Genomic DNA, 72089 nt, shown 5'->3' with positions numbered 1-72089 from the left:
TTGCTTGTGATTAAAGAGGCAGAAAAAATATAATAATGATAATTCAACGTACTTTTTTAGTAACTATTAGGCTGTTTTTTATGATTAAAAAATACCGAAATATATTTTTGCTTGTGATTAAAGAGGCAGAAAAAATATAATAATGATAATTCAACGTACTTTTTTAGTAACTATTAGGCTGTTTTTTATGATTAAAAAATACCGAAATATATTTTTGCTTGTGATTAAAGAGGCAGAAAAAATATAATAATGATAATTCAACGTACTTTTTTAGTAACTATTAGGCTGTTTTTTATGATTAAAAAATACCGAAATATATTTTTGCTTGTGATTAAAGAGGCAGAAAAAATATAATAATGATAATTCAACGTACTTTTTTAGTAACTATTAGGCTTTTTTTTATGATTAAAAAATACCGAAATATATTTTCGCTTGTGATTAAAGAGGCAGAAAAAATATACATATGAAAGGGACTCCGGTGTCTCAAAAAGTTAATACGCGAAATCTGATCATTAGAACAAAAGTTGTACATCGCTATATATTTCACTGTTCTTGTCATTTATGTAGTTTTAACTACATATAGGATTTCTTAAAAAAGAAATTAAAAAAATACTGTATTTTCGAAATACAACCAAAAATTGAATTAAATTTATTGAATCTATTATATAAGTTGTTCCTTTAAAAGTTGGGTTTTCATTTAGGTAACCAAAAACTTTATATAGACAACGAAAACAAAATCAACGTCATTAAACGACTGAGCATATATTCCCCCATGAGTAATATTTAGAAAAGTTTTAATCAAATTGAATGAAAATTGTTGTTACCGACCTCGAGAGTTGAAAAAACTTTTAAGTTCGGGAAGACTTATCTCAAAAATACGTCATAGTTTTCGGAAAATGTTCTTGCGTATGAATTATCTCAAAGAAAATAAATAAATGATAAAAGACTGCTCGAAAAGTTCACAGCGGTATTCTTCCTTAAGAGGACGCCATACGATGAGAAAAACTTTTCGAAGAAAAGTTTCTCTCGTGGCATGGCGTCCTCTTAAACAGAAATTCTCGTTGTCCTTTTTTTCTTTCAGCGATTTGCAAGTAAAATTAATGAGAAATCACGTGTACAATATCATTTGCAAATTCTTTTATCTCTATCATCTGTCATCAACGTATATAGACAAAAGATAAATTTTTTATGTACTAAAATTGATAATGAAAGCTAGTATACTTATTTTTTATTCTAGAAATTGTTTGTTAAGGTTTGAGCAAAAGTTTGAGCATCGTATAATACTAATCACTCTTCTCGTCAAAGAGAAAATAATAATGAAATAAAGAAATATTAAGGAAAAATTTATATGGCTAAGACCAAGAAATAAACGAAAAAGAAAATAGTAATGGAACTTTCTTTTGATAGTTCAGACAAAGAATAAGAGAGCAATTCGCAAATTCAGCTTCATCTCCATTGGTAAATTAAAATTTTAAGTTTAGAGAAGTTGAGGTCAGGTAAACCTTGAGAAAACAATAGATTTTCAAATATTCAAAAAATGTTTTCAAAATACAAAAATGCAAATAAACTATTACAGAACTCTTGCATAGCATAATTCTAAGTAATCCCAGTCCCACAGTGGACTGATTGTTAAGACACGTTAAACTGATCGTTAAGAAGATTCCCAGCAGATCACCGAAGTCAAGCATCACTGGCTGCGGTCAGTGTGCGGGTGGGTGCCCACTTGAATTAGTCTGCGTAGGGACCGAGGGTGTGCGGTATGGGTCCTCGTTAAACTGTGCTACCGTAAAGTGCTCGACTTCGCGTGCAGGTCGTCGGGCTACCGAAGCGGGGGAGCCATCTCCTCTGAAGAGGATCAAAATTGTGATGTCATGTCTTCGGATCATCCTCAGGGATGTTTCCCACACCGTCGCCAATAGCCCATTGTGCAGCTCTAGTGTGACGTAAATGAACAACAACAGCAGCCTAAATAATCCTATCATAATTTGTTCGCATTTTGATAATTTGAAAATTTTTTTCAGCATTTAAAACTTCATAGCTCACTCTAGGTGTACCTGAACTTACCTTTTCAAGGTTCCTCTCCTGTTAAAGTGCACTCTTCTTTTGCCGATATAAACTAAATTCATGTCGCAATTTCAATTCAAATTTCTTATTTTTTATCAGCAAAAAACTATTAGAAATTTTTTACACCTAATTATTACTTGTAACGTTTATATCTTTAGTGATTCTATATTCGTATAAAGGTATATGCTTAATCTTCAATATGGTCAAACCATCCTCAAATAGGTAGTCAATAGGTAATCGTATTTCACTTTATAAAAATCACAAATAAAAAGCGTAGTTTATAACTTAAATAGAAATAATAATATAAAAATATGAAGAAAAAAATTATAAACTATCAAAAAAATGTATATTCGAAGATTTAAGAAGAAAAACAATTAGAAAAATATTTTTTCTGAAAAGCTGGTTAAGCTTCAAATGTTTCCCCTCCTTCTAAAAAGTTTATAAAATTTTAGTTCCGACCATTTCATTATAGAAATAATGATGGAGAAATATATTAATACATTAAATATACAAATATATATACAATAATACAACATACATTAAAAAAATAAATAATTTATTCGCGATAACTTAACACATAAGTCACATTTATTATGGCAATTTTAATAAATTATTGTGTAGTAATACTGTCATATGGCCTCCACTCAGATGGCTTGATGACATTGAAAAAGATTTAAAAACATTGAAAATAACTAATTGGAACAAACAAGTATCTGACAGGACTTCGATGAAAAAAACTCGTTGGGCCAATCTTGGCGTGCAGTTTGCAGTGCCAAGAAGAAGAATACTATCATCCCATTTCTAAAATCTCATTGGATGCCACTCTCCGAATCCTTCGTCAAAGATATCTTCGTCAAATCCTCTTGAATCCACTTCATGAAACAGACGCGAAGATCTGTCTTCTTCAGAGGCAGATGCACCATATGCAATTTTTCGAATTCTGTCGTACAGCAGCGCTACAGCCGTCGGATTGTTTAGTTCCATGGATGAGATGGAAATCAAGATGGGTGCCTGGTTAGATTCGTTGTTGTTCGAATGACTGTTTGATGATAGGTTTGGTAGTGGCCCAGCTTCTATGCTTGTAATGATTGTTAGGATAATACACGATGCTATGATAGATACAGGTGACGTTGTCATTTTTTCTAAAAAATAAACAAATGAAAGTTAAAAAAAAGCAAACATGGATTTAAAAGAAAATTATCTGTGATATTTAGGGAAAAACGAGAAATTTCTTTTTTCGAAAATGAGTTATACTTAGTCAAATTTTGCATTCTTAGAAAAGCATGAATTTCATTTGCAAATTGGGAGGAGTGCGGATTCTAATTCGTCTAAAGAAGCTACAAGGTATGGTAGTAGAAACCCACCAGAATCTGCTGATTAATTAATCAGCACATTCTGGAGGGCTTCTGCCACTTTGAAGTGAAAAGATTTTATTTCAATATTACCATTTGTATATTCATCCTTTTCATTGATAATTTTTTCTTCTTCTGATTATCGTCATCGTGCTCGACTTCGCGCGCAGGTCGTCGGGCTACCGAAGCGGGGGTGCCATCCCTTCCGCAGAGGATCAAAATTGAGATGGCATGTCTTCGGATCATCCTCCGGGATGTTTCCCAGACCGTCGCCAATAGCCCATTGTGCAGCTCTAGTGCGACGTAAAGTAACAACAACAACAACAATTATCGTCATCATAATTTGAGTCACGATGGTTCAGGGGATAGAGTGTTCGCTTCCCAATGAGGTAAACCGGGTTTGAATCCCAGCGATGGTTGGTTGATTCGAATTCCGCACTTGGCTCGCACCGACTACAGTGCTGACGTAAAACATCCTCAGTGATAGACGGTTGTTGTTGTTGTAGTTCAATTACGTCACGCTAGAGCTGCACAATGGGCTATTGGGGACGGTCTGGGAAACCTCGCTGAGGATGATTCGTAGACATGACTTCACAATTTTTGATCCCCCGCAGAGGGGATGACACCCCTACTTTGGTAGTCCTACGACCTGCGTGGGAAGTTGAGTACTTTACGGTTAAACAGTTTAGCGAGGACCAATACAGCACATCCTCGAACCCTTCGCAAGCTAATCGAAGAGGTCACCCACCCTAACACTGACCGCAGCCAATAATCTGCCGGGAAACGTGTTTTAACAATCAGTCCACTTCGGGACAATAATAAACGAATTATGGGTTAGAGTCCCCATGCCGTCAGGCTAACCGTGGGTAATTTTCACGATTTTCTCTACGTGTAAAGCAAATGAGGGTAAGTTCTATCAAAAAGTCCTCCACGAAAGCAAATATCTTCCAATTCTTGATCCAAGAGTTCCCTTGTCTTCTGGATAAGGTTCAAAATTACAAATGCTCAACGACGATTAGATCATCCTTTACACCCGTGCCTTCTCTTAAGCAAAGCTATTTATTTTTAAGCACTCCATCTCCACTTAAGACATCTCTAAACTAGTTTTGTATAAAAATTATAAAACTGAATTGGAAAACAAGACACCACACGAAACTTTAAAGAAATTTTTTTTAGTGATTTTACGCTTTTACAGCATAGGGATTTATTCTAAATACCATTTAGCAAATTCAAAGTTGTGTATAATTTTTAAATACCTTGTGTTTGTTAGTTTCACTACAGATATTAATTGAGATAAGTTTTACAAGAATAATCTCTTGCTTTCTGCCTTGAGATCTCTGACAAATTTAGATTTATGAAGATAGTGCTGCAAAATGATGCCTTGAATTTTGCTGTTAAAGCTACAGACTGTTAGGGCTAAATTTTAATATAACGGCTTCAAAATAAATAATAAAAAAATCAAGCTATATACAAAAAAATAAGATTAATTTGATTTTCCAGTTAACTTGAAAATATCAGTTACTTCATTTATTATTATTATTATTATATTATTTATACATGGTGTTCTGCAATCACGATCTTGAAAATATATACATATTTGAATCCTTGTTAACAATGAAGTCAAAAAAGTATACGCATTAGAGGGAAGGGAATAATAAAGTGATGAAAAAACTAGGATAATATCAAAATCTGATGAATCACTACCCTAAATGATGAACCTGATGAATCAGCCCTAAAGAAGAGAGATAAAAAACATCGAAACCAGTTATTTTACCTGTTATAATTTGAGGGAGTTTCAAATAATTGTCTCGAATACCGTCTCAATTTCCTCTGGCAATAAAACAAGGTTTGTTGTATTAAATCCTGACTCTCGAAGCGTAGATTTATAGAGCGATTTTGTTTTCTTTGTAGCTCAAATCAATTTACGAATGTGTAATTTTTTTGCTTCAATTTTTAACAAAGATTTTTTTTTATTTCAAGGATTTAAAAAAAGTATATACAAGGATTGACATTGCGTAACACTATACATATAGTATATATAAACCAAATACACCATTACCTTTTTTCTCTCAAAGAAATTTCTTTATAAAGACAATTCAGATATTGGCAGGATGCAAAAGATTTATACTTTTAGAATGTAACGACGTATCGATGATTGATAAATACAATAATAAACTTTTTATGACGTACATTGGTTGAACATAATAATTTAAAAAACTTCTAATACTGACAAATTTTTTCATGTATCTCAAGAAATACTTTAGGAATCATTTTATAACTTCAGAAATGTTTAGATTTCTCATACATATCAATGAAGTTTAAAGCTTTTAAAGGTTTGAGAGATCATTACTGTCTACAAAAAATATTTTTTTAAAAAAATTTCAGTAATTTATATGCTTTAAAAAATTTTGCTGTTACAACAGTCTGTTAGCTGCTGTAAAAAAATGGGCTCAAATTAGCACATAAATTTATCACCTAATTCTTCAGATCAAAACTTCAGCTGATCAATGAGCATAAAAAATTAGCCAAAAACAATATGTTTTAAAAGTTAAGTGATAGGATAGATTTCATTCACAGCTTGACTAATTTATATACAAAGTGGTATTATAATTATTATATTTTACTATTCGTTACCAGATAGAAAGCGATCAGGATCTATTATTTGAAAAGGCTTTTAGAAATTAAATACATAAATATTTAAAACTTTCACGTGTTTTTTTCAATGTTTATGAGAAAAACAATCAAAGAAAAAGGAATTGTTTTGATAATTGTACAATGTTTGAGAGTCGTGATGGTTCAGCTGTTAAGACATTGAGCTGTCATATTGAAGAACTGAGATTCGAGCCAGTTATTTCAAAATTTATCATAAAGCACTTACTCTGTTTTGTCAATTGCACGGCTATATTATTATTAATAAACATACCATGCTTTCGATAATTTTGATTCTTGACCCACAAAATGGAGAGAAAGGAAAACTGGAAATTTGAAAAATTGTAAAAGGAAATTTTTTTAAAAACAAGAGGGGTGGATACCCGAGTTGAGACTTTCTATACGCATGGAATTTTCTTATAATACAACATTCCGAATATAAAATTAACACTCTTAAATAACACAGTTGTCCACATATTTCCTCGAATTAAAAATAAGAGTGAAGAAAACTTAATAACTATATGGGTCATTCTCACGAAAACTGTCATTTTTCAGTTCATAAAATCCCGAAAAAGTAAAGTGAATAAAAAGCTCTGAAACTTTTTATATTAATAGAAATATGTAATGGCATTATAAAGAAAGTATATATCCTATAAATTATACTTAATATTTAAATTAATTAATTTTTTAAATAATTAATTTATAATTAATTAATTTATAATAATTAATAATTAATTAATTAATTTAATAAATAAATTAATTAATTTAATAAATTAATTTATTAATTTTTTAATTTATTTTTCAAATTAATTAATAAGTAAATTAATTATTTTCACTATTTAAAAAGTGAGGGAATGACACTAATAGTGAGGGAATGATATTTTATTTTAATACATGTTTTTATCTAAGTTACATCTACCTAAAGTTTGAAAATGATAACATACTAAGTATATCTAATATTTATTATAATTTAGTCTTATATATTTAATAGTTTTTACAGGTTTGGGAAATAAAATTGGCTGGCACGATTGAACAAAAAAAAATTTAATAATATACTCATCTTGAATCATTCCCTCACTTCAGCGTCATTCCCTCACTTTATACACTAGTGAGGGAATGACGAATTCAATAAAATTTAAAAATAACAGTTAGGCCTAATTAATTTCTGAAGTCAATCACATACAATTATATTCATACAAGAAAGCAACATATAATTATCCACTTTCTCGATGAAGTTGTATTTTATTTTACTCTAAAAAATGACATGAGGGAATGACAAATGTAAAAAATTTTACCTGGTTTGATTCATTCAAATTTATTCCACAGCAAAGCTTCTTTAAGTTGAAGATGGAAACATACTGCAATTTTGTTCTATGATGCCAGTTGTTAACTTCTGAAGTTTTTATTAAAATATTTTTATTCTAAGAAGATTGCAGGTGATAAGAACATTGTTGTGAGGGAATGACGCGAAACACTGGGGACAAAGTTTAAAATAGTGCTGTGTTAATATTTTTATCAGAAATTAAATTTAAAATTGATTTTCTGAATTCTATATTTCAGTATTCTGAAATAAAAAACATGAATTTGTAAAAAAAAAATTTTTATTTCAGAAACAATTTTTTTCTTTTTTTAAATCAGCAGTGGGGACAAGTGAGGGAATGAAATATTGGTATATTTTAATTACCTAAAATAAATAAAAAATAAAAATTGATAATTTTATTTTTATTCTTTTGTTAACTTGCATTCTGAAGGACACTTTCCCTGAATATTTTTTCTTCGTAAGCTGTAAAACAAACATAAAATATACTGGGGACATGAAAATGACTGTTTTTGTGAGAATGACCCATATATAACTTCACCTTTAAATAAAATGATCCATTCTTCCCCTACTCAGCTTAGAATGTAACGATTTCGAACTATCTTACAATTAGTTGAATCCTTTGTTAAATTGATTAGACCATTGATTTTTTTACTTTTAAAGTTTAACTTGATAATAACTGAATGAAACATTTTACATTTTTAACTATTTTTAGAAATTTGCATTAAAAAATCAAACGCATCGGTACTGTATACTACAACATTCTTCTATAAGTGAAAAAGTTATGCAGTTTTTGGAATTAAAAATTGCGATTTTTACAAAGGGGAGGATTTCTACATTTACCAAAAACTATTTTTTAGCAAGAAACTTGATTTAAAAATGAGTGTCGAAACAATACAAAATAAAAGAGCATTAATAGAATCAAATTATGTCTATTCGGTTTCATAAACTATAAATTGCTTCATTTATATGCGAATGATATAACTATTCATAAATATAATTTATTTTATTGAACACCAATAAAAATTTAATAAATATGTTACTATAAGCAAAATAAATAAATAATTTAACAACAAAAACAAACTTACCTTTTTTCAAGTGTTTGGAAAGTTTTTAAAAACATCTAGGATACTAAACCGATTTTGGATGAAATTTTTAGCAGAGACAACATTCATTACTGTTCTTTTTATATGCCATGTGTTGTATTTTAATACTTAGTTTACAAGTTTAACGACTTAGAAATTGCCTTTTTTTCTTGAAATCGTTTATGTAATTGACATTCTTATTTCTCTCACTTTTTTCTTCTTTTAAATATTAACTGCTAATAAACCTCCAGCAATCAATCTGATTAGCTGTCATTCTGACGTCAAATAAAATTAAGCCAATAAAAACGCTTTAATACAGATCCGCCTTTTACTTCCTACATCTTTTATTGTGCATAAGTTACACAAACTTAAGAAAATAACTGTTTATCTATACAGAAACATTCAGAAAGTAGCAAGTGGGACGCATTTTATGACAGGAAGCTCTAATTTCTCACTTTTTCAAGAACTTAGATAGCACTTTTTTTTTTACAAGATTTTTTTTCTTCCTATAATAAACAACGGTGTCTAAATTTAGAAGTAAATAATAAAACCGCAATAATTTATCAGCAACTAGAAAATGTTAAAAAATTTAAAGAACAAAAAAAAAATCTTCCAGGATTTATTTTTGTAAATAAAGTTCATCTCCAAAAGAATTCTGGTAAGTCTTGGAATTTAGGTTAAATTTTTAATTTTCTTAATATTTTTTGCATTTAACTTTTGATGATATAGTATTATTAGACGTCGCAATATTTTTTTAAAAAAGTAGAACATAATGGGATCGCTTTATTACATTGGGAGAAATAGTGCTTGATAACTTTTAGAACTCCTATGAATTTTTCCACAAAATTTTAAAGCAATAGAATGATGTGATTTGTGATTTTGTGAAAGTAATTTAAAACTACACTTTTATCAGTTTAAACTGATGAAAACAGACTTGGGTGACGTTAAAAAATTCTTTTAACACGTTGACTGCCGCACATGTTCACAGTGAATTCTCCTACAGGCCATGAGTACCGCTGTACGAAGCGTATTCTGCTAAGTACTAACACCTATATTTTAATAATGCCAATCTCTGGTGGTCACAAGAATATCTTGCCGCGTTTGTTTCCATGGCATCAAGTCTGTTTATTTGTGTCCTTTTCTTTTCCTCTCGCCACTTTACCCGATCAGTTTGAATCTTTGTCGAGTAAAGAGGAGTATAACTTAAAATCTTTACCCTAATTCAGTGGAATTTCGAAAAGAAAAATGGAAAACTTATTTCTTAGCGAGTCAAATAGCAGTAAACAAGAAAGCCTTTTTTCACAAATATTTTCTTAATAAATCATTTTTGTATTACTTTTATAACAATTCAATATTTTTGTTACTTTCTGGGAAGTATCTTTTCAAATACACACGGTTCTCAGCAGATCACCGAAGTCAAGCATCACTGGCTGCGGTCAGTGTGCGGATGGGTGACCATTTGGATCAGTCTGCGTAGGGACCGAGGGGTGCGGTATTGGTCCTCGTTAAACTGTTCTATGTAAAGTGCTAGACTTCACGTGCAGGTCGTCGGGCTACCGAAGCGGGGGTGCCATCCCCTCTCCGGAGAATCAAAATTGTGATGGCATGTCTTCGGATCATCCTCAGGGATGTTTCCCAGACCGTCGCCAATAGCCCATTGTGCAGTTCTAGTGTGACGTAAATGAACAAATCAAATCAAATCAAATCCATACGAATGTCCCTCGCAAGTAGTTAAATAAGCGTCGCGCGGCCCGATCAGAAACTTTACTGTCACCCGAATATGAGTGCCCGTCTAGCCAAAATGATTTTTTCAGTATGTATTGCATTAATTTCTTCAAACCATTTTGGTAACGATAATAATATTAAAAAAATTAAAAGTATTAAAAATTTACTCGAATTAAGTGTTTTTAATAATCTTAACTTCGACGGTCACCGGTGACCCCCGTGGTGCTACGAACAAATTCAGTGCCGGTCTGCAGTGACCCCCATGGCATTCAACGTGTTAATAACAACAACAAAAAATTATTATGATCAAAAATCTAAAAACAGGCAACTGTATATTATTTAAATATATCTATCAAAAGCAGATGATGGCAGTATTGTATTGGCATAATTTTGTCAGAAAAATTTGAAGAAAATCTAAAATACCGTACGCTTTATATCTCGAATTATGATTAAGTGGCGCCTTTGTATTTTCACACGAATCGCAAGATACTGCTATATAGAGTGTAAATATCCATCATCAGTTTATATGTGAAAATTTAATAAAGAGAATTAAAAGCATATTTAGAATTTTCCCTCACTGTCTTGATCCCTTCGACACTTGAGTTCGGTCTGGAGTAGAAGGTACAGCATTCAATCTATATTTAGCTCCTATATCTAAAAAAATAAGCACTTTGGTCAATTTTAATTAGGGGGGAAATTATATCAGTGAGTTAATAATTAGTGAGCATCTGAAAATAAATTCGTCTGACAATGTATAAAAATGTCTTTAGCACCATTAGTTGCTGTTGTAGTTCATTTACGTCGCACTAGAGCTGCACAATGGTCTATTGGCGACGGTATGGGAAACAACCCTGTGGATGATCCGAAGATATGCCATCACAATTTTGATCCTCTGCAGAGAGAATGGCACCCCCACTTCGGTAGCCCGACGACCTGCACGCGAAGTCGAGCACTTTACGGTAGAACAGTTTAACGATGACCAATACCGCACACCCTCCCTACGCAGACTGATCCAAGTGGTCACCCACCCGCAGACAGTGATGCTTGACTTCGGTGATCTGCTGGGAACAGTGTCTTAACGATCACTTCACTGCAGGACTAGTAATATTAGTAATATATTGGACAAATTTAGTGAAATCTAATTTATATGATGCCATATCTAAAATCTATTGAAGAATCAGAAAAGTAATCAACTTCTTATTAAATGCTATTTCCTCACCTAAATAAATAACGCGTTTTTAATTGAAATGAAATTTCTTAAAAATTCGGTAATAATAATAATAAAGAAAAGACCTTAAAACCACCTTTATAATTATTTTTTTAAGTCTACATTCACTGGAAATATATTTCATAGATAATTTCCTATTTAAAAGTTCAAATAATTTCAACATGATGATTTATATGATCACGTCTATTTTTTCTCATTTCTTACAATTGAAAAGAAAAATATAAGACTTTTAAAAATCAATACCTATTTGAAGTCAGAAAATATTTGACTGGGATACTTGAACTTTCACTAAGAGAAAAAGATTAACAAAAGAAAAAAAATATTTACTTCAAAACTTACCTTTAACTATTAGTATTAATTAGTATTATTTAACTATTAGTAATAAGTTATCATTAGTATAAATTCTTAGGAAATTGCATTTCCTGAAATATTAAACGCATTGCCTTAAACAAAAAAAATGGTTACAATACGGTACTTAAGCAAAGGCTGTGAACTAGATCAACAACTCACCTTTTCTTCTCATATTTTTATTAATATTTACGACAGTTTAGATGCCAAGTTGCAATAGCAACTTTGCAGGCCATTTTCAGCGTGCTACGTTATTGTGAAATTTTTATGTAAACAAATAGTCCTTTCCGTTACTTAATGGTGTATAATGTAAGCAAATTATACTGTTGTCTGGTTATTATGCTATAGCTGGCTATAAATCAGAACTAACACAAGGTGCATAGCCAAATCTTTTAACAAAAAATAAGCACCTTTTAAGTACTCAAAAAATATTTTTAAGCAATGCACCAATAAAATGCAAAATAATTGTCAGACTTGACATGATCATGATAAAATTAACTAGATTCTGACAAAAAACTCTTTTGTAGATTATACTAGCCATTAGAAAAAGATCGAGAGATTTTTCGGTACGATATCAGAGTGTGGAAAATGGAGCTTGGAATTGAGAATATCTTGCAAAATTCAGTAGAGTTGCACATGAGAGTGCAATAATCTCACCAAACCAAGCTCAGTAGATGCACATACGGACTCGCAAATATTTCATCAAACATGTAAAATGATTGGCGCTTTGATACGCTATGAACCGACGGTAGGCCGAAATGAATTGTGAAAACGTTGAATAGAACAATGTGAAAAGCACTCTTTTGCATAATATATGGCGAAAATCAACATGGTAACGTGGAAAAAATCTCATTTTCGAAAGGGAAAAATTAAGCACTTTTTAAAAACACCCCATGAAAAAAGTCCTTTAAGGGCTTTTAAATAACGAAAACCGATAAAAAGCACTTTTTAAAAACGCTACGCACCATGTAACGTCAAAAAGAAAAATTTTAGCTGCTATTAGGGTTAATCTAGAATGCACCAAAATTACTTTATACACATGAGAAAATAAACCTGTAAAATACTGGTTAATGTACTCAAATATTAGACTAGGGTTAGAAACCTATTCAGGGGAAAAACGATTTTCTACATTTTTTTTCTATGGGTATGCAAATTTGGTCGAGTCAATAATGCTGTTGTGGATAAAGTTACTTTTTCTATGGACTAAACAACAGCTGAAATAGAGAAAAATAGTATCCACATAAGTGGCAGGAGGAATTTCAATTCCAATGACCATTCTGGAAAAAATCCTGCACTGTTATTAAAACATTATATTTTTTATAACGATCATTGAACAATCAATACTCTTCAGACTTATGTCTATCAATGCTCAATTTCCTGAACTTTAAAGCTAACACAAAAGAAAAGAGAACTTTTGGATTAATCATTTTATAACTGTCGTTGAACAGCCGACCCAATTTTATGGGTTTACGACTACTAATTTTGAAGACAAGAAAACTCCTGGATCGAGTATTGGGAAAAATTCACCATCGTGGAGGACTTCTTAATGAAGCTAACCCGCATTTGCGTTACATGGAGAGGAAGACCATGAGAACCTCCTATGGTTAGCCTGACGGGAAGGGGACTCTAACCCATGATCGCTCTACCACTGAAGATATTTCACGGCAGCACTGTGGTCGGTGCAAGACGGATGCGGAATTCGTATCGACTGGGATTCGAACCCGGTTCGTCTCATTGGGAGACGAAAGCACTATCCCCTGAGTCATTACGGCTCTGGATTAATCATTGGGATAAATTCCTCTTCATGGAGGATTTTAAATAAGATTTGCTATTCGCACCTCTTTAAGTTCGAGAATCTTACATTCTGAAAAATAACTAGTAATGACAACAGACAAATGTCATGCAATATCTCCCACATTTAAAAAAAAAATGCTTGAAGTATAAGAAATCAACAGTTTACAGTCAAAAACAAATTTAATAATAGAAAAATTCAAACACTAATAACAAACATGTTATTTAGTGTTTGTTTAACATTATTAAGACATCAATACAAAAGTTTACAGTTACATATATTTACTTAAATAAATAATAATTACTCATTATAAATATGCAGTACAAAATGAAATGTATTTGTAAAGTTTATAAGTCTTTTGGAGTATTTAACAAAATATACAGAATAAATATTTCTGAGTATTGAAAATCGGTACATAAATATGTTTTTATTATTAGTCAAAAGCTCTTTGTGTAAAGGATTTATAAATATAGATATTAGAAAACTAATAACAATAAATATATAGTGAATTTTAAATAAAAAAAATTCGTATTTCTTTTGTTCAAACAATTGCATTAAAGTTTGTGAAAAAAATTTAGATTCATACCGTGCAAACTCTATGAAAATAGAATTTACAGTTTTATTAACTGCTGTGAAAAATTTTACAGGCCAAAACAACCAGCACATTTTGAAAGATCATGATCAAAGCTTGCAAAAATGATGCAAAAAATATGATATTGCACCACCAGAAGTAAGTAAAAGTTTGAAATTAGTCTTCCTTTGGAGTAAATAATTCTGATAATATTCAAATCTTGACATTTATTAAAGTGCAAACTTAGCCCTTCACTTTATGATTTTTTTTTAGTTTGTTTTAGGGAAAAATATGATTTTAAAACTTATTTAATAATTCTGAATCATATAATTATTAATAATCTTAATGTTACATTAAGTAATATTACAGTAATAGGGAGCTTTATCCCTACTCGCTGGGCTCACCAACTCCTAGAACTGTTTTTGCAGATTCTTTTAACTCCTTCCTTCTCGCCCCCTTGAAAATGATGAGGTGAGGATTCGCCCTCTATTTCTCATTCCCGTGAAATTTAGGGCTGGAGTGTTCAGTAGTAACGTGCCAATAAGAATAAAACTAATTCATTTCTTTTGCCCGGAAAACATTTTATTTCTCATTTTACACGCCTGATGGCAGTACCAGGATATTTTTAAGGTAATTGTAGATAGTTAGTTTATTTTAAACTAGATGTCAGCACTAATTAAATACATGTATTTGGCAAAATAGGCACTTTTATGACCGTTTTCCTGAAAATTAACCGATCGTTAAGGGGTTAAATGTCTCTGCATTCCAAGTTCACAATGTCACTCAATGGTTCAGATTAGCTCTGAATGAATTTTTTAAAAGAAAAATACAAAAACATAAAGACGCTGTGAAACCTTTGATTTTTATACACTTAGGTACTATTCCATTTTGGCAGGTCATAAAAATTCAATTACCATAGTACATATATTAGTATACTGGGTACCTATTATCACAATTAAGCATCAGTAAATAGTTTAATGAATTTTTTTACAACTTTCTTCTCCCCAAATGGAACAGTATCTACATTTCTCTTGTAAAATGTATTTAAAAAAAGCAAAATACAAAACTTATGATAAAAATATAAATATTTGAGTAACCTCATTTCACATAAGTAGCATAATAGTAGATCATTCTGAAAATCTATTTAAATATATATAAATTTAGGAATTTAAAGAAATAAGAGGAATTAAATAATTAATTCAAGCATTGCCCTCTTGAAAGACATAAGCAAAATTTGTTTCAGCGCTTTATTTAAGGCATAAAATTTACACTCCAATTTCAAAGGCATTTAAATTTTTTTATAATTTTCACTCACTTGATTTATCAAATTTCTGCTCATTGTTGCCAATATGAAAAGGCATTTTATAAGTTATGAATAAATTGAAAGCACATCTCGTATGAGCACAACTTGCATCTGTATTAATAGTACAAAAAACTTTGATCATAATGTTTTGAAATATGCTACCTCTGTTTTGAAAAAATATCATACTAAATAACTTTCCAAAGAAAACATTTAATTTTCAATCAACATAACACAGCAGCAGGTTTTAACTTTTCAGAGGAAAGTATTTTGGAAGTCAAAATTAAATGCAGGTTTCATAAAACGATAAATACTTTTAACAGTAAGGAAAATAAATTGTCTAGGTTTTTGAAAGTACATATTTAATAGACATTACTGTTGTAATAATTTTCGAAACTAATAAAACAATAAAAAAAACTTTCAGACTTGATAAGTACAGCATTTATAAATATTTCTAGCTGATATCTGAAAGTTGAATAAGCCCAAAAGATTCTATTGCTGTGTATTAAATGCAATAAATACAAAATAAAATTTATATTAATGAAACAATCAGTTAGGAAACAGGTCAATTACGGAGGATTTTCAATAGAATGACTTTTTTCTGGGCTTACTAATTCACTAACTAATTGGAACAAATGTTAAGTTAGGATTAATTCAAACAATTGTCATAATGAAGATAATAATATGAAAACATGAACCACTACCTTTTAAATATGATATAACTGAATTTGATTTTTTTTTAAATAGGAAATGAATGAAAAAAAAAGGAATTATAACAAAGAGCAAAAACAAAAATTAAGTACTTGAAATGAATCCATTCAAAAAAGATGAAAATGAAACACAATAAATCATTACCACTTTTTTTTCCTCTTGACTATTTCCTTACATGAATTCAGAAAATCCTTTAATTGTAAACAATTTTTTATGTACAACATGTTATATACAGTTTTTTTTAAACATACATAAATTTTAAAAAATATAACCTCTACTCTTTATAGTCAAAATAATCTATTTTTTTCTTTTGATTGCTAACTGCACTACTAGCACCAGAAGAATTCTTCGTGTCACGTGGAATCACAACAGGGAGAGGCCCTTTTCTAAATCCCATGTCCCTTTCAACAACAGTCATTATATGAACAAAAGGAAGCCAACATTTTGTTCTAAAATGGGGAAAAAATAGAGAATGTAATTAGTGATTGCAGTGAGACAAATTTAATATAATTTTGAATTTCCAAGTAAAGTATTAAAAATTAAAAACAATATTTCATACACAGGATAAGGAAAAAAAGGTTCGAAAATAACTCAAATCATAAAAAATAAATAAACAAAAAAGTATGTGACTTGCACAAAAACACATTAGATTTATTTACATACTTAAAGTTGTTTTTTACTGTATGTGTACAGTGTTCAAAAAAAAAAAAAAAATGGACCACCCTGGATCTTCAAATTTTGTAATACAGGATCATATAAAAATGAATCTTCGAGTTTTAGAACTCAACCTTAATGTCAAGAGAGTGATTGGTGGGTTTTAAATTGGTGGGCTAATTAGTTAGTGCAGACGATATTTTAAGTTATGAAATCAGACACAAAAACATACTTTCTCAGATTAAACTATCAGATTCGGATTTCTGACCCCCAAAATGCAGGAGGTAGAGGCAATCTGGAAAATAAGGTCCCTATAGTTTTGTCTAGACAGTGCTCCAAAGTTTGGATCCCTTAATGTCCATTTTTCCCTTCATATTTTGCCATCACACAATTTTTTAAGCGAATTGCAGCACACAATTATGAAATTAGTAATAATTGTAACAAAGTATACTTTGTTACAAAGAATGCTTTGTACTAGTATACTAGTACAAAGTAGATAATTGTATACTAGTAGATAATTATACTAGTATACTAGTAGATAATTGTAACAAAGTATACTTTGTCACAAAGTATACTTTGTACTAGTATACTAGTATATTTGTTACAAAGTATACTTAATTGTATACAAAGATAAAGATTAAAAATAAAACAATAAATATTTACTAAAATTTATTTTTCGTAAAGAATTATATTTCGATAAACGAATTTTATAATTATGTGCAAAAATTTTCAATTCACTTAAAAAAAATTTGCAATATGGCAAAATATGCAAAAAGTGAAATTAACATTAAGAGGTCCTAACTTTGGATCTCTCTCCTGACCAAACTATGGGAACCATATTTCCCAGATTGCAACTACTCCCTATATTTTGGGAGTCAGCAATCTGAATCTGTTAAAAAAAAAAAGGTAAATTTATTCAGACAAAGAAGGTTTTTTTTGTCTGATTTCGTAACTTAAAATATCGCACTAACTATACTTGACTTAACTATATTTCAAGTCACCCCCTTGAACCATTGAGAGCCAGTATTAGAACATAAAGATCTGATCATTGGGTCAAAAGCTATTCAGGGTGGTCAGTTTTTCAAGGCACATTGTACATTAACAGGATGCTCGGTGGCCGAATGGTAGCACTTTCCGCTCCCGTGCCACAGGACAGGTCCTGGGTTCGATTCTCAGGCCGCGGCAAGGTTGACTCAGCCTTTCACCCCTTCAGTGGGTCAGTAAATGAGTATCAAGCATGTTTGGGAACTAAACACCGGGGCTTACACGTTCGGCTGACCACCAGGCCGGAACCTGCTCCTGCACCTCAGAGTTCAAGGTCAAGAAGACTGAGGTGGGTACAGTAGGCCTTGGCCCCCTATGGGCTGTCGTGCCACTGAGTTTAGTTTAGTTTTTGTACATTAACAGTCAAACAAATTGTTAAGCTGTATACATAAATAATGATTAAGAAGAATAAAATAATAATGATAAAGTAAAACAAAAAAAAAAATAATGTATAAATATTATAAGAAAAATAGAAATTTAACAAAGCATTTTCATTCATGATTTTCTTTTTGAGAAGTAAAAAATTCCATCAAAAGTCAGAAGAATCTTGTTGTTTGGTTGAATAACACAGAGGCTAATGCCGGCAAATAAAGTATTTATTAAAACATAATATGAGGAAACAATAGTTCGCACACACAGTGCTACACATCTGAATCAACCAACAACTAGTCAGCTTCTTCAACAAATATATATCTATTTCCCCTATCGGGAAGTCGTTGTATTACATCACGCAACTCGCGCAACTTATTTGAGAAGGAGAGGAAAAATGAGATTTTATTTGCATATTAACAACAAATCTCATGCCTATTTAGAAGAATTTTGGGTATAAATGCAAAGTTTTTAAGTAACTTATATTGTGCTTCTAAGATTAAGTTAGTCAATTACTAGCCTTACTTTTGTATATTGTGATATAATAGTAAGATTGCAAAAATACATCACACAAATATGCATAAAAAACAACAACAAAGAAATGATATAAGTTAAGTAAGTAAATCACAAAACAGGGCAGATAGGGAAACGTTTTATAGAATTTACCCTTGAAATAATAATCAGAGTGACATAGAGTAGATAACTGAGTAGCTTTGGAAGTTGTATTAATACTTTCACATATAGAATTAACAGCTGTGTAAGATTCATGTTAGGGAAAAAGTACAATAAGTTATCCTAACCATTCCCTTTGTACTGTAACACATTAAAAGGGTGGAAAATACAGAAATTGATAATATTTTTCCCATAATTTTTTTAACGTATATCCAGGAAAAGAATAGAAAAAATTCTTTTACATTGAAATGGAAGTAAGGCCCAGAAAAAATAACAAGAAGGCACAAAAAATATATTTAGTCTGAAGGTAGAGACGATTCAGACAAATTATTATAGTTCCATGTTATCAGATAAGTGAAATCAGAAGAAGCCAAAAAACTCATTAATACTAATAAAATTTTAAGTATAATAATATTAATAGAGATAACAGCATTTTTTGAAAAAAGTACAATATTACTGTTCAAGTTTAAGCATAGACTTTTCAGAGTAATAAAAATTTAACTGAACATTACATTTTTATAGAATTTATTAACAGCTTTAAGGAAAGTTAACAAATTCAATTAAATTTCTTAAATCTCATTTTTTAAGATAGACATTCAATAAAATTTTTGAAATTTATATCAATAGCATAAACCCAATAGACATTACCATAACAAACATGAAATTTTTTTTTAAAAACTTACTTATAAGCAGTAACAACTACATTTTTCTTGGGTTCTTCATCGTAGCTCTGAGTTTCACAACCAAAAAATTCAGCAAGTTCATGCACTACCCTACGTTGATCTCGGTTCATTGGAGGAAAAGAATGGCTCCTGCATTTCTGTTTTGACTGCAACAATGGCAACATTAAAAATATATCTCACCTTTTGAAATTAATGTGTAACTTTTTAACACAAATTACATGCCAAAATTTTTTACCTCTTTAGCTAACTGAACAAGGTCACTTATTTTGCTATAAACATCAGACACAAATGATGGACTTTTCTTAGCTTCTGCTTTTAAAAATTCAGAATAACTTGGAGGGCCAGGTGAACAAGACAAATCTGGGTTCTGTATTTGTAAAGCAATAGCTAGCCGTTTATTTCTTTCCAGAACGGCACATTCTTCATTACACTGCAATCTAAGAAGGAATTCAGCAACATTTTAATTATTTCATTGTAATTGGCATGATATAAAAATAAGTTTAAAATTTTAGATTTAGGTTTTTCAAAAAATTTAAAATAATAAACTCTAGTGAAATTTACCTAGAAATAGCTCCGCTTGTAATAAGATATCATTTTACAGCTACCAACATGCAGAAGCGCAGAATAATATTTCCCCAGAATTTTTTTTTTTTTTTTTTTGGTTTGAAATTTCCCCCAAAGTTATAAAGCTTTCTTTTAAGCAATAATAACTTTTTAAAACAATTTTGCAAAGTCAAATTTGTATATTTAATAATTTTTTGTTTAAAAAATACAAATAATTGAATATTATAATTTTTACAACTAAATTTAAGGTCCTTATCTTAATGAATTAAAACAGATAAATAAATTGAATTACAAAGTTTTTGTGCAATAACAAATTTTTTACAGCAAAAAATTATCTAGCAATCTTCTTTATTTTAAATCAGACCAAGAATTTTCTCACAGCAGTCTGAATTTCCTCCGAACATCGTTCACATGATCTACTGCATTCCTGCCAACAGGATCAGGATAAAATCCAGTTTAAATACACTAGAAACACATTCGAAATTGTCATATTTTGTGTCCTGATTTAAAGCGATTACAGGTTTATTGAGGAAACTTTTAATAAATGGTTGGTTTAATGTAAAAAAGCTCATATTAAATCCTGTCATTAAGAGCATAACTCAGTTTCTATGAAACAATTTTCAAAAACTTTTGCATAAGTAAATCTTCATTTTTAAAATATGACTACTTTGAGACCTAAATTATTTGAAAACTTAAAAGTCAAAGCGGAAAAAAAAGGAGAAAGGTTAGAGAAAAGATTGATTCAATGATATAATCTAAACTAATAAAAATATTGTAGTGAACAAATATTTTATCACTTGAAAGTACTCAAAAGATATGAAGAATGTACAGGAATGTAATGTCACTCGTGGAAAATTTGTTCCCCCCCCCCCCACAAAAATTCTTTCAGTATCTTACTCATTATACATATAAATAGACATATTATAAAACTAAATATTAATAAAAGTAGTAAAAATGTCCCTATTTAATGATTCAAATAACAAACAATAAACTAAGTTTAATGTGGAAAGTGAGGTGCCACTTTTGCTTTGACGATATTCATGAAAAAAATCATCAAATGCACCTACCTTAAAAACATCTTAATCAAAACACTACTAACTAAAGATCAGCTAGCAAAAACGCAGTGTTTTTAAAGAAATTTTGTCAAAATAAGGTGGGTTGAAACTAGTTACAAAAGCCAATAAATCACTTGCAGAAAGATTATTTTAATCTGGTACACAATACCACAACATCTGTGAGAGAATCAATATAATAATAAGAAAGCAATTTGTATAGAAAAAAGAATATTTTATTTAAACCAAAACATACTTGCTACTTTTTGATTTCCTTCCAAGAACATCATTCAAATTGACAGATTGCCCTTCTTTAATTTCTTGCATTTTGCTAGCCAATACGGAAACTGACATCAACCTATAGGTTTTGGTGCTGTCATAACAGGTGGTTTTCTCACTTCTATGTCCACAAGGGCAAGTTAAGGTGACCTTAAATACAGGACATCAAAATAAAATCAACAATTTATCAGACATAAACATCAAAAATTACTATCCAATTTTTTTTTTGTAACAATGCCTTAACTAGAAAAATACCTTTGCTTTGCAAGGAGTTTCTGGACATGAACCATCATGACAATGATTTCCACAGGGGTGACCACAAGTAGTTCTAGGGGTGGAGCATACTTGAGGGCATTGTTCTCTTGGTTTAAGACAGGGACCAGAGTGACAAGTGTTCTGGCATTCATGCTTTCCACATGGGAGAGGGTTTTGACAAGGCATCCCACATGAAACTCCATCCAGGAAGCACATTACACTCCCACATTGCTATAAAATTATAACTTAAGATATAAAAAAAACTGGAAAAAAATAACAAAAATAAACCTATCATCAACAGGCATTTAAATTTACAAGGAAATTCCGTAAAATAAAATAATAAGCACACAGATAATTAGGTTACTCTAAAATAAATTAATTTTCAAGCTGTTTTCTGAAAATGCACTTTAACACTAAATGCATTCAAATTTTTTAATTAAAAAAAAATAATAGAATGCATTGGCAAGAAAAAATCACTGTAAACTACTGCTGAAGTGAACATTACAATTGTAAATTTGAAATATATACTAAAAACAGATAGAAACAATCCTGCATATGTTGCAAGCTCATGGGCGCCTGATGGAAAGAGAAAAAGAGGGAAACGGAGACTAACACAGCAAAGAAGCATTAAGGAATATCTTATTAGAGCAGGATTAACTGAATGGGAAGAAACGCATTGCCTGGCCAAAGACAGGAGTGTGTAGAGGAAAAGAAAAAAGACTTGAGGCCTTATAAGCCAGTTCGGCATGAAGAGGATAAGTAAGCATCAAAAAAAAAAATTTTTTTTTTTTAAAATTAGTTTTGAAAAAGTTTAACATGTTACGAAAAAAATATTAGTGGCTTACCATTGATACTACTTTTTATCTAATGCTCGTTCAAAAATAATCACCATATAGAAGAATAGCATACCTTATGATGACCATAACACCATTTCACAGTCAATGAAGTGCAAGGTGGACATGTCTCATCACTGTGGCAGGTATGTTTCACTTCATGATCACAAGAGTGGCTGCGGATGCATGGTTTAGAGCATTCGGGTGGTTTAACTCCACAGTGTATAGGAGGATATAAAACAGATTCACCACAATGACATCTAAGCTCATCGAAACCTAAAAAAATTTGTGACACATAAATATAAAATTATGTAGCATATTTAAAATATTTTTTGGGTATTATAAAAAATGAAGTAAGATTGGATTAAGCTGATAAAAAATACACAAAGGAATAATCTTTCAAAAAAGTGCAGACTCTTACAGAAAAGCATTTAATACAAATTTCTAACATTGATGAGTTCCGTAGAGTTTCAGAATCATTTAAATACAAGGAGAAAATTCTTGTAGATCAAAAAATGTAGATGTAGAGATTAAAAAATTTTCTGAGTTCAAAAAATAAAAACATTTCCAAAATGCTTTATTTAACCAACCCAGGAACAGAAATTCAGAAAATTTAGTTACTGGTGCAAAGGACCAGCAACTGAAAGATATTACATGTCTGTAAAGGGTATTTTGGAAGAAAAAGTGTTAAATAAAGTGTATTTAAATGAAAAATTACAATTCAGATAATATGTTATATTGAACAATTATGATGCATTATGCTATGTTGTGACAAAAAAATAAAACAAATTATAAAAATATAAAAAAATCTTACAATCAATTGCTCATCCGGGAGACAACTTACATTTTTTTAATGGTCGAAGTCAGATTTTTTAACCAATGGAACACCATTAATTTTAAACCAACAAATATATCTTTAGTTTTATTCAATTAAGATTAGTTAATGGAATAGACCTTCTATAGGTCTTTTTAATAGAGTGAAACATCCTTCCGTTGTTCCTGCATCTTTCAATTTCCAATATGTACAGTCTTATCCAACAGTTCTGTTACAAATGCTATTCTAATTATGTTTATGATAATGTTTAAATCATGTTTGAAACTAGCAGATTGCCATGTCCATTGCTTAAAAAATCTACCAACATTTAAAAATATTGAAGTTAATTTGCTTTTAAATGAACAACAATAACTCCTGATATTAATGATGAAAAAAATCAAGATATGTTACAGTTTGGGAAAAATGCCTCAAACAGCATGTTTGATGTTTGTGCAATGTTGGAACTTCTGGTGTAGTCAGCTCCAGAAATGATTTCTTAAGTTGAAAAAGTGCAAAGTAATGCTGATGAAGATGGCAAAATGGAACCACAACCAGTACTAACGTTTGTAGAAATTCTCCAAGTCTTTGAAAGAATGAGGAACAGTGAAGAAAAAAATAACCGTTCGCATTGAAGATTTGTATTTTTTAAAAAAAAGCTTTGTTAGAAAAAATGATCACAAGATAGATTTACTTTCTATTATTTAAGAAAAAATTAGTTTTTAAGAATTCTATATTTTATTCGTAATTTACTTTGAAATAACTAGTTTTTAATATTTTACATTAATGAGCATAGTAAAACCTAATTTTATAAAGAACTAACAAAATATATATGTAAAATAAAATTTTATTAAGATAAATTAACGAAACTAAAACTAAATATATATGCTACTAAAAACACATATTGAAATCACAATTACAAATAGCAGATTAAATTTTTAATCAAATACTGTTAGGTATGAATGCTTAAACTGACTCTTAAATAACATGAAATGTTGTTTTGTTTTCCTCCAAAAATTTGGATGCGAAAAACTTTATAACTTTCTGAAAACATTAAATTTAATTAGTTTTAATTTAAGCTACTTCTATAATATCATTACGTAAGTTCTTTTCAGTTCATTAAATTTTATCCCCAGTCCTAGAAGAAATAGGTTTCTTTTGGACAAAATACCAATACTGAGAAAAAACATTATAATACTAATTAACATAATCTGAAAAAAAAATATAGCATTAGTAGTCACAGTACATGATGAGAAATTCAATAAATGTAACTACAGTCGAACTCGTTTATAACGAGCTCGGATTTAACGAGAACTCGGATTTACCGAGGAAAACGAGAATATTTGGTTGGATCAATGTTAAGTCTATGGAACAGAAGTCGCTTTTAACGAGCAAGACCCGGTTTTAGCGAGCAATATTTTTCTGTCTTGCAATCTTTTTTTCAAAATGATAAGAAATGCGTGCGACATAAAAAAAAAAACGCGAACTGAAACTTCAAAGTAAGCTAACAAATTACTATTTTAAATATGTAGATTAATGAAAAAAATAAATGTTTTGGTAAGAATCTTTTCCTTTATTTTTCTTTCCGTTTATTGCTTCTTTCCTTTAAGACTGTAGCGCAACTAGAAATTTTTTGCTGGTTAGGGGGGATAGTTGTCGTTAAATTAAGAAAAGTAATTAATTAAATTAATTAAAGTAAGTAAGTATTAATTAAATTTTATGTAAACTCAAAAATTTGACCTCTTCTGGTTGCACGCCTGCCTTAAGGACCCGTTTATTACGAGCACTCGGATTTAACGAGTACATGTTACGGTCCCTTTGTGCTCGTTATAAACGAGTTCGACTGTAATAGGAATGCAAAGAAATATAGTTAAAAGAAAAAATTATAAAATGTTACTTACTAACATTCCAGCATGTTGGACAATTGCCAGCATGACATGTTTCCTGGCATTGATGATTACCACAAGATAATTTTTTATTGCATACCAGTTCACATCTATGTTCAGCATTGGTGCAACATTTGTTTAGGCATTTATGGCGACCACAGTCTTTACGTTTGCTACAACGTTTTTCACAAGTATAATCAAATGTTGGGGAAATTTCTGCACATTTAAATTCTTTGTTATTAGCTCCACATCGACATTTTCTAGAAGTACTGAGAGGGCAAGGAGGACAAGGTCCAACATGACAGGAAGACTGACATTTATGGTTTTTATCTGAGGAAAAAAAAAAAGGAAATATTTTAAAACATTTATTTATATCTTATAAAATACAAATATATCCAGAGCAACATTTTTTTAATTTAAATAATAAAGGAGCCATAGTAGTTAAGGTACTCAGCTGTCATTGTAAGGGATTGGGGTTCAATCTCTGAAGGCAGCCAGAAATCTTTCCAGTTTCAGATCGATCGTTACATGCTTATCTGTAAAGTAGTGTTAGTTTAAAATGATTGCCATCATCACGCGTTTGGTCCAGAAATTAAGGAACCCTAACCTCCATAACCCCTTTACAGATGGACTAGACTGTTACAAGAATGCTTAACTTTTGAAATAAATGAATAAATAAAAACAAAACAACTTTTGCGATTTCATATCACAGGAAAAGAAATATTATCTACTAAGTATGTTACTAGATATAATTAAAGAATTTTTAAATAAATCAGGCCTTTTTTTACAAAAGTAATATGTCTTAAAGTTATGTTTGGTAAGCATAAATACTTGTTAGTTAATGTAAAATATCCAACAAATTGCATTTAAAATAATATAAATATATTATTTTAAATGCCCCTTTTATAGATAAATAACATTAAAAATATATATCAAATTTTATTCTAAAGTCTGATGAATTTAAAAGTTGTTCTTGCACACTTACCGAAAAAAAAAAAAAGAAAAGATGTGATGACAATGAATTGGTTAGCATGGCTGACATAACATACAAACTAAAAAATGCACTGAGTACATTTCTAAGAGTTCATTCAAGGGTATATCTTGTTCATAATAAAATGTATAGAAATTTGTGACAAATCAACTTCCAAGATAAATAATTGCTACAGTAGCTAAATCAATCTTTTGTAGCTAACGAATGTCAGCCAGTTTGAATTTCTAAGCACAACCATAATAACTAAAAAAGAAATTAATAATAAGATATTGCAGGTAAAAAGATGTGATTTTGGTTTGAGAAATTAACTTTAAGTTTAACTCTATTTAAAAAAATAATAAAAAATACATACATGAAAATAAATAACTGGTTTTGGGAAAAAAGATACCTTGAGCTATACTTGGAATTATACAAGCATATTATTTTAATATCACTTCAACACAATCATAAATATGGAGAAAATTTAAATTAACTAAACATTGCAGCTATTCAATCAGACAAAATAAAATATTTGAAACACATTTACAGAAAAGATGGTTCAGACTAGTTATTCAGCTAGCCTTGATAGAACCAATAGTAAATAGCTTTGGGCTGTAATAGGTTAAGTTAACTAAGAGCTCAAGTCATTACAAAAAGGAAAAACGCCCTTTTTTTTAAATTAAACAAAGCAAAAGAAAGAGCCGCGATGGTTCAGTAGATAGAGCATTCGCCTTCCAATGAGGTAAACTGGTTCTCGTAGTCTTCCTCTCCGTGTAATGCAAATGCGGGTTGGTTCCATCAAAAAGTCCTCCACGAAGGCAAATTTCTCCCAATACTTGATCCAAGAGTTCCTTTGTCTTCTAAATTGGGTTCAAAATTACAAGGCTACGGAGTTGAACATTAGTAGTCGTAAACCCAAATTTGGGTTGACTGTTTGACGATGGTTACAAAATAAAATAGCAAACAAAAGGGAACATTCTTAGTTTCAATGAAATTCTCTAAATTTACTTAACTTAAAGGAAAGCTTGAAATGTTTATGTTGCATAAACATTCAACTATTAAGATAAATTGTATACTGAAAAAAAAGTACATTAAGTGAAGTCAATACATAAATCTATTCTAAAACTGAATATATATTAATACCTTTTGGCCCACAGAACAAAGTTTTATTACATATTTTGTTGCAAACAGGAACTGGGTCTTCACACGACTTTCGAGATGAAGCTGGATTCGTAACAACGAGCTCGTTTATACTTGTTTGCCCACAAGGACAAGTCCTGATGGCTTCCACGGTAAGGTTGCAAGGTGCACATGAACCAGAATGGCAAACAGAACTGCACTTATGGTGTCCACACTTCAACAGTTTTTCACAAACACTGCCACAAGAAAAGTATTTAAGAACAGAATTTTCTTTAGTGCAAATAACTTTACGTGACTCTTTGCTACAGTAACACTCTGAAAGAAATGAAGGTTTATATAAGTTATTTTTCAGAACATTGTAACAGACAAGTAGGATGCTAAACTTTTCACAATAACAATTTTGTTATAATAAGTAATAAGATTTCAACTATTCAAGAACCATTGAAAGAGTTTTAGGAAGCTTGAGGGAAAAAAATTAATATTGAAAATTAAAAAATAGAAATATATTATTTATTTTAAGATATAATTACTAATTTTTAAAAATATTTTAACTTAAAGGGCTGGTATGTGCTTACCAGTTAAATCTCATTACTAATTATAATTTTCATTTTTTTTTTGTTGGCAAAATTGACTGCAATTATACTAAATTTCAGCCACTTAAGACAAACTTATTTATAAATAATTTTATGATAGACTTGTTTTACTTTAAAACTTTATAAAAGCACAATTTACAAACCATATAGAATTTCACTGATTACTTTGTACTATGTTCTAGTCATATTTCATAAGAATCTAATCACTATATTTGTTTTTAAGGTATTTACTAATATTACAAATTGTTAGCTTGCACTTTTCTTTATGTCTATTATTTCCTTATGTTCCTTATGTCTTTTTTAATGTACTATTTTAGCATATAATTACATCACCTAGTAGAAATAAAAGAAATTATATTTTGTTTAATTTCATAACAAAATATTTGGTTTTTGAAAGTAAATGAATCAGAATATCAAGGAAAACAAATAATTTCACTTTCACAATTTATTTTTTAAATGGTATCTTCAAGAAACAAATACTCCGAAGGAAATATTAATCTATCTTGAATAGTGAACTTTTCAATTAAAGGACAGAAATTTAAAAAAAGGAAAAAAGAAAACAGTACTTAATTTAAAAGTATTTGCATATTTGATACGAAGAGTGGCAGTTTTATTGAGGTGTCACTATATACATATATGTATATATTATATATACATATATATATATATATATATATATATTTATTGCATACCAGTTCACANACAGTATTTTTACAGATGATTAAAAGTACAGATGATTAAAACTTGCCCAACAGAAATTTGATAGTACTTTATTTACATTGCACTAGAGCGCTACAATGGGCTATTGACACCTATATATATATGTATATTATATATAGATATTATATAAAGTGATCTGAGAAAATGAGATTTTATTGACAAATTAGATATTGGGGTAAGCCTTGGATGTATTTTGATGTATAACGTTTTCCCTTCATGTAAAAATCAGAAATCACATAAATGAGTTAAAAGGTTATTCCCAATTTGCCCTAGGGTTTCAGATGCCTATAATAAAAAATAAAACTAAGATGAATACAACAAAAATAAATCTTGCTTAAAATAAAGAAACAATTCAAGGTTTAAGGAAATAATTCAAGGTTAATGTGAACCTTTGGTCACAGCACATACATTATTGCAATAGTTCAGTTCCTGCTAGACTGCACTCAACAATATTGATCACAGGTGTGATATTTAAACAAAATTCTTCTTAATCACACAACAAAATGGGTAAGAAAACAAAGTCTTTTACACAATTCAATAAGTCACAAGTTAAAGGAAATTTTATTTAAAGGTGCCAATTTTCCAAACTAGTCATTAGTAATCAGAAGTACAAAAGCACAAATATACAGTTAGTGTAAATGATATTCAAATAAGCACAATTATATATTACTTAATTCAATATAGGTACATAATATCAATAAAATTATGCATGAATTTACAATTAAAGAAAAGAAATGCTTAGGTAAAGACAATTAAAAATTATAAAACACTGATATTTTATACTTCATTATAAAATGATAAAATTAATAACCTGAAATCAATGTTCAAGCTTTTGGTTAAAACAGAACTATCCCTTATTGCCTTTTTATCGTTCTGCATTTGAACTAAAAATCTTTGTTCACAGCATTTCAGATTCGAATTTATTTTTTATATATATATATACGTATATATTTTTTTTTTACTTTTCTATAAGAAGAGAAGTTTCAAAATAGCTTGTTGTAATGAGAAATACGGGATTTCTTTCCAATTTTTATTTCTTAGTTCTATCAAAACATTTTTGTTCATTTATTGCTTTTAGTATTGTTTAAGGAGTAGGAAAAAAAACTAAAAATAAGTTAAAAACAACAAAATTTCAAAACTTTAGGGTAGATAAGGCAAAAACTTATTTTAAACAAATTAGAATCAAAATTCACAAAAACTATAATTTTTGTCACTCAACCGTAATCTTGCTTATGAAATCCTAATAATTATGGATAAATCTTAATAGTTGGCACCTCTATGTATTTACTGCAAAGTTTGTTTTTGCTGTATCCATCTAGTTTTTTTTTAATAACAGTCTCCTGAAATTCTGAAGGAATTCTGAATGAATATACATTTATGAATTAAATACAGTGATAAAATATTTTGTTATACCTTGGGAAATTTCTGCTTCACAGGGTAAACATTCTCCAAAATGGCATAAGCTTTTACAAGAATGGTTACCACAGTTTAATGTTTTATCACAAATAGAGTCACAGGTTTCTTGGTTAGACTGCTTACACGTTGTTGTCTAGAACCAAATAAAAAGATACAAGATTAATAAAGTTTTGGAAACATATAATTGTTATAAAGTGAAATTTATTTGGATTGTAAAAAATTATTTTGGATTGCAAAAAGTTATAAAATAAAATTTTAAACTCATTCTTTTGAAATTCATAGCATTTTTTTTTCAATTATAATCAGCCAAAAAGTTTACTAGTTAACAAAAATGGTTCAATATCAGGAAACTCAAATTTTTCATATTTAATTTTAAAGCTAACTTTAAAATTAGGATTGTAATAAAAGGTCTTTTGTTACTGAAGCTTTAAGCAAATTTTTAATAACTTTTAATTTGGTCTACTACATTAATCTTATATTTAAATTAAGACACCTCAGAACCCATTAAAGTTACTATGATTACTATTTACAAGACACTCAACTGTATTGTTGCTTATTTCCATGCAACTACCTTTCTTTGAACAGTATTTTTACAGATGATTAAAAGTACAGATGATTAAAACTTGCCCAACAGAAATTTGATAGTACTTTATTTACATTGCACTAGAGCGCTACAATGGGCTATTGACACCTATATATATATGTATATTATATATAGATATTATATAAAGTGATCTGAGAAAATGAGATTTTATTGACAAATTAGATATTGGGGTAAGCCTTGGATGTATTTTGATGTATAACGTTTTCCCTTCATGTAAAAATCAGAAATCACATAAATGAGTTAAAAGGTTATTCCCAATTTGCCCTAGGGTTTCAGATGCCTATAATAAAAAATAAAACTAAGATGAATACAACAAAAATAAATCTTGCTTAAAATAAAGAAACAATTCAAGGTTTAAGGAAATAATTCAAGGTTAATGTGAACCTTTGGTCACAGCACATACATTATTGCAATAGTTCAGTTCCTGCTAGACTGCACTCAACAATATTGATCACAGGTGTGATATTTAAACAAAATTCTTCTTAATCACACAACAAAATGGGTAAGAAAACAAAGTCTTTTACACAATTCAATAAGTCACAAGTTAAAGGAAATTTTATTTAAAGGTGCCAATTTTCCAAACTAGTCATTAGTAATCAGAAGTACAAAAGCACAAATATACAGTTAGTGTAAATGATATTCAAATAAGCACAATTATATATTACTTAATTCAATATAGGTACATAATATCAATAAAATTATGCATGAATTTACAATTAAAGAAAAGAAATGCTTAGGTAAAGACAATTAAAAATTATAAAACACTGATATTTTATACTTCATTATAAAATGATAAAATTAATAACCTGAAATCAATGTTCAAGCTTTTGGTTAAAACAGAACTATCCCTTATTGCCTTTTTATCGTTCTGCATTTGAACTAAAAATCTTTGTTCACAGCATTTCAGATTCGAATTTATTTTTTATATATATATATACGTATATATTTTTTTTTTACTTTTCTATAAGAAGAGAAGTTTCAAAATAGCTTGTTGTAATGAGAAATACGGGATTTCTTTCCAATTTTTATTTCTTAGTTCTATCAAAACATTTTTGTTCATTTATTGCTTTTAGTATTGTTTAAGGAGTAGGAAAAAAAACTAAAAATAAGTTAAAAACAACAAAATTTCAAAACTTTAGGGTAGATAAGGCAAAAACTTATTTTAAACAAATTAGAATCAAAATTCACAAAAACTATAATTTTTGTCACTCAACCGTAATCTTGCTTATGAAATCCTAATAATTATGGATAAATCTTAATAGTTGGCACCTCTATGTATTTACTGCAAAGTTTGTTTTTGCTGTATCCATCTAGTTTTTTTTTAATAACAGTCTCCTGAAATTCTGAAGGAATTCTGAATGAATATACATTTATGAATTAAATACAGTGATAAAATATTTTGTTATACCTTGGGAAATTTCTGCTTCACAGGGTAAACATTCTCCAAAATGGCATAAGCTTTTACAAGAATGGTTACCACAGTTTAATGTTTTATCACAAATAGAGTCACAGGTTTCTTGGTTAGACTGCTTACACGTTGTTGTCTAGAACCAAATAAAAAGATACAAGATTAATAAAGTTTTGGAAACATATAATTGTTATAAAGTGAAATTTATTTGGATTGTAAAAAATTATTTTGGATTGCAAAAAGTTATAAAATAAAATTTTAAACTCATTCTTTTGAAATTCATAGCATTTTTTTTTCAATTATAATCAGCCAAAAAGTTTACTAGTTAACAAAAATGGTTCAATATCAGGAAACTCAAATTTTTCATATTTAATTTTAAAGCTAACTTTAAAATTAGGATTGTAATAAAAGGTCTTTTGTTACTGAAGCTTTAAGCAAATTTTTAATAACTTTTAATTTGGTCTACTACATTAATCTTATATTTAAATTAAGACACCTCAGAACCCATTAAAGTTACTATGATTACTATTTACAAGACACTCAACTGTATTGTTGCTTATTTCCATGCAACTACCTTTCTTTGAACAGTATTTTTACAGATGATTAAAAGTACAGATGATTAAAACTTGCCCAACAGAAATTTGATAGTACTTTATTTACATTGCACTAGAGCGCTACAATGGGCTATTGACACCCGTCTGGGAAATATTCCAGAAGAAGATCTGGAAAAATGCTGTCACAATTTTAATTCTATGCCGAAAATTTCTAACATTATCTCTTTATTAACCACAGAAGCTTAGAAAATTTGGGGTGATAAAAAAAAAAAAAAAAACTGGAAAAAAGTTAAATAAATAAGAAAAGATCATAAAATTGGTGCAAAATTGTTTATTCTTATTCAGGGTGCGAAGCCAAATCTTTCAACAAAAAATAAGCACCTTTTAAGTACTATTTAAGCACTATATACGTTAACAAAATGAAAAATAATTTTCAGAGTTTAGATGATTATGAGAAAATAACTAGTTTCTGATAAAAACACTCTTTTCTTGATTATATTAGCCGTTATAAAATGATCAAGAGATTTTTAGGTTTGATATCAGAGGGTGGAAAATGAAGTCTGAAATTGAGAATATCTTGCAAAATGCAGCAGTTACACATGAGAAGGCAATAATCTCACTAAACCCAGCTCAGTAGATGCACATACGGACTCGTGAGTATTTCACCAAACATATAAAATTATTAGCGCTTATGTACGCTATGGACCGAAGGTATATGAAAAGCAACAATATGAAAAACACACTTTTTTTAAGGGCTTTTAATTAACGAAAATCGAAAATAAGCACCTTTAAGCACTTTTTAAAAATGCTACGCACCACGTTTTTAAGAAATATAGAAAAATTAACATTAACATTTAAAATGACAGATAAAATTCACAAGAAATTGCAATGAAAAATACAATGAATACAAAAAGATATATTAAATAAATAAATTTATTTAATACCTTGAAAGTTTTACCACATCCACAAGATTTTTGCACAACAATTACACAGGTAGGGCATGGTCCAGGGTGACATATTTCCTTGCAAAGATGAGTACACTCTGGCCTTTTCCTGCTGCAAATTTCCCCACAGCTATGAGGAGTGATATGGTAATTTATCTCAGGATTCTTTTGCTTCCCACAGAAACAGTAATAGTCATAAGGAACTTTACTTGTTAAGCTCTGACAGGCAGGGCAGCGCCACCCTCCATCTGAAAGGAACAAATAATTACATTAAAACTGAAAAAAAAAAAACTCAGATTTCAAATGAATAATTTTAACTTTATAATTAGATATTGAATAAGTTTTTGAACAATACTAAGGTAAAACAACATTAACTCACAAGAGTCATTTTTTAAAGGTAACATGGATTTGACCATGTCTGAAATAGTCTTATTTCAGTTTTACCAAGTCATTAAAAAAAGAAATAGTCAAGTATAAATTGGGAACAGTTGCAGTGAAAAAAAATACATTTTTATATTTGTTGTTTCATTAGGCTGTCTAAAAGAGCAGCTAGCACTTTTTTACAACTAAACCTTAAACTTAAACCAAAACCTTAAACGATCGAGCATCTTTTTGGAAGAACCCTAAGTTTATAAATAAAATTAGCAGTTGTGAAAACACACAAAAAAAAACTACTAATTATTTTGATAATATTTAATGTGAAAAACAAATTCATTGTTTTATCAATTAAAATCATTGGTTATATTCTATCAAACAGTTAAATTTGTAGGTCTGGAGCAGTATCAGAATTTGTTTATGGTGTATGCATAAGTTGGATAAAGTACGCTGTTATAAGAGAAGCATAATTCTAGGATTGGATCATTTTATTTTGAATTCAAAAGTTTGATGAGAAATGATAAAATTTTTATTAAGGCAAAAAAAATTATTTTTTTTATTGGTATTTTGCTTAAACAATTTCATGAAATGTAATGACATGTTTAAAACATTTAAACTCTGGGAACCTACCATCAAATCTTAGGGTTCCACAGAACACTATTTGGGAACCGCTGTTCTAAAAGTTTAACAAATCAAATCTATCTAAGAGTTGGCTATTCATGTATTAATGCAGAGAGAAAATTTTTAATCTCATTTTAATTTTTTATATTTATTCATGTTTATTTTTATTTATACATCTCCTTTTTTTATATACATGCTATTTAATTTCATACCTATTTCTTTATACTAAATTCATAGAATTAAGGACTATGATTAGTTTTGAACTACCTCAGACCAATTAATCAAATTTAAGGTAATGGAAAATATTATACATTTCATATTTTTAACAAAATTAAAATTGCATATACAGTAGGGAACCAATTATCCGGAACGATCGGGACCATCGCTATTCCGGATAACTGATTTTTCCGGTTTTCTGAATCGCTACAAAAAGCGGTTTTTTTCATTGTTAAACCCAACTAAAAATATAATTTTATTTGGAAATAATCTTAAAAAGAAGAAAAAACGATGGATTAATACACTAATGATTATTTCCAAAATGATGATAAGGTGAACATCTTTCAAAAAGAAAGAAAAATCCTAAAATCTCATGAGGAAAAAAAAAATTTTTTTTTTTTAAATGGCGGGAAAATGTATCGAATTTCGTTCCGGTTTTTTTGTTTTCCGGTTTTCTGATTTCCGAATAACGGGTTCTGTACTCTGGGGTCTGTCTAGGTTTTTCTGAAAGGTACCCATTTTGAGAAAATTTAGACATAATTTGTGAAAAATTAAAAATTATATTAAAAAATCAACACAAAAACATAGTAAAAATATAGATTTATCGTTTCTTAAGGGATACAAGAATAAAATTTTAAGAAAAAGTATTTTGTGAAACTACCGTTTTTCCTAAAATTGAATTTGTGAAGGTACCGCTAAACGGTAGCAAATTCGACCTGGACAGACCCCTGGTACTGTATATATCTATGAATAAACATACAAATTAAATTTTATGTTACAGAATTGCACATATTTTAACATTTCTTTATGACTTTCTCATTCAAAAAGGCAAAATTGCTCCCTGAAAATTACTTTGTAGCCTTTATTTACATTATATTTAAAAACAAACCTTCAACAGTAGCTGCAGGAGAACGTGCCCATTTCCTAATGCATCTTAAATGAAAAACATGGTAACAGCTTAAGCAATGCCACATCTGGTCCTTTACTCTGATTGACTCACAACACACTAAGCACTCACAATCGCCTTTACTTAAATGCTGGATCAACAACTCTGAAATAATATATATTAGGTATAAATAATTTAAGAGACAAATAGTTTAAACATTTCATTACTAACAAATACATTAAATAGAAAAACAGCCAATAAAATTCATAAATATAATGTAATTCAATTTTCTAAAAAATTTAGTAGTAATTATATATTCATTAAACACATCAAAAACTTGTATAAACATTCATTAGTTAAAAAACTAGGTATTATATAACTACATTAATCTCTCAGACAGGGTTTAGCTTAAAACAACACAACTTTTATGAATTCTCTTAAATTTCCATTTATGGGTCTATGAGACAATTTGTAATACGTCATCAGATATTGTTATATTGTCAATTTGACTAATAAAACAATGTTCTGCTGTTAAGTGTTTTTTATTTATTTATTTTTTCTTTTTTTTTTATAATGGTCTGACTTTATTTGTAAATGAATAAAATGAATCTACACAAGAGTTTAGTAGGTAAGGCTTCTTTTTCATTTATTAAACTTTTCATTATTTTGGGTATTTATCCGTTATAGAGGCCCGTAAAAAATAACCCTACTATCACTGATGCCAGTAATTATGGCACTAAGTAATATACTAGGATTGTGTTAATAGGTAATGTAATATTACCCTTAATGCATATCACATTGCTTATTAAAATAATATGGAAATAAATAAGGAATGAAAATTCAGATTTTAGACCGAGCAAAATAGAAAAAAAAACATTTGTTTCCAATTTAAAAAAAATAAGTGTGAAGATGTTAAGATGGTCAATAAGTATCAGTAATATGCATGCACTAACAGCTAAGGCCAGGTGTCCGTAATCTATGGATAGGTAGGTATATTCGAACTTCAGACAATTCTAGATAGATGGGTCAATAAGTATAAGGCTTTGTAAAAAATAAAAACTAAATAATTAATTCTAGTTTAAAATTATTTTGCAATTTAATAAAATTAAAACAGGGATAAAAAGACAGCTTTTTGCAACAGAGCAAGATCCAAGTGCTTAACAAATCCATACGCTAAACCAAAAGTATGTAAAATATTAGTGTCTTTCTAACCTTTAACCATCTCGTCAAAAATTTACAATAAAATAAATCCAAAAGAAAAAATTAGTAAAAGTTATAGAAGTATTCATACAATTTTCAGATTTGAATTTTCTTTAAAATAAAATTCAAAAGATCAATATAAGATAAATTACTTAAATTTTTTGAGATGTATTGTGTCAGAATCTCATACTTTTATCATCGTCTCAGTATAAAGGGCAAACAATAAAAAGTTAGGAAAGACTCCATTAAATAAAATTGAAATTTTTTTAATAATAAATAATATAGAAAAAAATATTAAATGAAAAAGTGTTACTCAATTCAATACAAAAATTTATTTATGATTTAAAATTAAAATTATGAAGTGTATGAAAACTTCGCAGAACCAGAAGACACTTTATGCAGTGTCCACCTTACAAGATCTGTATTTAAAAAAAAAAAAAAAATTAAAATTTATTTTATAACTTTTAGCTAAATGTTTAAATAAAATGCATCGAATGTTTTTTTTTCAATTCTCATAATATTCAAATAAAAAAAAATTAAATGAAAAACATAACTTAAAAAGTTTTAATCAATTAAGTTTTGCAATTAATACTACATACTTTGCATCAAGGGAGAAAAAAAAAACAGTTTCTTGCATTTATGTATGAAAACGATTTTTCTAAGAACTGTAAAAAAATAATTTTTAAAACTTGAATGCAATCAAAGTAACATTTAAGCCTGATAATAATCATTTAGATAAATGTTTAAAATAAAAAAAAATTTCTTGAACAGGTCTAAAAAAAGTATAAATGCACTGAGAGTGTTTGTTTTTCTTTCTCAAAGGTTTTTAAGCTCCGCTTATCTTTTTTTTAATTTTAATGTCAAGCTGAAAAAAGATAAGGATTATTTATAATGCAAAGAGCTCCACACAATTGCTTATACTCTTAAAATCAACTAAATTAGACTTTAAATAATAAAACTAAATATTCTAGCTACTTGTGATAGATTATAATCTTCTGAATATTTCTAATAAGAAACTATGAAAAAATCTATAATATATAAAACATTTAGCTTTAAATGATAATAATAAATAACAAATCACCAAAGAAACATAAAATTAAAAATAATTATTTTTAAACCTGCCCTGCTTAAAAATGTTTGTGTTGAAACTTGTTTACAGCAAAATATATCATCCTATTTTGCAATTATCTTTTTTTAATAGTAATTACTCAGGATAGCAAATGTTAAAAAATTATAATAAATTATACATAAAATCAGATATTATAGTGCAAATTTTTTTTTATAGAAAGCTATAAAAAATTATTTGCACTATAATATATAGTAATGACTGCTTTTTAGTGAGCAGATTTCAAATGGAGAGTAATTTTTTTTTCCAGTCACATATGGATTTTTCACAAAATTGACTTAGAGATTCCATAATAAAATGCCTATTGTACAGATTCTGAAGTAGATAAAAACTATCACTATATAGTCATGTGAGGTATTACATATGTATATTTTTAGACTGAATTGAATGACTGTGAAATCAAGTTGATAGGACAAATAGTTTAGAAGTTATAAAGGTTTTAGGAATAAAAAGTGTAGTTTTGTATTAACTACCAATTTATGTGTCGTGTGTTGCTGTACAGGCTAGTACAGACATTATTTTATATGAATTTTGTTGCATTGAACTACATGTGACAAAAACTAAGTCATCAGGATTAAAAAATTAAAAGTTAAGGAGATTCTTATACATCAAAAGTACAACTTTGCTCTTATACTTATTTACATGTTTCATGCTGTTATATAGAAAAGTAAGACATTTTTTATTGTGTATTTTTTTATTGCTAAATCTAATAAAATTTAAATTAATGGGACTAAAAGTTTTTAAGCTATGAAGGTCTTAGGGGCAGTTCAAAAAGTACGTACATCCCGAAGGGGGTGGGAGATTTGCTATTTTGTATGATGGGGAGGGAGGGAGGTATTATACAAAGTATGTACATTATAAGCATAACACACATTTAAATTTGACTTTTTTCTACACATGTATTATACATATGTTTGTTCTTGTGTTTTTTTTCACACGGCAACCACTTGTTAGAATGAGCAAATCAGTTCTCAAAAAAAGTTGTCTCGTAAAACAAAAAATTGCAAACACCAAACTTTCCCCGAAACTTTTTCTGTTACCATCCTGAAAACATCCTCCTGCAATCACAGCACTGCCACCCCGAAACCCAAAACCTTTAATTTTATTTAAAACATAATTATTTTAATTTTTATGAAAAAGGGGTGTAGACTAATAAAATGTACATACTCTAAAGGAGGGGGGGGGGGATTAAGACCTTATGTACGGTAATGTACGAAGGGGGGAGGGGGTTAAAATTTCTCCATTTTTGTGTACGTACTTATACATGGGGGGGGGGTATAAATTCAAAGTTGTAATTTTCTTACATAAACCCTGATTTCTTCTAAACTGTTAGTTTTATTGACTTAATTTTGTTTTAATTTAACTTAACATAAAAAAGTATACAAGGAACAACACATAAGTAGGTGTAGGTAATAAAAATAAATAAATAAATAAGCAGAACATTTATAAATTCTAAAGTACTAGTTTTATCAACTAGAGGTAGGATTCAGCTCAGCAAAATAAAATACATCACATCTCATTTGTCTAGATAAAGATATCAAAAGTTTCTTCTCTTGGGCTAAGAGCCATTTTCAAGTATAATCTATCAAAGCAAAAAAAAAAAAAAAAAAAAAAAAAAAAAAAAAAAAAAATATTACAGTACAGAACCCGTTATCCGGAAATCAGAAAACCAAAAAACCGGAACGAAATTCGATAAATTTTCTCGCCATTTTTTTTTTAAAAAAAAAAAACATTTTCCTCATAAGATTTTATGATTTTTCTTTCTTTTTTTAATGATGTTTACCTTACCATCATTTGGAAATAATCATTAGTGTATTACTTCAGTGTTTTTTCTTATTTTTAAGATTATTTCCAATTTTTTTTTAGTTGGGTTTAACAATAAAAAAACGGCTTTTTGTAGCGATTCAGAAAACTGGAAAAATCAGTTATCCAGAATAGCGATGGTCCCGACCGTTCCAGATAATTGGTTCCCTACTGTATTTAAAAATTTGTTTTGATTGATTCACTAAAACTAGCCTAAATACCATCAGTTTAAGCTAGAGGTGATAATTTAGGACACTAAATATGCATCCATGTCGTTAGAAGATAACAATACAATAAGGTGGCTACTAAAATTTAAAAAAAAAAAAAATACTAAAAAAGTTTGACAAATTTTCAATTTATGAGACAATGGTATGTGAGCGAATGCTTTTATTTCCTGAAATCAGTGTCTAAAAATCTATTAGAATCAGTTCGTTGCTTCTAGAAAATTTTTTTGATATCAGACTTGCATTAAATTGTACTTGTTAAAATATCAAACCGTGACGTATGAACTAAGATTCAATTTAGATTACAAGTGTCACAAAATAAATAAACAAATAAAATTATTTTCAGTTTCAAATGTATTCAGTAAATATTTGATCTGTATAAAACATTCATTGTGATGATTACAGTCTTTAAAAAACCCTTTTTAAAAGGTATTCTATAAAAGTTATATAAAAGATAAATAAACAAAATAAATATACCTCTTTGATTTGCATCATTTTCTTTATACCTTGACAGCTTTGAGCTGCGACTTTCTTTATTAAAAACTCTATTAGATGAAGTGTTTATTTTCTTTTCATCATCGATTCCTGACGAGTAATGATAAACATCAGTTGGAGAAGCAATTGCATCATACTTTCGAGAATTCGAATGAGTTTTTCTTTTGGCATTATCATTTGTATGATTCATACTTTCATACGCATAATCCCTATTGTAATCAAAATCATAATATGTCTTTTGCTGTTCTTTCAAAACATGGGTTTGATCTCTGCTAGGGGGGTAGGAACAATACAAAGAAGTGTTTCCCGTGTTACTACTGCTTTCAAATGAATTGTATGATCGTGAATGAGGTATAGCCTTATTTGCATGCCTCCTGATATAACGACCATCGACGATTTCACCTCTTTGGGATGCCGCTTTTGATTCTTCATCATAATCCAACTTCTGATCTGACTTTTTATAAGATTCAGTATTTGCTGAAGGTATATTTTTACTTTTTGAATGCTTCCAACTTTGTCTTACCTCTGTAGATGAATTTCGAGATGTAGAAGGTGGATTATGAGTGGACAATTGCGTAAATTGTTCATTTTCGGCATAATTAGATTCACCGTTTGTAGAATTCGATATCCTTTTTCTATAATCAAATTTATGAAGTGGTTTTGAATGATATGCATTACTACTGGAACCATTGTTGTGTTCTTCCGATCTAAACTTAGCTTTACTAGAGTGATTTCCATGGGACAGGCGATTGGTCGCATCTTTTGGAATATATCGTTGATTTACATAAGATGGAAGATCATTATCGACTATGGCATCCTCGTTTATGCTAGAACTGTTTGAGCAGTCAGAAAAAGGTTGATGACTAGATTTATTTCTTAAAGCAGTTCTTTCTTTGCCTTCATATGTATTGGATGCAGCTGAACTATCAGTAGCGGCCAAGTCTGAGTTTTGATAGTATTTTTTCTCAGAGTTATAGTTTCTTGGATGACCCCTGTTATATCTCATCCCTCTTTGATTTCTGAAATATCTTGGATTGAAATCTGCTCTTGCTCCTCTTCCTTCACTTGATTTTGGCTCAGCCATAGCTAGAAAATTTTAGTTCATTAGCTATCATACCAAAATAGAAAAATGGAAAGAAAAAACTATCAGTTGACTTTGTTAGTTGTTTCCTTCATTTTTAAAGAAAAGCAAACAGTACAAAAGCTGTAAATTCATTTGCAGCTTATATATTGTTACTGTAAATCATTTCCAATATTTTTTAAAAAAATATTTGGCAAGATTGACATTTTGACTTCGTGTCATTGCAGTGCTATAATATCATTTTAGGGTTTCGTTATTTATTATTAAAATATCTTTGAATAAATAAAAATTATAGCATTATTATCAAATTATTGTAGGGAAATAAATAACTAATTTTATTGATTTATTTTTAAATTGCAAAAATAACACATTTTAATTTTTTTCTTAAGTAAATATAATTATAATTAGCATAAAAAAGAATTTTTTTGGAAAACATTAGTTCATTAATAACTGTTAAAATAATATTTTTATTTAACATATTTCTCTTTGTTCCACAAACTTAGCTACTAAACACCCTAATAACACAAACAAATTTGGCAATTTCTCACACTATATTGGCAGCCCCTATAACCAAGAAGCCTGATATTATCTTGATTCAATTTTTAAATTATATAAAACTACATATTTTGAAGCTAGAAAAAGAACAATTTTCTTACAAACTAAATATTCTTATGCATATACTTTTAAATAAAATAAAATACAGCTTACAATATTTTAAATGAAACTGTTGCCTGCAAAATCACTGATAAAACTTTGTTTTTTACTAACTCCTAAACTTTTTTGATCTATCAGTTTGACAAAGAACATTTTAGGAAGATTTCTGTTACTGTACTCACATCAAAAAAGTTGCAAAATTTGGAAGACTTCCAGGCAGTGGCATTCAAATAAAAAATAAATTATAGAAACACAGAAGGAAGACATTCAAAGAGTATAACTTATATACCCACCTCAGGTCATATCACAACATATTATTTGAAGAAATTTTATAAAAAATAAATGGCTTTTTTTTTTTTTGGTGCTTTGGCAATGATAGTTGGTAGGAACAGGTACTGATACAGAAATATTCCCAAAAATTTAAACAAATATGAAGCAGCTTGTGGGTAAAGAGACATTAGTAACAAATCATTTAACAGCAATAGTTGAAATGTAATTAGTATAAAATTTGCAAAGGATAATTCTAATATATTTTTCAAAAATATGCATGCAGAATTTTTATAAGAGTCAAAATAAACATCAAATTTTTGTTGAAAGAAATTTGTAGCAGCTTCAACATGGGAAGCACAATCAATTGTTAAAAAATAATCCTATGGCCTGGAAAAATTAAACATTGGAGACAAATTTTTATAGAACTAAAAATTTTTTAAGCTTTGCTTCATAAAAACATTTCACAAGTTTCTAAACATAACTCCTTTGAATTGGGTATATGTACTATATACTAATTTTATGGCGGACAATCCTAAAAAGGTTATGCATCCCTGAGATACTTCTTGACATATATAGGTAAGAGATATCATTTTTAAAAAGAATAATATTAGAATAAAAATGTAAATTAAAAAACATATCTTTGTATAGTTCATATGATGTTTTACATAAATATGAATAATAGAAAGTTACATAGGCTATGTTTTCTAATGTTTCCCTTTTGCAGTTAAGTAGCAAAAAATATTTTATTCTTAAATCAATGCAAATCATGATCACATTTGAATAGTGGTAATTTTATACTAAGAAGGAGGTATAACGTTTGGAAATTTAAACTTTTAAATTAACAACACCTTGAATAATATTTAAATCTCTGAAAAAAATTTGTTCGAAGCTAACTTAAAAAGTAAAGATTGGAATTTTTGAAATAATATTTAAAAAAGCAACAGGTTTACACTAAAAGTAAATGTAACTTTAAATAAGAATGTTCTTTGAAGGAAAAATCATTAAAAAAAATAATTTATGATTGATGCATCTATAATACTTAATTTATACTATAATAATAAATATTTTTGGAAAATATAAATAATTTAAGGCAATAAATCTGTGGACATTTATATTAGGATATGCCTACTTACTCGATGGTAGTTCTTGCCTTTGAGTGACACGCAAATAGTTCACAAGTTCTTTTACTACTAAAACACAACGTCAACCTATGATACCTATTTATGTAATATATATGATTTGTTTTGTTAACGTTGTGCAATATATTTTTTTCTACAGGCAAAAGGGGTATAACGTTGATAAGATAATTCCGTTTATAACCCTCTGATTCGATTACTCTTTTGATGATCACAATTTAGTTCATAAAGTACTGCAGTTTCATATTGATATAAAAAAAAATTTAAATTTTTATGGAACTTTAAGTTGAAAAAGTTCAACATTTAGACTGCTGTATGTTACAGTGACAGATAATAGGAAGTGCAAACATTTGCATAATAAAATTTCATATATAATAGAAATTTTTTCTCACTTGTTCAGAAATTTATTGATGATAAAAGTTTATCAAAATAACTATTTTATTTGAGTTAAAATAAAAATATTTTTATCGATATAAATTAATCGATCAAACTTGTTTCGATTCCGATAATACTTGTTTGTAAACAATCGAACTAGAAATTTGTTGAAGAGCTTGTGTAACTTTTTATTTTACAAATTTATTTATATTTTTATAAAATTACAGTGACTACTCATCTTCAACTATGAGTAAACATCAAGCTGCTGGAACTGCAGAAATTTTAAGATCTGCTCAAAAAGATGAAGAATCTTTACGTTATATGAGACATATAATCTCAGACATAACACAGAGATGCTTAGGTTTCTTAAATATTGCATTTAATTCTTTTGTTTATTGATTATATATTTTCGTTATAGATTTGTTCACTATTATCCATGCATATGTATAATGGTGAAAAGGTTCATATAGAGTTTTAGTAACAAAATTATCCTTTTGATATTTGTTCAATTTTTTAGAAAATTAAAACATACAACTATTTTAAAATATCCAAAGAATTAGTGATAATATAAAGTTCAGTGTCGAAAGTATTTAAATTGAAGAGTAAGCACTGTGAAAAAGGAAACGTTTGTATTACATGATAGGAGCTAAAAAAAAATGGGTTATTTAAGTTTTCTAAGATTAAGTCTTCATTCAATGATTTTAGAAAATTGTTGTCTGTTAGAGTAGTTATTCTAGTAATGTTTCATTAAAATCAAAACTCTTTCGAGTTTGTTTTTATCTTTTTCCCCCTTCCTTTGGCTGTGTACTCCTTCCCATGGTGACTAGAGCATATTGCTATAGAATCAAAGGTCCATGGTTTGATCTTAGTTGATGTCAAGAGCAATTAGTTTGCACACCTCCACATAGGTAACCATAGACAGTAAACATGCGACTTTCTCACACCTCAATTGATGGCAACACTATATTACATTGTCCATGGCAGGCCTGTCCTCAACGGGGAGTGAGAGGGGTGTGTCTCACCCACCCCGAGGTTTTTTTTTTTCAAGTCAAAATCCCGACTTTGCCGAAATTCTTTCTTTGTTCTCGGAAATTCTTTCTTTCTTTCTTGGATTTTTCATTGGTGATGAGATTTAAACGGATTTCAATGTTATCTGAGTTTCGTCCATTTCGAAATCCCAGACACGACTCGGCGAATCTTGTTATGAATTGTGTTTTTAAATTTAGTTTTTTTTTCTCCTCCAAGAGTAACCATTTATGATAATTCAAAGCAAGATGACGGATAAAACAAGCCAAAATCCCGACTTTGCCGAAATTCTTTTATTATCGGATATTTCATTGATGATGAGATTTAAACGGTTTTCAATGCTATCTGAGTTTCGTCCATTTCGGGATCCCAGACCCGACTCGGCAAATCTTGTTATGAATTGTGTTTTTAAATTTAGTTTTTTTTCTCCTCCCAGGGTAACAATTTATGATAATTCAAAGCAAGATGACCGATATTACAAGTCAAACTCTCGAAAACCATTTCTCTTTTATTATTGTTTCAACGACACATTCTTAAAATTTAAGAAAATTTCTTTGACCTTAATTTTTAGTTAGCTAATAGTGTATCATAAAATTCAGATATTAATTATCTGAATTATATTAACTTTTTATTAGAGGTTTAAGTAATTTTTTTAAAGGAAGTAATGAACTTACATGAGTCTTTTTTAAAGAGTTAATAAATTTTAAATGAAATAATCGTGCCGGTGATGCAACCTATTTTTTTTTCTTTTACCTTCAAAATATTGGGTTAAAATTGCAAATAAGAGTACCTTTATTATTCAAAATATCTTATTTAAATTGTTAAATTCTGTTTAAACAACACAAATTATTAAATAATTTATATTTTCAGTTAGTAAAAGCTATTTTTCTACTATGAAGAATTTTATTAACTCCAAAGGACTTTAAACATTAAAAAAAGAAATGAAAAAAAAAGCATTTAATTTGTTAACTACCCTTCAGTTCATAACTTTTAAAATTCTATGATGATTGGATTATTATTTGAGTTAAAAAATTTTTAACCTAATATAAATTGTTGTGGGACCAATTCATATCTTTAGAACAATTAATCATCTCAACAAAATTTGATATTCTCTATGGAAAATAGTAAACATATATGTGATCCTCAATTCACCTTTATAAAAATTTCTGTTTTGAAAATAAAATACTATATTTTGCTTTTAATATTCTTTTTCGAGAATCCTACGAATTTTGAAACATTAAATTGAGTTACACTGAATCGAATCGACACTTCAATCATTTCACACAATTTGTGGATGGTTGCCGAGTTCAAAGTATTAAATGTTGTAATTTTGGATTCATTATTTCAATAAAAATAGGGTGAAAACAGAGGAATTCTTCGATTCCGAGTATTCACGGAAAAGTGGCAATTATGTTTGATCAAGCCGTTACCGACACTTTGAAGAGGAGCAAAAAAAGGGTGGTGCTGCGACTCCGATCTTGTGAAACAGCAGACAAAACCCCGGATATTTCTGTCAACTTGAAAAATCGAGGGTGTTTTAAAAGTGGTTAGCTAGAAATGCCCTAAGCTATATTTTCTCCTGTTTTCTCTTACTCTTTCTAAGAATAAAGACAGTATCTTTATCCACGTCGTTAAGAAGGGGAAGGAAGGGGCTCAATGCACATGCAGCTGTGGTACCAATTACTTCACTGACCTGTCTTTAACTTTCTAGTACGGGTACTTAGCTACTCAAAGCGTATTTTATAAATCCATATTATTATTGAATGAAATAGAAAATCCGCTCATGAGCCAACGATCATCCAATCTACCGCAGCTTCTTAAGTTTTGAATGTAAGTGTAATTTTTTTTTTATGAATACATATAAAAAAAATTACAATTGATATGATTTATATTGTTGATTCGCATTGATATTATTTGCAGTCTTATTGTCTATGATAAAATGTGTTATTATTTTCCAATTAAATTATTTTCTCAATTATTGCTTAAAAATTTAGGTAAAAAAACTTTCTCAAAAAAGAATTTTTTTTTTAAATATATATATATATATATGGGTAAAAATTTATTTTCATAAAGCAGATTAAATTATTTTTTAATCTCTTTTGTGCAGTAAAATGATTAAAAGAAAGAAAAAAGAGCAATTAAGAATGTCATGTTATTTATATTCATTAGTAGGAGCTAGGGATAGAAGAAGATCACATTTAAATTCCGAAAATTGGAATTCTTTTTCCGTGTCCAAACTGCAATCCATTATGAACAAAAATGTACTAATCCTTATTTTATTGAAAATGTAAGGTGATTAAAAATAGAAAAGTTTCAATTTTTTTTGATAAATAATTCTTTTTAGCTATTTTGTTGTATTTCTTATGTATTTAATGTTTTTATATTATCTTTTTGACTAAAGTTAACAATTTTTCATTTGTTTAAGTTAATTATTAGTAAAAAAAGCTTAATAATTTTGTAATTATGTAAAAATTCAATTCACAGTTTTGTATTAAAAATGCAGAATAATCATTTTAGGATAAATGCTTTCATAAGTTTTTATAGTTAACTCTATTAGCGTTAGCTGCACCAATGACAGTTGCGACAAATGAAGGAATTTTCAGCAAGATGAAATTGATTAAAAACTATCTTCGAACAAGAATGACCACTGAACGCTTAAATTCACTGCTTTCACTCAAAGCAGAAAAGATATTGTTGACAATATTAAGCTTGATAAGTTGGCAGAATATTTTTCTCTTTTAAAACAACGTCAAAGTAAATTTATGTAGCTAATATAATATAACGTAATTTTACTAATATCTTAATTTTTTATCATTTTTATGTGAATTTCTTCATTTATAATTTAAATGGCAAATATTTTCAATGTTTTTCTACATTATTTTTCTTATTTTTTAACAAATGAAAGGACAATTTACTTTTGAATGAATTTTGTTTTGAATCAATATCTTATAGAAGACTGTATTTGTTGATAATTACTTACTTATCTTCAAACAGTTGCTCTAATTAGCTTATGGTAACAACGTTCAGATGAAACGAAAGATAAATTTTAATTACTGAGTGATTTTTCAAAAAATATTTAAATATAGAGTAAAAAGTAGCTTAAAGTTGCATTGAAAAACATTTAAATTTACAACTTTATTCTTTAAAATTATTTCCACAAATAATTACTGATTACTATTACTGAAAACTTATTTTAATTGAATAAGTTTCAGTTTATTTAAAAATAGTTTTTTTCTTTAATATTTTGTAACCATTTTAATAATTAAAATTAATAGAAATGTAAAAACTAAATTTTCTTTGTATTATTTTAAATAATTACTGGTCAATAATACCACATTTTTCACCTATGGAGTTGCATTTTTAAGTGCTGTAAAAATTATTTCAATGAATAGCATTATGTTTATAACTAGTCGAAATGATTTCAAAATAAACTTTGGAAGCTCAAGTTGTGTGGCGCATTTGAACTCTTTTATCTGTTTTGTTTTACCTTTGATTATCAAGCTTTAACCATATGCAAATTATGTGTGTATATATATATATATATATATATATGACGGTTGGCAAAATAAACTTCAACACCCCCCTCCCTCTCTCTCGAATCGGTTAGCGACGGGCCTGGTCCATGGTTAGTTAAAACATGACAAACAAATCACCTGGATCTATTATCAACATGATAAATCAAACTGCCCTTAATATGTGATTTTACTAAGGGCCAAGTGATTTCTGAAGTTCATAATAAGCTCATGGTCAACAACAAGTCACTTTTGCCATGGTTGCACAAACACTCTTTTCCATGGTGGGTTATATTATTAAAGGTTATAAACCCAAAAGTCCTTGGTTGAATCTTAACTAGTGCAAAAAAAGCTACAATTCCTTATTATTCAATAAGGTTTAAGCAGGAAATGTTTTAATTGTCAGAATTATAAAAAGATCTATAATTATTCTTTATTTGAAATTTTGAAGTATTTTATTATAATCTTTCATATGATATTTAAAGAATATATTAGTTTTCTCTTTGCATTTAGTTAAATTGCAAAGTGACTGAAATTTTCATATTTTTTAAAGGGTATTATTATATTACTATGGGCAGATTAATCCATACAGATATTTATAACTTTTCAATATAATATTTACTTGTTTTATAGAAATAATTGTATTAACTATTTTGTTTTAAAATCTCTGAAACTAAAATAATTCAAGACATGCTTCATTCAACTGTTAAAGAATAATTATTTATCATTTCTTAGAAGATTATGTTGTAAATTTACACAGAAGTTTCTCATCAATTATCATATATATAAACGACAGCTAGTTCTGGGTTTTATTTGAAATTAACAAATATTACATTTTTAAATTTATAAATGCACTTCTCATAATTGTTGTGGTAATGTTGTTATTGTGAAAATGTATAAAGCCAAATATAATTAGGTATAAAATTAATACAATAGAAATTATTAATTAGCTCAAAAAAGGGCTTTGAGAGAGATAGCAATAATCATAAAGTTTCTGGGGTTTTTTTCCACTGAGAAAAAAAAATAATGCATATCTTTTGCAGTATTTTATAAATTTTAACAATATATATTGGAAATGCATTTTAAATTTTTTTCACAACTCTTTTATAACTAATTACAACAAGTTTCTTCGTGATTATCTATTTATATTTTTCCATAGAGAAAAAATAATGCATATTTCTTGTGGTATTTTATATGTTTTAAAAGGTTTCCTTTTTATTTTCAGGTATTCCTTTTTGGATGAAATGGAAGGATCTTAGTAACACTTGCTCAGACTTTTTATTTTTTAGTTTAACTACTTTATCTGGTAAATATTTTTTTTTTAAATCATTGTTGTAAAATCAAAATATAACCCTTAATATAAATTATGAAATTCATACAAATATATTAAGAAAATCATTTACAATCTTAACTTAAAACTAAGGCCAGTGAAAACACTTAAAAAGAAACTAAAAAAATACAATAATATTTAAATTTCTTTTCTTTCAATATGAATTCTTAAAGTATGTTGTTAAGAAACAAAGCAACAAGCAGGGTTTGTAATTATGAGAAAAAAGGTGTATGGGTAAAAATACTATTGCAGTCTGACTTAAAACTTTGTGGCCACCAGTAATTTTTAATAATTTGTAAATGGTGTGAGTTCAATTGCATTTGTTTTCAGCAACATGAAATCAGGAGTTCACCAAAATGTAGTAGCAAGTCAACTTTTACCTAAAGCAGAATTTCTTGCTTGGCAAAACTGAATCAATCAGCAAGACAACAGACAACAATTTATTAAATTAACAGTACAAGAAATTGGTTTCAAACCAACAATGTTGAAACTTGAAAATGGCTAGGTAAGTTTCCAGATCTTCACTCAATAGATTCAAAATCTGCTACTGAAGATCAATGGTATGAAACAGACCCTGAACTTTGTCCAAAACTAGGTCCATCTATGAAAATTAAAATGTTTGAAGCAGGGTTGGCAAGATTTTGCCGCAGGTGGAAAAAACCATGGTAAATACCGGTAAAAACCGTCCTGGCAAAAACAGGTTTTTGCCAAGCAAATTGGCAAAAAGTGGCAAAAACCTATATTTTCCAAGATGAGAGGACAAAAACACATTTTTGGTACAAAATTATTCCTAAAATTGAAATATAAATAATTACAAAAAAATTAACAAAGTTATTATTCCATAATTAAATTATAATGTAATAATATATCATTTTAGTAGTTTAAAACATTATTGATTGGAAAATTTGCGATTATTCACTTTTTTCCAGTGAAATGAACTTATTTTAAATTAATATAACTATAATTTAAAGCATAAAATATCTATCAAGATGTGTAGTTAATTATTGTACAAATAATAATTTTTTATAATATAATAATAATAATATTATACAAATAATAATATTTATTTATTTGTAAAAAAGCATTTATTTAAAGATTCTAAAATGAAAAGAGGTCAAAAACTTTCAATGTTTTAAAAATTATTGCCTTTGTTAAACTGGTTAAATTGGTTAACTTCGAGTTAAACCAATTATTAATATGTTAAAAATAATTTTTTCATGTAATGTATCAAAATTATTATTCCTTATGATTGATTTAAATTTGTTTCAAGTATTTTGTAATAATATTTAATCAGCAATTTAGATAATTTGGTTTTTGCCGGTTTTTACCAGTTTTTGTCGGTTTTTACCAAGTCTTTTGCCACTGTCCTGGCAAAAAAAACCTTTTTACCGGCAAAAACTCCAACCCTGGTTTGAAGTAAATCAGAAAAATGGCTCTTACTCATCTTTCTAAATATTTTTTATTATTTTTTTTATGTTAGCTTTTAAGTTTTTACTCAGGTTGAAATACTTATTTTGCTAATACCATTTTTTTTCTGATAATTGCAAATGCAGTTTGTTGAGTTATTTCTTAACAATGTACTTTAAAAATTAATAATGTAATAACATTTAAATTCCTTTTAATTTTATTTTCATTTTCTTAAATTTTTTTCTCTGGCCTTAAAGTTTTTACTCAGATTGTAATATGAATTACTATCAATTAAAAAAATTTGACAGTTCATTTGCGAGTTTGTGAAGTAAAAGTCTGAGTTTAAATAATGTTTTTCAAAAAAAAAAAATTATTTACTATTTAGCATGGGGAGGAAGCACAGAGATGAGCTTTGGCTTACTTTTGGAAAGCTCTATGTTCCCAAGCTCATAGACAACTTTAACTGACATATTAGCTGTCATGCCACAATAGGCATTACATATTTCCTAGCCTTAAAAATTTCTTTAATTTCTTAAACTTATTTTTTTAATCATTCTTAACCGAATTATAATTAAATTAAACCAATTATTTAATTTTTATTACATTTTATAAAAAGCGAATGTAAAATATTTTATACTTTTCTTAACAATCAATGTAACAGCTAACTTTCTATTCCAATACAATACTTATGTAAGACTCATTATTTCACTGTCGTGACTAAATCGAAAACAAAAATCTATTTATATCTCTTTATTTCTTACCACAAAAATGTTTCAGTTACATTATTATACTAATTCTCACAGTCTTTTTGGTGATTCCCTTTTGCCAAATTATTTTCAAATATAATATTGATTCAAAATTAATTACTGGTTGGCTTCATTTTTGGCTATGTTATCTTTCGATAAATCGTCAACCATGGATCTCTTCCCATGCTCCTACCTGTCCGTTGGGAATAATTTATTTACTTTCAATTTCTAGTTATTAGCGATTGGATTGAGGGACCTTTAGGCTTCTCAGTTCCCAACCGTTGAATATCAATCTTAACAGAAATTCTCGATGTTAAGAGAATGATTTTCTTGATCCCTATATTAATTGTCTGCACACATTTTCACTGGTCTGTTTGCAAATTACTCTAGTAGAGTTTTTGTTAAAAAGAAATTTAATTTGAATGCGAATGAAATTGAATGAACAATTACAATAGAATGAATATGTAATGTTCACAACTATGATAAAATGTGCTATTTTGTGACAAAAACATAGATTGAAACTGGAAATATAAAACAACATTCTACCCTTTACATGAATTGCTAATCTGAGAGACTGCTGGTAATCATTTTATGGTGACACAACTCAAATTTTAGTGGTCCAAAGCTAACAGATATTTATTAATTTTAAGCCCTAACTTTGTATGATATCTTAAAATTATTTTATATATAAAGTACAAAGACTTCTTTTTACTCATAGACTAAAGCTGTTAGTTTATATAAATTTGAATGAGCCTAATATCAGTGAGATTTTCTTGGGCACATGTCATATAAAAATCAAAAAATTTTAAGAGAAAGGCCAAGTAAGATACATTTTTAGAGATTATTTACTTTTCAGATTATGATATATAATCCTTTTTAAGTTTTTATTTTTACTATTTTTTATACTTATTAATAAAACCAAATGTTCTTTTGTAATCTTTTTGTTTGTCTTTATAAATATCCGTGAGCATGCAAAAATACATTTTGAATATTTAAATTTTTCCAGGATTACAAACACTTGGAGAAGAATATTCAAATATCATACAAGTTGACAAATCTTTGACATCAATACCATCAAAATGGGTATGATACAATTTTTATTTAAAGTTTCATTTTTTAAATAATATATTTCAATGCAAATTTTGTTTTATTTTTATAATTCTACCACTAATTGTTTTGCATCTTATACAAATTGAAAACTATAGATTTTATATGCTGCAATTTTTTTTAATTAAATAAAGTAAAAGGGATAAGAATATTTTATTTAAAAATTGTAATTCCGTTTGCTTTTGCAATATAAGGTAATTCGTGTGATCTGATAAAAATCCTCTTTTACAATCCGCACAAAACATAGAATTGTTTTCCAGTGGGTCCCCTCACACTGTAAGCTACAGGGAAGCAAAAATGCAGATTTTCTTGCTAAAATGGGTATTGGTATCCTTCAAAAGAAAAAAAGACCATTGTCATTTCACTCTGCGAAATTACAGATTACGAGAATATTCAAACAATTGTTTCACGCTGCAGCCTAAATTTCCTTCAAGGAGAAGAACTTTAGCTTCCTCTGTAAAGAGATCCATGTTCTGGACTCACCTTGTGCTTCTGCGGTGGCGAAATTTAGACTTTTGATTGCCCATAACTGTCTTCAGGCCTATTTGCATTGTTTTAACATGGTTGACTCACCTCAGTGTAATTTATGTGATACTGAACAAAACATGACTGCATGACATGAATGTGCCACTTGATATGTACTGTGAAAAAGTATTGGAGAGTCCGTAGTCAAGTGGCATGATAGCCAATAGACTGGAATTTGTAAAATAAATAATAAATCTTATAAAAATCCTTTAAATATGAAATGACTGCATTTTATTTAAAATATTTTTACGAACAGCTTTATTAGTGATATTTTTTATTGTCAGAAATGTTCTTAGTACTCAGAATCATTTTTAATGAATTTTAAATTTCTTTTTTGGTAAATTTTTTTAAACAATTAAAAATTATATTTAGTTTTATAGTTCATTTTAGAAAATTAATTTATGGCCCTGAATATTTAAAAAAGAGACAATAAACTACCATATATCCTGGCATATAACTCAATTTTTCATACCGCCAAAATTTTTCGAAAAACTGGAATTAAACTTATACACCGGTAATAAAGTCGGACATTCGTTGATCATGAAATATAGATGCTTTATAAACAATAGCATAGATATTATAACTCTGAATCAATATACCTTAACAAATTACCCATTTGAAAAACTATTTTTAATATGTTATGTACAATTAATTTTACATTTTCTCACATTATATTTATTTTATGTAGAGGTCTTTTTAGAAACATTAATTTAAATGACATTCAGAAAAAATTAAGAATAAATAATGTTAATATTGTAAAGTTATATACAGTGTATAGTTATTCAAAGCATGATTATATTCAATGTAATTATTTAAATTATGTACAATAATTTAATTTATGTTTAGAAAAAATTTAGAATAATTAAAGTTACTCTAATTTATTCAAGATCATTTCAAAAAATATTACTCAATGAAAACTTTTAAAACGTACCATGAAACTACAAATTTAAAGATTCCAGAACATTATTTGTGTCACACTCATTAAAGTTAGCAGTGTTGTCATGCCGATCCCACTCTTCAGTGGTTTCTACTATATCCTCATTTACTGAGTCCCACAAAATATCGTCTTCAACCCTGTCCAAAGAATTTACAATTCTATGCTTTATGAAATATTTTACAATAACATTTCAATCCTATAGTATTATTTGACACATGATGTTTGTAGGAATAATAATAGACCTAGTTGATCAACTTATGCATAGAGACATACTATAATAAATTATTAAAGGTTTCTATATTGAAGTTTGATGAGAAATCATCTACAAAGATTATATAAGTGTAAAGCTAGTATATCCATAATTATTACTAACAACCATTGATTAAAATAAGCATTTTTTCAAATATTTATTATTTCATACTTGAGAAGTAAATTTAGGACACATTAGCTATTGTAAATTACAATATTATTTAGGCTCAATAATTCATTTCTATTTAATTTCGAAAAATGAATCTACATTTCAGTACAAGAGTAGAAATTATCAAATTTAAAAGAAAAATTGCAATACCGAAAATAATGTGTAATGTCACAATTATGATGAAATGTGCTCATTTGTGATCAAAATATAGACCTAAACATGAAACTGAAAATTAAAAAAAACTGCATACTAACCCTTCTCATTGGCTGTTGGTTTATATTTCAATAGCTGAATCGAATCTGAACTAATTTATGCAACAACATTGCAGAAAGCATCATTTTTAAGAAACATCATCAACAAATACTATTCTAAATGTAAAATTTTAAATTCAATAAAGCGTTTTCATATATAATTTAGTGGTTAAATGAATGCATTTCTTTTGTTAAAATTTAGATTTTTATCATGTAAAATTTAATTAATATTTTCTTAACAAAAATTATTGGTTAAAAAAGTACATTTTTCAGTTTTTTTTTCTGAATGAATTAAAATATCTTACTCTTATTTAGTTAATGCTTTAAAATTATTTTTGAAATTATATCATAACATGTAGCATTAGTTTTGTTAAAATATTTGTATTTACATTTTTATGTTCCCTTTCAATTGGTGAAAAATAAAATGTTTTACTTTTTCAGATTAGGTTGAAAGACATTATAATTAAAACATTTGGTCACTACTTCTTACTTAGATACCAAACCTATTTAGAGAATAAACTGGCAATCATTACTCCTTCACCCTCTGCAGATAATGATCCCATCATTGCTGCATTTATTGCTCACTTACCTACTATATTCAAGGCCATCGCTATTATGCAGCGGATTCACCTGATTGCCTTTTATTTTACTGGGTCCTACTATGACTTTTCCAAGAGACTGACTGGTATAAAATATGTATGTACATTTATGCTTTTTCTAGTTTTTACAATCTTGTGGTTATATACTTGAGGTTCTCAAACTTTAGATATTCACATTTTGGAAGTTAGAAAATCAACACAAAATATAAAATTTTAACTGACAACTTTTAATGTATTTAGAAAAATGAATGACAAAATTGAATTTGCGATGCCAGGTCGTTTCATCATTTGAGATTGCAGGACATCAAATTTAACTGCTTAAAAAAATTTATTTTTAGAATAATTTCCCATTGTGGGCAGCTAAGCAAATATGACGGGGGGGGGGATTAAAATAAAGCAACTATTGCATATCTACAATTTATTATTTTGACACTTATAATTGTTACAAACTTTTACATGGTTTTGTTACATTAAAATTTAATAGAATGCAATTGCCTTGGTTTGTTTAGTGAGATTGTATTTGGTTGACATTTGGGTAGTGTTGCCTGTGGTTATAATTTATATATTTATTTGAATAACGTACAAGAAACTCACACATAAAAGTCATACATTCTTTTTTTCTTTTTTTTTTTTTTTTGCAGTAAATCTTTCATTTGATTGATGATGTAAAAAAAATTGATATTTGATTTTTTCATACACACTGAGAGCAAAATAGATCATAATATTCAAATGTTCTTAAAATATTCTTAAAAAAGAAATATTTTATGTTTCATATAATATGTTTCATGTTTTTTTTATATAAATTTTAAACTTTTACGTTTTGTTCTTCCTTTTTGCAGAGAATCGAAAAAATATTTCGAGCATAGTTTGAGAATCTCTTCTCGAAATTCAAGTTCATATTTATTTTAAAAAAATATATTCAATATATTGTTATTGGAAAAATATATATTTGTGAAAATTTGCTTTTTTTAAGTATAATTTTATACAAATAATTTCTTAAATATAATTTTAATATTAAATAAATAATAGATTTTTGGTTGGATAGAAACTTATTGCAGGTTTCAAAAATCTTTACTGGTTAAAAACAAAGTCCCGACTCCTAGAACCGCTGTGACCTTTCCATGCTACCCTAGGGGTTCATAGAATATCATTTAGGAACCACTTCCTTAGACCAATGAATATAACTTCCACAATCCATCGAAGTTTTTTGACAGCTTTGTTGAAATAATTTTTAATTACTAGTTTTAAAGTTTTCATTAAATTCATGTTACGCTTGTAATAACAAAATATTGTTAAAGGTTTTTTGTAAACATAAAATCATATTTCCTTTTTTTCAAGCGGAATCTTATTATATTAAGGCTCACAAAAAACATGTTTGAATGCATAAGTAAAAATTGCATTGAGGAACATTGTACTACTTTTTGTAACTACTGCTATATTTTATAGTCATTACCAAAAGCTTTGTTGTAGACATTTTTTTAATAATAAAATTTTTTGTTGTGCATTATATTTTGCAAGAAATGTATTATATTATTCATAACTCTTTTACATATAAGGTTAGATTCTTAAAAAACAAAATTACACTGGTTCTTGCATATAAAGCAGAACTTGAAACTTAAGGTATAGACAGTAATAATATTATAAGAATATTTCTTTAGAAGTTTTAAACATTATAAAAACATATGAACAAAAAGTTCAAAATCCAATAATAAATTAAAATTATACTTAACATTTTGGCTCTACAGCCTGGATAAATTGAATAAAAAACAAATTAAATATATATGTTTTGTAACTATCTCAATGCATTAAAATTAGATTTTGTGCTATCATTGGACTTATTTGACTTTTGAAGAGAATTTATCAATAGAATTAGATAATGTGCTATTAAATTGATCTCTTTTTGTTTCATTTAAAGATAAAATTTTAATTATTTTTTATTAAAATTGTTATGATAGTTTCTTTCTTTTACCATAATATGTATTTGAAGATTTTTCAATTGTTTGTTTTCTTTATGTTAGGTTGTTATACGTCGTTGGCTGACTAATCCAGCTTATCAAACTTCTTATAAATTTTTAGCTTGGATAGCTGCTTCTCAACTTTGTCTCAGTTTAGTAATATCTGCATACTCTGCGAAAATTAAAAATACAGCTACTTGTAAAGACAAGGAAGAAAAACAGTATGCATATTTTGTTTATATAATTTGTTATTTGTACTTGTGATTGTGTTTACACCCTTATTTTTGTTAGCTTTTATTGTTGCAATTTTAAAGACCAGTTGTATTCGTTATTAGTATTAAAGTAATTGTAGATTATATGTTTATGTTTTGTATGTGGTAAGTTTTTTAAATATTGTGTAACTTAAACATTTTTGTTGTAAAATAGTTTTGTATGCAATAAAAAATGATTATGTATAAATAATAATATTTTAAAAATTCTTTTATTTTCAGTTTGAGAGGCAGTTATATTGAATAGGTTTATATAATCATAAAATTCATAGGAAACTGCAAATTGATTAGAAATAGTAGTAAAAAATACATTAATAGTAAATTTTTTAAAGTAAATTTTTGTATTTTAGATTAATTATTATTTGTATGATTCAAATATTATTATTATTTGGCTTATGTGATAAAGTTCAGCTGTAACAGAAATTTTTTGTGCCTCATTATAGAATTCATTCTGTCGTCCTAAGATTATTTTTAATTATATGTTACTGAAATCAAAAAAAGAAAAAAAATCAAACTGCAAATCATATGTAATCTAGCTTAAAATTAAATATGGATAGATAGGAAAAATATTTTATTGTATTAAATACTATAGCGTAGATTATTGATTAGCAAAAGTATGATTGAAATTAACGAAAGTAATACTTGATGATAAAATTGAAAATGACTAATAATATTTAAAATCAAAAACAGTAAAATTTATTAAAAAACTAAATGTGGTTTGGTGTTGTTAGGTACACCAGTTTGTAGTTAGGTAAGTGTGGTTAGGTGCACCTTCATTACTTCAGCAAATGGCGAAACACAGATGATATAATTTAACAGAGGTTATGTTACCTTAATTGAGATTACTATACATTTAAAGAATAAAAATTTTAACTTGACAGAAAAGTTGAAAATAGCAATTTGGAAAATATGGTGCATTAGTATGATCATTAATAATAAAACTTTTGTTTTTGATTACACCTAAATGATATAGAAACCCGTTTAGGATTTAACCATTTGTCATTTTAAGCATCGTTTATCGCCATTTTCAAAATAATAAAAATCTATAACTAAACTTTATTTCTTTTACTTATTATTATTTATTTTTTTTAGTTTATTAAATTTGCAGATATTTATTAGTACTCACAGAGAAGACATATTTTGCCTAATATAAGTTTTTGATAATTATAAATTATTTTCTTATTTATTAATTTTTAAAGTTTCAAGAAAAGAGTCAACTGTATTTTTTAATTTTAAAACTTTCAACCAATTCAAAAAATTTTATATATGAAAGTAAGAAATCACATTCACAAATACATCAACTTAAATCCATATTACAAAAAAGTTCTGCACCGATATTTCAAGCTATTTATAATATTTAGTTTATCATGTTGAGACTTATAAGAGTTTTCTTTTCATCTAGGTTTATTAAAAGTATTTATTAGATATTTTCTAATTATTTAGAAACCCAAGTGAAGTGATAAGTTTGAGAAACCAATGTTTTCTATGTTTTGACAAAAGGAGTTCTAGTACAGCTACCCCCTGTGGTCATCTATTCTGTTGGTCTTGCATAACATCTTGGATGCAGAACAAAGTAATTTATTTTTAATTGGTTATCTTGTGCTAGTATTTTTTTCTGTCTAAAATATCAATGAGAATATCTTTGAATGATAGTTATTTATATTTGGTTTATCGAAAATTTGTTACGATTTTAATGTGTTTACTGGTCATAAAATTATTTATACTTCTCTGTTCATAGATATATTTATTTTCAGTTTATTGGTTTAGTATTTATTTATTTTTTGTATAATTTAAATACAGGTTTAAAAAAGGGGGTGGGGAGGATGATTATGTGAATTGGAAAATAATTAAGGATAATAATAAAGATATGTTTGAATTTTGAAAAAAAATTCTATTTTGAATAAATTTAAATATTATAATGGCTTATGTTTAAAACATACCACTGTACTACTTTTTACTAACCAGAAAAAATTCTTGATTTTTATTGTTATCATTATAAATTATGATTTTGTATTCTCTTAAATTAGCTTCCAAATACACAGATTTGTTTTATTTAAAATTTAATATTAAATATTAAAAAATGTAATCAAAACAACCTGATTAGTTAGTTGGAAATTAAAAAGCCTGTTTAAAATTATTTCATTTTTATCATAACAACTTAGTTATAAAGATTAAATGTTATTTTTTAAGTTCTGATATAATTCTTGATATAATTTAGAGTACAAACTAATTTATTAAACGAGTTCTAAAATTAGTATCAAAAACATACTTTCCCCACTTAAGCAACTTTTTTCAACACCTTGAAATTCCTCAGTATCAAAATAAGGCTGGAGGAATTAGCACTTAAATTATTAAAATTTATTTTTCCGTATTTTTATTTTTGGATTAATAAATTTGATCATTGTAGACAAAAAGTGTTCAATTTGCCTAAAAATTTTTAGGGTAAAAGAAATATGCAAAAAAAGAAATTAATAGGCGAAAAATTTAAATAAAAATAAGCCCAAAATTTCATTTACTCTCCTGGGTAAGCTATTCTGACAATATCTTCCAGATTGCTGTTATTTCTACATTTTTATTGTCAAAAATTTAAGTTTGTTGAAAAAAAGATTTATCTGTTTGACGAAAGTATATTTTTGTGTCTTAAGACATAATTCATAGTTAGCGCTAATTTATTATTATATTTGTAGCAAAATCTTTGAACTTTTAAGAATAGCGCTTTGGTGCATGAAAAATTCAATCATTAGAGCATAAGTTATATTTTGGATGATAGATTTGATCATTAGAGCAAAAAAAAATAAAAAAATAGGATATTTTTTTAGGTCACTATATAGTAATAAGATACAGTAGTCATTATCTATCTAATAAAATAAATTGGAATCTTAATGTAACTCAGTTTTCACAATGCATTGCATTGGCATAAAATTCTGACAAATTGCTCACTTTATTTTTATTAATAATAATAATTTTTGTTATTTGTGCTTCTTAGTTTTTGTTTAATTGTGTGGAAAATATCATTCAATTTAAAAGTGTGTTCCTTTTTTGAATTGCATTTCTAAATGTTTGTTTTCCTTCTAATAATTTTTACATAACTTTTTATTTTAGGAAGAGTGTCCACTCTGTCGAGAAAGCTTCCCACCCTCAAAGCTTGTGCTGTTGCAGAATTATTATTAAATTATGATGTATGTGATATCATCTATATGATTTGTTCCTGTATTGTTTTTATTTATATATATTAATTTTATATTACTGTTAACATATATATGTATATTAGGTGCATTTTGTTTTAACATATACTTAATTTATACTTCTAGGACTAATATTTAGTTTTTATTATACTTGTCTTTTTCTCTCTAATTATTTTTTATTGTTATTTATTTTGTTTTTTGTTAATTTTTTTAAGAAAACCTTAACATTTTTGATAACCAATAAGATTTTGATTATATTTGGGTAAGAGTTGTTGCAGTTAAATACAAGTTTCAATTATTGTTTGTCAGATGCTTCCTTAAGATACTGAGTATATAAAAACTAGCTTAAGATACTGAGTATGTAAAACTGGCTAATTCTACTATTACAAGATAAACTTCATTACTCTTAAAAATTTAGCATTCTGTTTCTTTTTTAATAATGTATCAAGTTAGGTTACTATGATGTTTTAGTTAAATAAATTAATGTTACTTCAAATTGTATTTATTTTTTCTTTTCCCACTTTTTTTAAATCATAATTTAAAATTTTAGCATTCAATTTGAGCGATGTAATGACAGTTTAGGAAGTTACACATTTAATCCATTTCAATTATTATTTGTCCTTTTTCAATAAGCATTAGAGTAAAAAAACATGGATTCGGAAAATATTAATTCTGTGAAACCTGTATAAATTACTAATTTTGGTACATTGTTTTAGTGGTCAACTTATAGACTGGGATGAATCATTTTTTTATCACTTGTTTTAGTTTGTTATCCTTATAAGTATAGTGCCATGTTGTTCTTATATTTCTTATTCATTACAATATATATTGAAGATAAATGTAACTAAGTATTTTTAGCATAATATTAAAATTTTATTTAGGAAATACTCCATGTATCTTACGAGATGAGATTGTTTACAAAATGAATTACAATTTAATACATAAAGTAATATTAAACTGATTAGTTAGAAAAATGATATGCATATTTTTTTAGTTATTCCTACCAGTTATTTATGATAAATAATTTTTTTCTAATATCAATACTCTATATATACAATTAGAAAAATTAATAGGATAATTATTTTACTATTTTAAAATTTGTTTGTTACACTTGCAAACCTATTTGTTACAAAAGCTTTCATAAGTTTCACTTAAGGCCAACTCATAAAGAGGTTTAGCAGGGCCTGATCTAGGAATGTGGGGGCCCTAGGCACAGAATTGTCAGCGGTCCCCTGGTTGTAGCTTTAAACCAATTTTACTTGTTGTTTATTTATGAAGTGCCTTTAAATTATTTATTACAGGAGTAAAATGACAATATATTAGTACATTTGAGCTTTTATTTATTACTATTTTTATTAGCTTGTAATTAATTCTATTAGACAATTCTTTTGGAAGAACACAAAAAGAAATTATTTGAAACATTTAGGGAGCAGGGTGTGTAGCGTTTTTAAAAAGTGCTTAAAAGTGCTTTTTTCCATAGTTTTTAAATAGTGCTTAATTTTTCCCTTTTCCGAAATGTGATATTTTTCTTTACCATGTTGATTTTCGCCACAAATTATGCAAAAAGACATTGTATCCCAATCTATATTGTCCTATTCAACATTTTCACAATTAATTTGACCCCAATATATATTTCCGCCTACCGCCGGTCTGTAATGTATGAAAGCACCATTTGTTTTACATGTTTGATGAAATACTTGCAGGTCCTCACTTGCGTATACTAAACCGGATTCAGTGGTAAGGATTTTTGACTCTCATGTGCAACCCTGCAATTTGCAAAAGATTCTCAATTTCAGACTTCATTTTCCGCCCTCTGTAATAGAATCGAAAAATCTCTCGAATTTTTGCTGATTACGGGGATCAACTAAATATTGTCAATTTTTTTTCTCTATTAGTGATAAAAAATTTCATTTCTCTTGTTAATTTCATCGTTTGTGATGTGCCATCATCTTTGTCACTGTAAATAAAACCGGATAAAACCATCAATCGTCAAAAACTTGCCAACACTGTCTAATTATAATATTTTTCAAAGTGCTTAAAAATATTTTTTGAGTCCTTGAAAAGTGCTTAAAAGGTGCTTATTTTTTGTTGAAAAATTTGGCTATGCACCCTGGGGAGCCTCTCAAGTCTTGTGGTAAATCAGGCACTGAGGTTTGATTTAGCTTTTAATGCTGTGTCACTTATTTATTGAAAATTTGGTATGCATCATAACACTATAGAAAAAATTTTCAAATACCTTTTTTTACTTTTACCTTATAAAGACTTTACATTAGAATTCTATATTACTCCTAGAAAATTTTGACTTGTTTCAGTGGTAAGCATACAAGATAGACTGATGGCCAAGTTGCAAGAGTTATGCTCTTTTTTATTTTATAAGATAAATTCAGTCCTTATTATTCAGGGCTAATAGATGCTATCATGGCTTAAAAAATTTAAGGAAAATCTAAACTACTAAATATCAAGAAAAAAAATATATATTTATACGATTCTTATTAGACCTATAATAGTGTATGATAATGAATGCTGGCCATTAACAAAACAAATGAAGATGAACTTTTAAATTCTTCCAAAAATATTTAACCCAATATGAGAAAATGACCAATGGAGTATTCTGTATAATCAGGAACTGTATCAAAAATACAAACAACCTTATATTGCCAGAGTCATCTAAGCTTGCCATATGGAATAGCTTGAACATCGTTTTAGATGTGACAACTCTAAACCTATTAAAATGGTCATTTTTACAAATGTACAGGATACCAGAAAAAAAAAGACTTCTTACAAGGTGGATCGACTGTGTAGATACATACCTTACATTACAGGTCAATCGTTGGCAGACCATGAGTGCTTTGGAGGAAGCTTACTGAGTAGCCTTGGCCTTTAGTGGGCTGTAGTGCATTTAAATAAGAAGATAAAGAAATTCAGTTCTTCATAATATGGTCGCAAATTTGAGAGGTTTCACTATACACCTTCTTCCTTTATCTAAAATACAATAAGCTGATACTTTTTTTTTTAAGAGATTTGAAAAAAATCTGAAACAAATATTTTATTATAATTTAAAAATACAACACATTCATGTCTCTATTTAACAAAAAAGTATCAAAACCTAAGTGGTAATTTTTGTTTTTATAAAATGTAGACTCTAATCACTCTATAGGTATGCTAGACATAATCTGGGTGCTTAGTTACTAGCACAATTATTATTTAACTATATAAACAATATTTTAGAAAAAATTATGAATCAGAAAAATAACTAGTTCATATTAAATTTATTTTAAGGATATTTAAGTAACTAGGAGGCTTCGCCCCCTGCTCGCTGGCTCTCGCCAACCCCCAAAACTGCTTTCGCATTTCATTTCGGATTGCTTCGCAATCCAATGCTCGCCTTGCTCGCTCATTGGATACGTTCTTAACGTCTAGCTTTTGTATATTTTTTTGAATACTGAAGTTCCGAAAACTTTTCACTGTAGAAAATTCTAAACCTGTACATTTCAATATTAATTTGAAATTGCAAACAGTTTACATATTTTGCTTAATCACACTATTCTAAATTTCAGTTGTTGAGAAAAGTTTTGTTTTATTTTAAAGAGTTTTTTGAGTTTTGTTTTAAAGTCTTTCCCACCAGAGGACTAAAGCCATGTGTTGTAAAACAATATGAAATAGTAGTCTGCCACTGAACGCCGGATGTAAAGCATCGGTTTCGATGAAGATAATTTTGTATTTTTAATTCTCTGAAGGGCGCCACCCTAATAATATGGAATTTGTAAAATAAATGTATATATTTTTGATTGTTGATGAAGCCCATCATTTTGTGTTTTCATCAGTGTTCAGAAGCAGAACAACTATAAGTTTTTTATTTTATCACAAAAATATAAAATGTATAAAAAACAAAGAAAAGAGTAAGAAAATGAGTATAGTCATAGAAAAAGTTAAAATTATAATATAGTATTTGTCAGTTAAAATAAAACTTTTTGTTTAAGTCATTGCTAACAATTCAAATTTCTCCGAGGCAATTCTAAAGTATAAATTAAGGTAGTATTGTTAAGTTGAAACACAATATTTTTAGTTTTGATGTCAACAATACAATTCAATTTTTCACAAAAACGATTGTTTCCATTGTTAAGTTCAATGTCAACAATTCAAATTTTTCTGAGGCAACTCTTAACCTCTAAATATTATTTTTTTTATGTACACATTTCTAAATGTCAGTATTCAACCACAAAACAACTTAAAGTCCTCAAATTTAGCATGAAGTTGTAAAATGTAATGAAAGAGGGTCATAGCAATAATGAAAGTAGAAGTAAAGTTAGTACTGTAAAATTAAAACAATATTTTTAATCAATGAGCCAAGTTCTTCAAGAAGCAGTTGTAGAAGTAGGTTGTTTATTTAAAACTTTTTATAGAATTTCTTTAAGAACACAATTGTTAATTTGGGCATTTGGCGATACAACACTTTTAGAATTGAAGGATTTGTTACGTCAAGCGCTCAGGTATCATAATTTTGATCTAGTTGCGCTTCTATGTCATTTTGATTTATGTTGCTAAGTTAACTTTCAAAAAATTCTATGGCTGGCAACAGCATTTTTATTTTTTAAGTTGTTTATTTTTATTTCCTTTATAATTCTTTCTTTTTTTAGCAAAATGCTTTTTAACCTAACAGAATTCTCTGCCGACTGTTCTCTCTATAAATGAAGAAAATAAAGTAAATGCTATTGCAATAATGCTTCACAGCTCTTCTTAAATCCATCCTTAATTCTTAATCAGAAACACATCATTAAAAGGCTTTGGTGTTTTCAAAACGTAAACAAAACAAAGCAAACGTTGCCACCGGCGGAAAAGAAATACACCCAAAATTTGGGAGCCACGTAAGAGAATTATATATATTAGATATTCAAACAAAGACCCATTTTTTAAAGAAGATTAAACAGTTTATCATTGATCCATTTTATAATGAGGGTTTTCACAATTTGAAAGACGGGAAGTAAAGCATATTTTATTTATTTTTAATTGTAATAAAAAAAACTTAAGACAAGTCAAAAACTTTTGAATAATGTTTCATAAAATATTTTATTTAAAAATTTACAATATTTAGCCATTAAAAGCCTATTTATTTAGAACCCTTAGAAAAAGTTTTTCACAGTGAAATCAAAAATTCTCAAAAGATAGTATAAGTATCTTATTGAATATTTTGCATGATTTTTCTAGTTAGATTTCACTAAATGTTGAGCGACGATTTTTTAAAATTTCCATCTACATATAAGCAAATTGTTCCTACTTAATGACTCTTTTTTCTTCTTTCATCTAATCATAAAGTAAAACAAATGCTCCACAAAAGAATGTAAAAATAGCAAAATCAAGATGCTAAATGTTATCCTTATTGTAAATTACAAAAGAACATATCAATTACATTGTGCAAAATGAAGAATGGGATACCTTAGTAACTTTTATTGTAATGATTGGATTTTTACTGCTATGATACAATCTTAATGATTCAAGAGACTTAGGTTAAATATGCAAAATATTTGTGCCAACAATATTTTAAATTACAAAATCAGACGCAAAAGCTTACTTTCTCTGAATAAAAATGCCTTTCTTCCATGGAAAAGCCTTTAGAAAGGTCAATAGACGACAAGAGTCCATACGTTTTTTAAAGCAGAGATTGATATTTAGTAAAAAAGAGGGAAAGAGAGAGATAATGCTCAGCACAATTGATTTATAACTATAATTCTTTTAAAAAGTTAACTATTTATTTATTTTTACTTATTTCCGTTTGTTTGAAATGTTTAAAAAAAAATATTTTTTTCATTACCAAACGCAAAATAGTTATGAAAAAGGCTTATCAAAATTTTGTGCTTTGAATTGTCCAAGAAGCTGAACAAATTCAGTATTTCACTACTATTCAACCAATTTCTGCTTGCACTATTCCTATTGGAGATTCGTGTTCCTATTGGTTGCATTCTTGCATCTGTAACTGATTGATCATTGATGAATTTTCAGTGGACAGGTAAGTGATGTGACATCAGCTTAGACATCCCTATAAGGCTTTAAAAATGTCACTTTTTAAAATTTTTATAACTCTATGCCTTATTAATTTTGAGCAGAATAAAAAATTGCGCAGAAAATTATTTTACTTATTAATTTTATTTACTGTGAAAGTAAAAACTTCTGCATAAAAAAAATTATATTATAAAAGTTATATTTTAAAGTGTCTAAGTGGATTCGTCTCAATTCTTTTTTAAAAAACGGCCCTAATATAAATTTTAATTTTATTTTTGATGATCAGGGATCCTAACATTATAAAATTAAAAGAAACTTTAAAATTGATGAAAATATTTTTTTTTTTTAAATTAAGGACAAATTTGAGCATAGAGACTATACATTTTCCAAGTCTCGCTAATAGCTCTACAAAAAATTGCAATGCATAAAAAACAAAATAATTTTTTTTCTAGATCAATAATATGGTAAATATCAAATATACAATGAATAAATTTACAATGAACTAAAAATTACTGTTCAGTGTTGATTTTTGAAGAAAAAAATTCTAAACATTCTTACTCGAACCTTGATAAAAGTAATGAATTCCCACTTAGTCCTTAATTTTTAGTTTAAAACATAGCCAACATAATACAAAATCTACATACAAAGTTTTGAAGAATTCTGTTATTAAATTTTTTTGCAGTGTGAGTTAGCGTTGAGAGATTTTCTGAAAATCAATTCTTTTCAAAAAGTATGGTAGTTGCCGAAAATTACTAGAACAATTTATTTTATTTGAATAAAATGTTTTAAAATCGTAACTCTCATTCTTGTACACTTAATCAAAGATTTCTTACTTTTATTGCTCATATTTTTTTTCTGTTGGCATTTTTAATTATGTATCCAGTGTTTCCAGTCTCACAAAATTGTCGATTTTCACCCAGACGGATACTTTAAAATTTGGTTAAATTTAGAACTGATTTAAGTTTAAATGGATTTCAGTATACTTTACTCTTTTTTTTTATTTTCTGCTAAAATTGATTATTATTTTTTTTTTTTTTTTTGGCTAGCTCTTATAAAACTATAAGTTAAAAATTAAAGTTACGTTTTGGGAAAAAGAAAATAAAAACTGTCATTTTTAACACTTGGCTTTCTTCGCGGTTTCTTTTTAACGGCACTTCAAAAGAGACGTCGCAACAGCGCGTCGCACGAATGTTTAAAATAATACTAGTTGAAACAATTTTTGTCGTTTTGAAACTTCGCACTTAACATTGCAAAAGTGTATAAATGTTGAAGGATATAAATGGCTTTTTTTTCCCTCAGTACCGTAAGACTTTAATTATCCGAAGTAATTGAGATGCTTCAGATAATCAAAATTTTCAGATTATAGAGGCAAAATCGTTTTTTAATCTGCTTTTAAAAATAAACTCTAAAAATCAAGTTTTAAAAAAAAAGTAGCGCAATATACTAGTTAAAATAATATTGATATAATTATTTATTATGACATGAAACAAGAAAAATTTTAATTTCGGAGATTTCTGGCAATTTGAGAATTCACCACTCTGCTACTCATATGAAATGATTAATTCAATGTAGTCATGCTGCGCAGAGTGTTTTTTATTTTAAAGTCCTGATGTCAAAGTTATTATGATATCAATGTCATGATGTTGAAGTTGAATATCATCCGATTGAATAATAGCATTTATTGAAATTGAGTTAAGAAAAAAGCAGTGCAGAAAGTATCTATAAAAAACAAACACTTCGGAATCAGCTTTGGTTATGAATAGTAACATATATTATTGAAATTGAGTAAAGAAAAAAAGTATGCATATGTGCAAAAACAAACACTTAGGAATCAGCTTTGATTATGAATAGTAACATATATTATTGAAATTGAGTAAAGAAAAAAAGTATGCATATGTGTAAAAACAAACACTTCGGAATCAGCTTTGATTATGAATAATAACATATATTATTGAAATTGAGTAAAGAAAAAAAATATGCATATGTATAAAAAAGATACATTTCGGAATCAGTTTTGGTAACATATTATCGAAATTGAGTTAAAAAAGTATGCAATTGTGTAAAAAACAAACAATTCGGAATCAAGTTTGGATATGAATCTATATTTGACATCTATGTCAGAAATTGATGTAACATCCTATGTTTGAAAATAGCTTTTATTAAAAATATTCGGATGCAAGAAGTTCAACTGTATTTTTTCTTTTTTTTTTTTTGTTCGTTTTTATGCGATATTTTATCATAAATTTTTTATCAAATTCGAAGCCTTATTAGCTATATTATAAGCATCCTTGAGTTCATGGTGATATTGAAAAAAAGAAACTAATATTATTGAAATTGTACGAAATAAGCTAAAAGTGTTTAAAAATTAAAATTTTGAAGCAGATGTATGCACTACTGATAGAAATAAACATGCTTTTTAAATATTCATTTACAGAAAAAAAATCGTTTGGGGTGTGCCAATCATTTTTTCTTAATTATAAAAATATTTTAAAATTAAATTTTATTTTTAGATTATAAAGTTATGAAACTTAATAACTTCAGATGCGCTTTGCGAAAGAAAAATCACGGTTAATTTTAAAACTTCCTCTTTTAAGCATTTTCTATGTCCCATATCCTGTTTCGGCTTGTCATTTCCGTTTTACTTCTAAACCTTATTAATCTATCTTATCTTCTGTTTTTAACTGAGGAATAGAAGACTATTGATTTAAAATATCAAAATATAATTTTGGGGCCAATTAAATAAACTCAAATTAGGATAGATAAATTTTACGTCGCTTATATTTAATTCTCTATTCATCAGGGCTTGATTATAGAATTGGTTCTGGACTGCAGAATTTTAGTTTTAGGAGATAAATTTACAGGAGAAAATTTGAACTTAAAATTTTACCTTTAAGTACAGTAAAAGTCCATTAAAACGACAATCCACAATAATAGATGGAATTGTCACTAGATGCTTGTTGCTATAAGCAACTATACATGTTTAATGTTAAGATAGCAAGAATAAAAAGACGAGTGTAAGTGTAAACAAAAGTTTTTAACGTCAATTATTTCAATCAATGTTTATTGGAATAATTAGCTGCTAAGAAGAGAAATAGGCACCATTGTAAGGCTAATCCATTTAACACTGTTTTTCGAAGCTCTGTCGCCGAGGAAAATAAAAAAAAAACATAGTTTAAGCGCCTTACACTTGAAGCAATGCAATGATTTTAAACTATACATATAATCTTGCCTTGAAGAATTATCTGGGCTTTAAAACGGACAAATAACTTAACTATTTTAAAAGTTATTAAACTTTTTTAGAACTCTCCAATTTGGAGACATTTTCCCACCTGGATGAAAATTATCAAAATTACTGCCTTATTCTCAGTTTTTGCAAATTCTTATGAGCCCAGGTTATGCAGTATTGTAGTAAGTTTTTAAATATTAAAAAATTAGACCACAAACGCTTTTCATTTTCACAAAACTGCGGCTTTTCTCCACATTGACTTATGCGCCATTTTTAAAATAAGCGTAGACAGCGCTGTCTTTAGATGGGCTAAACTTGATCTAACAGTTGCAAACTCATAGCAGTTATAAAAATAGCTTATTATTCGCAAAAAAAGAGCATATTACAACGGTGCCTTCGAAAAACAGTATTAAAATGTGTGGTACGTAGGATTCCCGAAAATAGCAAAAGAATTTTTTGTTTCGTAAAGTGAAAGATAACTTGGTCGACATAGGATTTTATGGTTAATTTACAACTGAAACTAGAAATGTTTTTTTTTCATTCCCCTTTTCTTTTTTAGTTAATTTGATACTTCATACTGAGGGGGGGGGATAACTGTTTCATTGGGGCTAATAAGTGAGCAAACTTTTACATAGAACAAAAAATGCATTTAAAAAATACAGAGATTTGAGACATTACTTAATAAAATAAATAATAATTTCAGCTAGTAGTTTTTCTTTCTGTAGTAACCTTCACTTTCCGCCATTATAATTTTACTTTTCCTAATAATTTAGAAGCACTAACTAACGATTAATTGTCCTAATAATTAAATTTTCATAACAATTTCGAACTAATAATTTGTGATTATTTGTCAAAGTAATTAAATTTCACATTCATTAGTATAAAAACAAGTAGTGGTTACCTCATAAGTGTGCAAAAACTATTCCAGCCTTAGATAATTCTTGCTCACTTAATATAGTGACCTAAACAAACGCAGCTTTTTTAGGTTAGAATTATTATCCCATATATTTTACGATATAATTAGTTGCAGGTTGAAATTTTTTATGTCCCGCATAGGTATCTTACAATTGATATATAGAGACATGATAATTAATAAGTAACATAGCATAAGTAATGACATAAATTTTTTAATCAAAATTATTTGAGGCTTTCGCAAGGCAATTGTGCGTATTCGCAAGATTACGCAAATATAAATCGCGTTTAGCATACACGATAATTTATAATTTTTTAATTTTAGTTTCTTATATCACTTGATCTATAAGGGTCAAGAAATAGTCTAAAATAGCTGGCGAACGGTATACTATTACAGGCATTATATAACGCCGTTAAAGAATGTATTGTATAGGGTACATATTATATAGAACATAATACTTCAGGTAATATCAGAAAGATTTAAGCATTCGCTTACGATATTAGTACCTCTGGCTACTGGCTGGCATAAAACACCTATGTTGTTTTTAAAAAGTATCTGATAAAGAATTTGAGAAACATCATTTGAAATGAGAGTTGATCAATCGACGTTTTGAAAAGTGTATAATGGGGA

The 72089-nt window shown here is 28.0% G+C and overlaps 2 protein-coding genes across 2 annotated transcripts; one reads left to right on the top strand and one right to left on the bottom strand.

The window, feature by feature from the left end:
• Positions 1–13724: 13724 nt before the first annotated feature.
• LOC107456445 (nuclear transcription factor, X-box binding stc) lies at positions 13725–43996 on the bottom strand. Its single transcript, XM_016074307.3, has 13 exons — positions 43679–43996; positions 40523–41626; positions 35696–35857; positions 33595–33842; positions 32097–32232; positions 27359–27670; positions 25261–25575; positions 22625–22824; positions 21716–21946; positions 21438–21610; positions 19801–20002; positions 19566–19711; positions 13725–16592 (listed from the first exon to the last, which is right to left on the bottom strand). The coding sequence occupies exons 2-13, from the start codon at positions 41622–41624 to the stop codon at positions 16418–16420; spliced, it is 3402 nt and encodes a 1133-aa protein (XP_015929793.1). The 5' UTR covers positions 41625–41626; positions 43679–43996; the 3' UTR covers positions 13725–16417.
• A 187-nt stretch (positions 43997–44183) lies between these two features.
• LOC107456446 (peroxisome biogenesis factor 10) lies at positions 44184–61819 on the top strand. Its single transcript, XM_016074308.4, has 7 exons — positions 44184–44417; positions 49820–49900; positions 53084–53160; positions 55757–56011; positions 57933–58090; positions 59582–59711; positions 61241–61819. The coding sequence occupies exons 1-7, from the start codon at positions 44303–44305 to the stop codon at positions 61307–61309; spliced, it is 885 nt and encodes a 294-aa protein (XP_015929794.1). The 5' UTR covers positions 44184–44302; the 3' UTR covers positions 61310–61819.
• The last annotated feature ends 10270 nt before the right edge of the window (positions 61820–72089 follow it).

Source organism: Parasteatoda tepidariorum, chromosome 6, assembly GCF_043381705.1.
Source record: "Parasteatoda tepidariorum isolate YZ-2023 chromosome 6, CAS_Ptep_4.0, whole genome shotgun sequence".
In the NCBI taxonomy this organism is placed as follows: Eukaryota; Metazoa; Arthropoda; class Arachnida; order Araneae; family Theridiidae; genus Parasteatoda; species Parasteatoda tepidariorum.
Note: the sequence above shows the minus strand (reverse complement) of the source record. Positions and strands in the feature narration are given on the sequence as shown.

Bases quoted from the DNA above. Each gene is read 5' to 3' on its own strand.
- LOC107456445 (XM_016074307.3), bottom strand. From the start codon at position 41,624: ATGGCTGAGCCAAAATCAAGTGAAGGAAGAGGAGCAAGAGCAGATTTC. The intron at 35,858-40,522 runs GTATATTTATTT...ATATTATTTCAG, and splicing joins AAATGATGCAAATCAAAGAG to AGTTGTTGATCCAGCATTTA. The intron at 22,825-25,260 runs GTAAGTAACATT...AAATTTTTTTAG, and splicing joins TCCAACATGCTGGAATGTTA to GTTTCGATGAGCTTAGATGT.
- LOC107456446 (XM_016074308.4), top strand. From the start codon at position 44,303: ATGAGTAAACATCAAGCTGCTGGAACTGCAGAAATTTTAAGATCTGCT. The intron at 53,161-55,756 runs GTATGATACAAT...TTACTTTTTCAG, and splicing joins CATCAATACCATCAAAATGG to ATTAGGTTGAAAGACATTAT. The intron at 58,091-59,581 runs GTATGCATATTT...CTAATTATTTAG, and splicing joins AAAGACAAGGAAGAAAAACA to AAACCCAAGTGAAGTGATAA.